At 44.1% G+C, this 72,089-nt stretch overlaps 3 protein-coding genes across 3 annotated transcripts; all 3 read right to left on the bottom strand.

The window, feature by feature from the left end:
- Positions 1 to 7,493: 7,493 nt before the first annotated feature.
- Positions 7,494 to 15,790, bottom strand: LOC143736198 (uncharacterized). The gene is made up of 2 exons (XM_077226854.1): positions 15,750 to 15,790; positions 7,494 to 10,409 (listed from the first exon to the last, which is right to left on the bottom strand). The coding sequence occupies exons 1-2, from the start codon at positions 15,788 to 15,790 to the stop codon at positions 8,216 to 8,218; spliced, it is 2,235 nt and encodes a 744-aa protein (XP_077082969.1). The 3' UTR covers positions 7,494 to 8,215.
- Positions 15,791 to 21,759: 5,969 nt separating this feature from the next.
- Positions 21,760 to 23,823, bottom strand: LOC143735534 (adhesion G-protein coupled receptor G7-like). Its single transcript, XM_077225721.1, has 3 exons — positions 23,743 to 23,823; positions 23,272 to 23,384; positions 21,760 to 23,161 (listed from the first exon to the last, which is right to left on the bottom strand). The coding sequence occupies exons 1-3, from the start codon at positions 23,821 to 23,823 to the stop codon at positions 22,816 to 22,818; spliced, it is 540 nt and encodes a 179-aa protein (XP_077081836.1). The 3' UTR covers positions 21,760 to 22,815.
- A 4,038-nt stretch (positions 23,824 to 27,861) lies between these two features.
- Positions 27,862 to 36,137, bottom strand: LOC143736204 (uncharacterized). Its single transcript, XM_077226871.1, has 2 exons — positions 36,069 to 36,137; positions 27,862 to 30,152 (listed from the first exon to the last, which is right to left on the bottom strand). Exon 2 carries the CDS (start codon positions 30,090 to 30,092, stop codon positions 29,019 to 29,021), a length of 1,074 nt encoding a protein of 357 aa, XP_077082986.1. The 5' UTR covers positions 30,093 to 30,152; positions 36,069 to 36,137; the 3' UTR covers positions 27,862 to 29,018.
- Between the last annotated feature and the right edge of the window lie 35,952 nt (positions 36,138 to 72,089).

Genomic DNA, 72,089 nt, shown 5'->3' on the forward strand with positions numbered 1-72,089 from the left:
GCTAATGCATTTGGTTCAGTGCCACATGAGCTCCTTTGGCCAGCATTTGATTTCTTTAGAGTACCATTGTCAATAATAAATTTAGTGAAAGCCTATTTTGGAGATTTGCAATTTAGTTTCTCAACTCCAAAATACAGCACTGCATGGCAATGCTTAGAGGTTGGAATAATGGCAGGATGCACCATTTCTCCACTGGCTTTTACCATGGTAATGGAAGTAATCATTAGGGCATCAAGATGGGTAGTAGGAGGAGAGCGCTTGGCTTCTGGGATGCGACTACCACCAATCAGAGCATACATGGATGACATGACAACCATGACTACAACAGTAGCCTGCACTAATCGGTTATTGGGGAAGTTAACAAATAATATTGAATGAGCACGAATGCAATTTAAGCCCTCTAAATCAAGGAGCATCTCGATAGTTAAAGGAAAGGTAGTAGATAAAATATTCTTCATTAATGGTGAGGCAATACCAACAGTTTCTGAGAAGCCAGTGAAGAGTCTTGGGAGATGGTACGATGGGGATCTAAAAGACACAGTTCGAGTGGGAGAAGTTAGACGACAAGCAGTAGAAGGGTTGAAGAGCATAAACAGCAGTGCTCTACCAGGCAAACTAAAACTCTGGTGCTTTCAGTTTGGTCTACTGCCAAGGTTGCTGTGGCCACTGACTGTGTACGAGGTTTCTTTGACAACAGTGAACAAGCTGGTAGTGTTAATAAGTTCATACATCAGGAAATGGTTGGGAGTTCCACGCTGCCTCAACAGAGTGGGACTTTATAGTAAAGGAGCATTGCAGCTGCCAGTCTCTGCTTTAACCGAGAAGTTTAAGTGTGCCAAGGTCAGACTGGAAATTACTTTAGCAGAGTCACGCGACAAATGTGTAAGGGAGGAAGCCCCTGTGGTAAAAACTGGTAGAAAGTGGTCAGCAAAGAAATCTGTAGTAGAGGCAAAGGCTGACCTTCAAATTGGGGATATCGTGGGACAGGTACAGCATGGAAGAGGGGGTTTTGGGCTCAGTTTAGCTCCTCCTAAATGGCACAAGGCAGGCCCAGCTCAAAGGAGGAAGCTGGTAGTCAACGAGGTGCGAAAGCAGGAGGAGAGGATGAGATGTATAAAGGCCATTTCCCAGGCCAAGCAGGGAGAGTGGATGAGATGGGAGAGTGTGGAACAACGCAAAATGGGCTGGCAACACCTTTGGTCAATGGAAGAGAGTAGGATCAGTTTCCTTATTAGGTCAACATATGATGTTCTCCCATCACCGCAGAACCTAAACCTCTGGGTAGGAGAGGATCCCTCTTGTCCTTTGTGTTCATCACCTGCCACATTAAGGCACATTTTGACAGGATGTAAGGTGGCTCTTAGCCAAGGTCGGTTTACTTGGCGCCATGACCAAGCATTGCGATATTTGGCTTTAGCATTGGAAGGCAAGCGTAGTATGACCAATAAGTTGCCGCCTGTTCCAGCAAAACATTACACGCAGAAGACAATATTCCTCCGCCCAGGCGAGCAACCACCAAGAAAAGGTGCTAACACCAATTCTCGCCCAGGACAACTGGAAGCTGCTAGGGACTGGAAGATGCTGGCTGATCTTGATCAATGGCTTATTTTTCCACCTGAGATTGCCACCACTAACCTACGACCAGATATTGTTTTGTGGTCTGGATCAGCACGCATTGTTCAACTGATAGAGTTAACAGTGCCATGGGAGGATGCGGTAGATGAGGCATATGAGAGGAAGAAACTGCGGTATGCTCATCTGGCCACTGAAGCAGAACAGCGAGGATGGAGGGTCCAGGTTTATCTAGTGGAAGTGGGTTGTCGAAAACTTGAAGAGTCTGTTGGTTTATTTGTATAGGTTGTATAGTATTTACAGTCATTACTTTCCTGTGTATATTGCGTGAATGATGGGTGGTTGGGCAGATATTGTGTTTTGCGGTAGGTGGTATGCCATACGGAACCGTTGCCACTGAAACTGCATATTAACGCACCAGTGGGGCTCGACAGCCTTAGTCAAACGGGTTGGCGCGTATGGTTGGGTTGGGGAGAGATTGTGAGAAGGTCTCAGCAGCAGGGGGGATGTAGAGGTCAGTAAGCTGGGCTGAGTTGAGTGGAGGACGGAGGGGGGTGACTCGGGGACGCCAGAGTCACTGTCGAGCCCTCTTGAGGTGTCGTGGGCTAGTCCACGAAACACTGAGGACGGAAGGTGCCCACTTGAAGACCCTAGAGATGTCCCCTACTCAGCTCAATCCAGACGGTTGTCATGGGGGAACCGCACTGTGGTTGCAGCCGTTGTGTGTGCTGACGCGTGTTAACACTAGACAGAAGGAGATTTACATCACCATATGGAAAGAAGCGTAAATGGATGGAGAAGCATAGGTTACTGTAAAGCTATGTCTTAGTTGGTGCTTATCTTGGCGAAAGCCGAGTACAAATCAGCATGAAGTTTTAACATCTACTCTCGTGTAATGGAAATCATGTCTGCAGGCTGATAGTCATGTTTGTTTATTTATTTTTCTGGTGAAAGTGTCTTACCTCAGGCTATAATGCAAATCGATTTTCAAAATTGCAATAATTATGTCTAATGACATCATAACGGACATTGTTACGAAATAATGTGACGTATATGTAACTTTATTGATATCATCTGGCATTTTGTAATGTTTACATTACACTCAAAAAACACAAATTAAATTATACAGTAGGCCTAGGTCAGGGGTAGGCAAGTTTGGTCCTAGAGAGCCGCTGTCCTGCAGAGTTTGGCTCCAACACTGAAAAAAACTCATCTGCCTATAGTCTTAGTAATCCTGAAGACATTGTTTAGCTTGTTCAGGTGTGTTTGATTAGGGTTGGAACTAAATTCTGCAGGACAGCGGCTCTCTAGGACCTAACTTGCCTACCCCTGGCCTAGGCTATAGGCTATTTACTTTTAATTTAGCTGCAATCATGCAAAAACGTTATAAGCCATCAGAGACGCTCTGCTTGAGTGGTAGGCTATTTACGACAGTAACGTTAAATACAAGTACTCTACAGCGACTCATGGGGGCGATGTTTGACATAAACGGAATTCCTGCATAGGCTGAACTACCTGCATCCCCCACTCCCCACCCGTGTTACAATGTCTTGTTTGTAAAGTGTACTGTGTATGTGCTAATGTTGCTGAGGTGTTTTTTCCTGTTCCCAGACTGTTCTCCTTACAGGAGCATAGTCTGGGGGGTCGCCTTTTTTTCTCCTCACCTCTCCTCATGTCATGCTGTATTTTTCTCAAGTTGGCGCTGATTATAGCAGCCTCGGTAACACCTTATTACCAAAGCAAATTACTTGTAGGTGCACAACACTACTTGGCAATAAAATTGATTCTGATTCTGATGTTCGTTTGGCTGGATGCTTTTTTTGAGCTTCAAACTGATGGTTGCAATCCACTGTCATTATAAAGCTCAGAAGGTATTACTTACTTATTCTGTACTTATTCTACCCATCTGCTAGTACTTGTTAGAAGAAGCAGTGGAACAACAGGATAGAACATAAGTCTGTGAGTGTTTACTTTTCTCATTCGATTTTAGCACGGTTCTTCGTCGCTAAGAAACTTTGTTTTGTTTACGGTGTTTACCCTGGTAAAACGCGTGCTGACCTGGCGTTTGTTTGTGTGTCGTGACTTTTGAGTTTCACTTGGCTAAGTAGTAGGGCGTGGCCAAAGCCAGTTCAAGTACTTATTCCACCCATCTGCTAGTACTTGTTAGAAGAAGCAGTGGAACAACAGGATAGAACATCAGTCTGTGAGTGTTTACTTTTTTCATTAGATTTTAGCGTGGTTCTTCGTTGCTAGGAAACTTTGTTTTGTTTGCTGTGTTTACCCTGGTAAAACTGCGCTTTGTTTGTCGTGACTTTTGAGTTTTGCATGGCTAAGTAGTAGGGTGTGCCCTGCTGTATTCAATTACGAGGTATTAGGCGTGTATATAATTGGTTAGTGCACCGCGGCAGCGGTCGCGGCCGCCCTCGTCTGAAACCCTCATCGCGTGACCTGTGCGACTTCACCAGGCAAGGACACCGACAAGCCACTTGAGTATTAATTTCTTGTTGTTTACTTTATTTTATTGTTGTTTCCTTTCTCTTCTACACAACTTTTCATCTGATTGTTCTGTTTGTGAGCTCTTTTACACTGTGTTTTCAAATCCCTACTATTACTAACATACGTAAATCAAATGTCACTTGTCGGAGGCAGCACAATCCTAAAACCTGCGTACCTTTCCGGTGTCTTCTAGTACTTTATTCTCTTTTCCTATTGGTCTCTGGAACTGCCAGTCTGCTGTAAACAAAGCTGATTTCATTACATCTATTTCTAGTCGTTCAGGTCTCAGTCTATTGGCCCTGACTGAGACCTGGATCAGACCAGAGGTCACTGCCACACCTGCTGCCCTCTCCACTAACTTCACTTTCTCACACCCCTCGCCTGAGCGGAAGGGGTGGAGGTACTGGTCTGCTCATCTCAAACGACTAGAAATTGTATCCTTTACCACCTCTATGTGACAACGGCTAATTTTAATCACATTCAATTACTATCACTAGTCCTATTAAAATACATTTTGTAGTTGTATATCGTCCCCCATGTCAGCTTGGCAGTTTCTTGGAGGAGCTTGATCTGTAAGTCTCATTCTTCACTGAAGATGGTACTCCTCTCATAGTTCTTGGATACTTCAACATCCACCTAGAAAAAACCTCAGGCTTCTGATTTCCACACTCTGCTTGCCTCATTCGACCTCAAATGAGTATCTACAGCGGCTACTCACAAATCAGGTAACCAATTGGACCTTATTTACAACGTGCTACTGCTCCACTGACCATACACTGGTAACTCCTTGGTCTTTATCAATCCCTCCTCTCTTCCTTCTCTGCTAATATCTCTACAGCTAAAATGACTTACTATTACAACAAAATTAACAATTCTTCTGACTCTCGCATGCTTTTCAAAACCTTATCCTCTCTTCTCAACCCTCCTCGTCCTCCCCCTTCTCTTCCATCAACCCTAACAGCTGATGATTTTGACACATTCTTCATAGATAAAACAACCACCATCAGCAGCCAATTTACCAATCCACAAACTGACACACACATTTTACCAGCTAACGCACACATTCTACCCTCCTTCTCTCTGCTTTCAGAGGCAGAAGTCTCCAAACTCCTCCTTTCCAATCGCCCTACCACCTGTCCGCTTGATCCTATTCCCACTAATCTACTTCAAGCCATGTATTCCTCAGTTGTATCCGCACTCTGTCTGCTGCCTTAATCACGGTTAACCACCAGATCCTCCTGTCAATCCTAAAGACGAAGGGCATCTCAGGAACTGCACTCCAATGGTCCAAGTCTACCCTCTCATGTAGGTCCTTTAGGGTATTGAGGAGGGGTGTGGTGTCTAAGACCTAACATCTAGCTACTGGGGTGCCTAAGGGCCTCAGGGCTGAGGGTTTGGACCACTCCTCTTCTCCATCTACATGACATCACTAGGATCTGCGATTCAGAAACATGGCTTTTCTTATCACTGCTACGCCGATGACACACAACTCTACCTCTCATTCCAGTCTAACGATCCAACGGTAACTGCTGGCATCTCAGCCTTCCTGACAGACATTTCTGGCTGGATGAAGGACCACCACCTTCAACTAAACCTTGCAAAGATAGAGCTACTTGTGTTCCGGCCAACCCGACACTTCATCACAACTTCACCATTCAGCTAGGCTCGTCATCCATTACTTCATCAAGGTCAGCCAGGAACCTTGGGGTTGTAATTGATGATCAATTTAACTTCATATACCACATTGGTAGAACTGCCCAGTCATGTAGATTTGCCTTGCACAACATTAGGAGGATCAGGCCCTTCCTAACAGAGCATGCTACAGAACTCCTTGTCCAAGTGCTTGTTCTATCCAGACTGGACTATTGTAATGCTCTCCTGGCTGGTCTTCCTGCTTGCTCCGTCAAACCTCTGCAACTGATCCAGAATGCTGCATCCAGAGTGGTCTTTAATGAGTCGAAGAGAGCACACGTCACTCCTCTCCACACAAAATTGCACTGGTTGCCAGTTGTCGCTCACATTAAATTCATGTCAGTGACGTTTGCCTACAGAACTTTTACCTAAACTCATTACTTCAGAATATATGTGCCATCCAGAAACATGCACTCTGCAAGCGAATGTCGTCTTGTGGTACCATCTCAAAGAGGCACAAAATCTTTTTCTCTGACCTTTACCATGACTATTCCCTGCTGGTCGAATGATCTGCCTAACTCAACCAGAGATGCTGAGTCCGTAGCCACTTTCAAGAAACGGTTGAAGACGCATTTTTTTCGGCAGCACTTGATCCAGTAATACCTACATTTTCTCTTCTATTATATTTTGTATTCATTTTTTTTTTACATGTACTGCATTAGATTAAACAGAGGGGTCATAGCACTTGCATATTGTTGTCTACTGTTAGATTAACTGCTTCTATTGTTCTCATTTGTAAGTCGCTTTGGATAAAAGTGTCTCCTAAATTAATAATTGTAAATGTAAATGGAAGTGTCAGGGTCTTTATTAATATAACTCAGATTGTAAAGAAGAAAGTCATATACACCTAGGATGGCTTGAGGGTGTTTAAAGTGAACTACTCTAATAATAACTGAGATACTTCCCTCACCGTTATTGCTTCTTCATGCTGGTAAGAAAACTTCAAAGTGAGAGGGTCAATTCCACTGTAAGCCTGTTTATTGGTCCAATGAGGGTTTCCAATAATACAGGTGAAGGTCTCTGCGTGTTACTGTCTTCCCTTTTACGCAACACAACAAGATTAAATGGAACACACTTTTCTCATATGTATTGACTCGTTATTTCATCTGACTCCATAAATGAAAAAGGGTTTTAATGATATCTGGGTATCATTAAAAGTGAGCGAATGTCTGATTATTCTTTTGAAACTCTTTAATTATGTTTTACCCGTTCAGATTAGGAAACTATGCCGCTTAGAGGTCCTCACATCTACTGCGGGTCTCACGATCACAATCTCGTCAGTTTCGTCACTAAACAGAGGTTTTGACTAATATCTCAGACGGTCGGATTCACCCAAAACACAATCAGAGATACTTTTATTTTAGTCCCCTTGAATTGCATACACTTGAACTTAATTTAATAGTTATACTTTAGTAGAGGTTTTGGCCCTATTATAGGTATGAGTCGACCAACGATACTTTCCTCATAATAGTTTAGACTGGCCAAGCCCGTGATCTCTCACGTACACTTATCTAAAGTTACATTAAATTAAGACAGAGGTAAAATAGACGTACCCAAATTTAGGCTGGTCAGGCAGCGCGTTAGCTACCCCTAAACGGAATGCCCCGTCTCTACAAAGCAAGTACACTTGAACTAGTGACAAAGTATTAGCCGTCGCCAATCTGACGCAGAATTGCGGGAGCATACGAATCCGATAATCTCCTTGGGAGAACAAACTCAAGAGTCAATCAGAGTAAAATCAAACGTTTACAATTTATTTACCAGGTAATGAAGCAATAATTCAAAATCCAATTCATGAGAATAAAATCATCAGTTGATCATATCATAACAGAAATTAAGGAATTTGTAGAAAGTATTACCTGGCAATCAGAATTACACACAGCGATTGTGTGGGCAGTCAACCTACAGACTCCTCGAACCTTTTGCCCATTTTCCTTATAAACCCAGATAATTCAATTTGCTTACCAAATGGTAGTGTCTGCCATTATAATTAGATTTGGTCCCCTAGTGAGGGGCTCACAACTGTGAGATCAGAATGGAGGATCTGGGGGAGGGAACACCTTAGAGGGATACACTACTTCTCATATTTTGTAACTTCTTTTAACTTTCTATTATGGTTGGGAGAATGAGACCATTTTACCAGGCGCACTGAGATACTTTAAATGATACCAAACATGCATAGTTACTTATTTTGTACACATTTAACATTTCATGGGTTTTCAGTGAGTTTCAGGTGAGCAGGAGAAGGGGGGGATTGTTCAAGTGAGGTGTGAGGTGTGAGTTGCACTGTGTGCTGCGTCTCGGATTCTGCTGTTATATCATTATGCAAGGGAGGGTTCAAATGTTAATTCTCAGGAGCCTTTTGTTTCCACCAGGGGTGGCCCAGACTTTTCGGCACCCGCCTTACAGTTCCCCCATTTGGCACCGTGGGCCACTCATAGGGTTTCCTGCGGTGTCACTTCAGTCTTTGTAAGGTGGGCAGCTGTAGGGGGCTGAGAGTTAAGATCGTGTTGGTGGATGCTTTGACTGATCTGATGAGGTGTCTGAAGTAACAACATTGGAGTAGCGTGAAGGAGAATATGAGTGCGCTTCCAACCGCACAACCTCGAAGTACCCAGTCCCACCAGGTGTATGCCGTCTGTGCCGATCGAGTAGATGAGCTAGACAGGATCTGTGCAGTCTTTCGCGCCAAGTTTGTCTCTACTTGCGCTTGAGAGAGGTGGTACTCTGTTTGGAGGATGACGTTCTGTACCAAGTCCATTGTGTCGACCAAAGCTTGTGTTCCGTGTTCATAAAAGGTGTCGTCCCACCATGGGGAGACCTCGGCGTCCTTTGGCATCCTTCCGAGGATGTCGATTTGACCCATAGAAAAATCCTCTGTCACTTCCAAGCAAAAGGAGTGATTAGCAGGACAGGTCAGTCCTCCATATGTGAACGAATTCATCTCACTGATGACGCACCACTGTGTATGAGACACTTGAACAGCATTTGAATGGCCATGCAAAGATTCAACATTTAGGAGTTTGCTATCATTGGAAGAGAAAGGCTGCAAGGTGTTACATGTACAAACAACGTAATTGTGAGTTTCATGACAACAAGTGCGGCTGGTAAATAAGGTCTCAGTACCCTTCAAAGTCATATATCCAGTGAGGTGATCCCATTTAATTACCTGATCTTTAACTACCACGCCAATGGACCGAATAGTAGTGGAATTTGGATAAACTTGATCTGGGTGGATTAAAGGAAAAGTGGCAAAAAACCCAATACAACCAATACATTCGTTTCCTGTATACATCATAACTGTGGATAACAGTTCTGAATACTTAATATTTTTCATTTTTTCTGAAGAGAACCATCTATGCAAGTCTAAAACCTCAATTAAATCATTCAAAACATGTCTAGGGGTCTTGTGAAGACGAAGGTCTAAAATTTCCTGTCTTGTTGCAGTGAACAAATCTTGTGCATATGATCTGCAGGCTAAGTCACGTTCGATGGTACGGGTCTGATTGAACAATGTGTGGCTGATCGTTAGAAGCGCCTGCGCCTCGGAACGAACTGCTTTGATAATGTTATCATTGCTATTGGTGATGTGTTGAAAACCAGTGGCCATCTGATCTGTCAACCATGTGGAGAATTGGGATTGTTTGCTTATTTTATAGGTGTTGGCTGCTGAATTAATTGATCCAAACAAGCCGGCTATACTGCTGAGTAGGTCTCGCTTTGAGCGAGTAGGTGGAATTTGGACAGCAAGTCTGTCTTTGTAATCAGAAATTAAATCATCGATTCGTGACTGTAGCCATTCATATGACTCATCATTAATATTACAATGTTTTGTGTAGGCAGAGAATATGTTGGAAATGTTGTATGTTACATGTGTCATTATCAAATTTACATCATGTAATAAAGTCTTGTTGATGTTTCCTCTAATCAGTCCACCAGGTGGAATTGAGTGCAATTCCGGACACTTTTTGGGTTTAGTGTATCCACAGGTGGTCAAATTAAAACAATAAGTAATAGTCCATGTACAGTTGTGGGGATTGGTGAAATTGTCTATGCTATGTGAACATTTTCCGACACAATATGTTCCTTCCTTCCGGTTGGTCCACACAAAAGTTTTTGGTTTTGGCTCGTTAGGTGTGTACGATGTGAGATTATACATTAATTCTGTGAATCTTATATGGGTGTCATTATGTGTTTCAGTATGTGTGCACCTATATGTTGCAGGTTCCAAATTTTTTACATAATAGCACAATTTTGGATCTATGCCATTGTTGTTGTTTTCGTGTAGAGTGTGCATGTTGCCTATTGTGTCGCCTGTATCTATCTTAAGTTGATACCAGGCAGTGAGATTGTGCATGAATTTTGGTGCTTGAGTGTATCCCGAAATGTTTTCTGAAGGTGGGTGGGTGCTACCTGAACTACAGCAAATTTGTGGTGTGCAATTTGGATCCGGTACTATACCGGGAGGCCATGTAGCTGTCTCTTTAGGTGCGACTGTGATTTTTGGTGTGGATGGCCCCTGGGAGAATTTCCACACCCACCTCCCACATTTCAGGTTGTGTGTGAGTGAAACCCTTTGGCCCAGTCTGATGCACGTGGACCCGGACACTTTCCTTTCATCCGGCCTCCATGGGATCGCTGCAGTCGACCTGGAAGGCAGGAAGAGAAGACAGTGACAGTTAGTTATTTATTCTGCAAACTTTTAAATGATTTGCACTGAGACATGTGATACCATCGCAGTTTCCCTTTTACGGTTGTGGCCACACAGCTGTTGCATACAGCTTTTATTTCATATGGCCCATGCCATCGGGGTGTGAATGCACCTTGCTTCACAAAAACACGTATCATTACCATGTCTCCTTCTGAGAATTTTACCTCAGAGTTTGGGTTGAATTGTGTATCATTTATTAAGTCTGATTGCTGTTGTTTCAGAGCAGCATGTGCATGTAGCACTTCCAGTCTGTCTCGTAATTGCTTTAATACAGACTGTTGAGTTGCAATCACGAGAGGCCCCAGGTCTGCTGGGGTAATTTCTGGGTCGACGGGCAGCTTCATGACTCTCCCAGTCATGAGTTCAAATGGACTGATACCTGTGGCTTTTGAAGGAGTTGCCCGCAATACTGTTAGGACCGTGGGTAGGGCATCAATCCATTGGTTTTTGTGTTGTGCAACCTGTTTCGAGATGCTTTCTTTTATGGTGCGATTAACGCGTTCCACCATCCCGGAGCTCTGCGGCCTGTATGAAACGTGAAATCTTTGTTTGATGTTTAGCATCTGGCATATATGTTTCATTATCTGACCTGTGAAGTGTGTGCCCTGATCAGATTCAATTTGGATTGGTGCTCCCCAGAGTGGGAGGATTTGGTTCGCTATCACACGTACCACTGTGTTTGCATTGTTATTGCGAGTAGGAATCGCTTCGACCCATTTGGAGAATTTGTCAATTATCACAAGGCAATAACGATATCCCCCTTTGGCACTGGGTAGTGGACCTATAAAATCCAATTGGAGCGACTCCCAAGGTCCTTTGGGTGGCTCTGGTCTGCACAGTTTTGTACGGCCAGTTCTACCTTGATTAATGGTAGCACATACGATGCATGTGTCACACCATCTTTGAATGTCTGATGCCATCTGTGGCCACCAAAAGTTCTTTTGTATAAGCTGTTGTGTTTTGGGGGCTGATACATGTGCATAATCGTGGTACAACTTTATCACTGGTTTCTGCAGGGCTTCTGGGACGATGTATTTGTCGTCTCTTAAAATCATGCCTTCAGTGACCTTGACTAATTGGTCCTGCTGCAGGTGCGGTGTCAGCTCCCCATCAGAACTCCACAGTTCTTGTTGGTACTGTTTCAAGTCAATAGGAACAGTCTGAATCGCACTCACAGCAGGAACAATCAGTCTGTCAGGCTTCCATTCATCTCCCTTTTGTGCTGCTAATTTAGCTAATTGATCTGCGATGTTGTTGTTTTGTTCGTTTTCATTTGGATTTTTGTTAATGTGTGCGCGCACTTTGACGACGGAGAGTGTGGAATCACGTTTTTTAATCTCCTGCCAAATCGAAGTTATGATGTTAAAATGTTTTATCGGCGTTCCGGCAGATGTGAGGAATTTTCTCAACTGCCACTGTGCCATAAAATCATGGACTGCACCAAAAGCGTATCGACTATCAGTGTATACACACAGCGGCTCGTGATGTGATCTGATTGCTTCGAGTAATGCAATAAGTTCAGCTTCTTGCGCAGATGTGTTTTCGGATAGTTTGATTAGCAATTGGTTAGTGCCGGAATTGGGAGAGTGAGGAGTCCACACCGCACATCCTGTGTGGAATTTGCCATCATGCCAATATCGGGAACCATCAATGTACACCAGTGTCTGATTTGGAAGTTCTTGATCATGAACTGGGCTCTGTGCTTCCGGTTTGGTTTGGCATGTGTGTGGGTGGCCCTCTACATCTCCCAATAAATGAGGTAATATTCGGTCGTTAACAGTTGTGATTTCACGTGCCTGTATGTCTGCTAGCCATCTTGCTAACCTTTGCGACGACACACCTTTTATTCGGCCCTGCAACAGCATTTGTACTGGCGTGTGCACTGTATGCACAAGGATAGGTTGAAAACCTACAACCGGTTCAGTTGTTGTCAACATCCAGTGAACCGCCAGCACGTGCTGAGTGCATGGGTCGAAACCCTGTTCGACCGTGGATTTCTTTCGGCTGTAATAGGCGATCGGACGCAATTTTCCCCCATGGTCTTGAGCTAAAACGCCACTTAGTGTGTTTTCATTCACATCCACTTGTAAGTGAAAGGATTTTTTGGGGTTCGGCAGACCGAGCGCGGGAGCACAGCATAAGTTTTCTTTTAGACTCGTAAAGGCTTTTTCGTGTTCCTCTGACCATTCAAGGACGTCAGAGGGCTTTGATTTTCCTTTTAAGAGAGAATATAATGGCGTGACGATGTTTGCGAAGTCTGGAATGAAGTCTCTTAAGTAGTTTGCTGTTCCTAGCACTTTCTGCAACGCGTTCAGCGTGTGTGGTCGGGGAAGTTCAGCAATGCATTTTCGCCTATCATCTGTTAATGCTCGGTGGCTTTGCGTTATTGTGTAACCCAGGTACTGGACCTCGCTTTGTGCGATTTGAGCTTTTTCTTTGTTTAATTTGAAGCCAGCTTTGCCGAGTGTTAACAATACTTCATCAACGAGTAACAAATGATCATCAATTGATCCCTCGGTCGCGATAAGTATATCGTCAACGTAATGAATCACGTTTCCGGTCCCTGTCAGTGGATTGAGCGCGTCTTCTAATGCCCTGTGAAAAATCGCAGGACTGTTATGGAGACCTTGTGGCATACGTTCCCACGTGTACTGTATTTGATTCACAGTGAAGGCCAATTTCCACTGATCAGCGCGTTTGATTGGGATGGACCAGAAACCGTTCTTTACGTCGAGCACTGTAAACCAAGACGCTTGTGTTGAAATCTGTGATAATAATGTCGACGGATTTGCCACTATAGGTGTAGCCTTGGGCAAAACTTTGTTGAGATGCTGATAATCAATGCAAAGACGCCATTTACCGTTCGATTTTGGTACTGGTAAACACGGAGAGTTGCGTGGTTGAACTACATCGACGGACTATTCCTCTGATTTCAAGTTGTTGTACTATTTCATGAACAGCCGACTCGGCCTCTGGTTTGATGCGGTATTGTTTTTGTGGGGGAGGGGGCTCCCCCTCAATGCACACAACAAAGTCAATGAGACCGCAGTCATGTTCATGTGTAGCCCAAATGCAATCATGTTTGTTTACCATCTGTTGAATGGGATCTGGGGTGGATATGGACATAATGTTCGTTCTGTTTTTTGGTGGGCACTGTTTTACTGCTTTGTCTGTTTTCAATTCAATTTGTTTTTCAAAGCAGTGAATTACAAAGCCATACTTTCGCATAATGTCCATTCCCAGCACAGTCCCTTCACTGTTATTAGGTAAATACCAGAGGGGTTCTTTCAATACGGTCACGCCTAAATCGAGTTCAATTGGCTCTGTTTTTGTCGCAATCATTGACGTGTCGCCGATGCCTGTGACCTGAATAGTTTCGTTGGTTAAAGGTAGGGGAATGTCTGTACAGGAGCAAGATGCGCCAGAATCAATAAGTACGTTAGCTAACCGGCCTCCTAAATTAGCCCTTATTTTTATTCGGTTTCCACTCTTAATTATGCTCCCTACGGCGATGGAGGCCACGTACCCCTATTGGTTATGATGTTTTTCAGTCGTTCCGCTCGCGCTGTGGGCGTCGCCATTTTGACTTTTTCGTTTTTTAAACTCTGTGATGAAATTCGCGAATTGTTTGTACAGGTCCGAGTCGTCACTAGAGGGCGTTTTTTGGCAAAGTTTTGCTTGTTCTTTTAAATCTCTTTCTCTTTTTTGGCAATCTTTCATTAAATGGTTAAACTTTTGGCAATAGTGGCATTGCATTTTGCTTGGAGATCTTTGGTTAAATTTGCCTGGGCTGTTCCCTTCTGTTAACCATTGTGCGGACGCAACGCTACGGGGTTTTGATCTCCATCTGCTTTCTATCCTAGTACCCCAGTCTACTATTGCTCTGAACGTGTTTTCGGCCGGGTCGACGCCATTTGACAGAGCCTTTTGAACTGGAATGCCAGCATTGTTCTTAACAAGTTGTAGTAACACGTCATGGTTGCGCTCTACATTCTCTATGCCTGAGTGTTCTCTGTATGTTACCCATAACCGTTCAGCGTATGTTTCAAACGACTCATTACTCGCTTGTTTGATTTCTAATATTTTGTTCCAGTCTGCATGCGTCGGTCCCCTCATGTCTAACAGTGCCTGTTTAAGACGCTCGTAGATTATTTCGTCGGTTTCATGAACGTTTCGGTTCATTATGTTGCCAGATTTCATATCTGCGGTGAGTTTCGGTCTAAGCTCCTCAGGGATAGTGAGGAGAGCTATTTGCCATACATCTCGAATTTCTAATTTGTAAACAGTGGCCTGTAACATTAATGCTTCCCAGTAGGGTTGAAACGGCCCTTTTCTCGGCATAACTCCTACGACTTGTTTATGTCTAGAACATTCTTCGCATGTTAATGGGCGGCTGATTTTTGTGATTTCATCATCCGCATTCGTCATAGTTTTAATCACAGCCATTTTAACTGATTTCTTTGGCAAGTCATTCGATTTTGTTCGAGTCTTTACTGGGCTTCGCAGGTTTCGCTCTTCGGGCCACAAGCTCACGAGAGCTCGGTTACGAGGTTCTCTCCGTGGCCTGTATCCTAATGCGGCGTCATCATCATCGTCACTAATGTTATCATTTATAGTCTCTAGATCAGAGGTTTCATCCAGTGCTGCTTGTTTAACTGCGGCTACTGGAAACCCTGATTTATCACAGCAATCTTCGAGAGCAGATATGTAATTACTGCCGGTTTGAAGTTTTCTTTGATTTTGATCAATTTTCGTGGCCATTTCTTCGCGCTGTCTAGCCCACCCTTGTTGCTCGTACGCGAACGCTTCGACTTGTTTTCTTAACTTTTGCAATTCGTCAGATCGCAATCTTTCTATTTCTTGGATATTTGCTATCGTTCGTTCCTTCTCGGTTATGGTCTCGAGGTCGTTACGACGAAGCAAATACACAATAGCAGCCGGAATTTTCTTGTATTTTGATTTGGATGTTAGTTTCGCACCCTCGGCAGAATACCAGGATATTATTTCGTTGTTGTTCCACTTTAAGTTTAATCCCTTGTCGCTTAATCGAACAAGGAGCTTTTGCAATTGCACGCCTAAAATCTCCATTATCTCCTCATCTACGCTGCTGCTGTTCTTTCCCTGAAAAGACATGTTTCCCGTCTAATTCTTCCCCACCGGATTTTTCGGTTCCGGTCTCAACAGAGGGTATTCCGACCCGTACTAAAAATGTGTCTATATGTGAAGTGCAAACAATCTCTCCCTCAACGCTTCTAAAAGGCAAATTAGATTGACTTACCACAGCAGCTGGAGATGGATGAGAAGGAGCTCAAACCTCATGTTCCGGGCAGAGTTCAAGTTGAATGTCGCGCCAGAAAGACGTTGCTCGTCTGGTTTCGAGATCACGTCGAGGTCACCACTTTGTAAGCCTGTTTATTGGTCCAATGAGGGTTTCCAATAATACAGGTGAAGGTCTCTGCGTGTTACTGTCTTCCCTTTTACGCAACACAACAAGATTAAATGGAACACACGTTTCTCATATGTATTGACTCGTTATTTCATCTGACTCCATAAATGAAAAAGGGTTTTAATGATATCTGGGTATCATTAAAAGTGAGCGAATGTCTGATTATTCTTTTGAAACTCTTTAATTATGTTTTACCCGTTCAGATTAGGAAACTATGCCGCTTAGAGGTCCTCACATCTACTGCGGGTCTCACGATCACAATCTCGTCAGTTTCGTCACTAAACAGAGGTTTTGACTAATATCTCAGACGGTCGGATTCACCCAAAACACAATCAGAGATACTTTTATTTTAGTCCCCTTGAATTGCATACACTTGAACTTAATTTAATAGTTATACTTTAGTAGAGGTTTTGGCCCTATTATAGGTATGAGTCGACCAACGATACTTTCCTCATAATAGTTTAGACTGGCCAAGCCCGTGATCTCTCACGTACACTTATCTAAAGTTACATTAAATTAAGACAGAGGTAAAATAGACGTACCCAAATTTAGGCTGATCAGGCAGCGCGTTAGCTACCCCTAAACGGAATGCCCCGTCTCTACAAAGCAAGTACACTTGAACTAGTGACAAAGTATTAGCCGTCGCCAATCTGACGCAGAATTGCGGGAGCATACGAATCCGATAATCTCCTTGGGAGAACAAACTCAAGAGTCAATCAGAGTAAAATCAAACGTTTACAATTTATTTACCAGGTAATGAAGCAATAATTCAAAATCCAATTCATGAGAATAAAATCATCAGTTGATCATATCATAACAGAAATTAAGGAATTTGTAGAAAGTATTACCTGGCAATCAGAATTACACACAGCGATTGTGTGGGCAGTCAACCTACAGACTCCTCGAACCTTTTGCCCATTTTCCTTATAAACCCAGATAATTCAATTTGCTTACCAAATGGTAGTGTCTGCCATTATAATTAGATTTGGTCCCCTAGTGAGGGGCTCACAACTGTGAGATCAGAATGGAGGATCTGGGGGAGGGAACACCTTAGAGGGATACACTACTTCTCATATTTTGTAACTTCTTTTAACTTTCTATTATGGTTGGGAGAATGAGACCATTTTACCAGGCGCACTGAGATACTTTAAATGATACCAAACATGCATAGTTACTTATTTTGTACACATTTAACATTTCATGGGTTTTCAGTGAGTTTCAGGTGAGCAGGAGAAGGGGGGGATTGTTCAAGTGAGGTGTGAGGTGTGAGTTGCACTGTGTGCTGCGTCTCGGATTCTGCTGTTATATCATTATGCAAGGGAGGGTTCAAATGTTAATTCTCAGGAGCCTTTTGTTTCCACCAGGGGTGGCCCAGACTTTTCGGCACCCGCCTTACACCACACAATTAGGGATGTCCCGCTACCACTTTGTCACTTCCGATACCGATGCCGCAGCTTTGGCTATTTGTGATACCGATATTAATCAGATATTTTTCTTTTATTCTATTTTATTCTTGAACAAATAATAGGCCTAATAAAATATATGGAAGCACTTTGCTCAATTAGCAACCTAAAAACATCTCACTCAAATGGAGAACAAATACTTCTACAGTATTTAGTCCACAACAACAGTTGATTATGAAAGACTACCACCCTTTATTCAAACACTACAACAACAAAAAATACAGCCAGGCAGACTACTTCAGTAGGCTACTTAAAGCTACCAACAGGTTTAAAGTTAATCATTAACAAGCTTTAAAATTACCCATTGATCCGTGTGTCACGGATGGAACCGGAGTCAGACTGGTGGTAAGTGAATAGGTTTATTTCACAGGTTTTGCAGAAGCAGACAAAGATATGGTGAGTATGAAGACAGATGATACTTTGTATGGTATCTTAGCTGAAGAATTAACAAGTGTCTCTTTTGCAGATGCAGGCGAAGGGTCCCAGGAACGGATGCAGATGAAAGGCAGAAGCCTGATTATAGGCTTGTATAATGTCCAACGGAAGGCAGGTAAGTAGCGGGTAAGTATAGCAGGAGAGTCTGTGGGTCATGTGTAGACGAGACCAGACAAAGAGTGTGTGAAGGGGAGCTGAATATAAAGGGAGGTGAGATGAGGATGTGCAGGTGATGGTGATCAGTATTCAGGGGCTAGTGAATGAGAGTGAGGAGTGAGTGAATGAGTGGGAGGAGTGAGTGAAGCTGGTGGAATCCTGACACCGTGTACTTTTGCGTCCATTTGTTTTTCCTTTTTAACCCGTGAAACGAAAAATTAACGGTTGTTGTATTTTTAAAACGCAAGTTGAACACCAATATTTTAGTTTGAACTGTATGCACACTAAAAGCTGCGCAAAAAAATAAATATTGACATAAGTTATATATAAATATATAAATGATAGAGTATTTTAAGTTGTTTCCACTGTTGAAAGAAAAACGGAAGTGTTCGCGCCCGGGCTCCGTGCCATGTAGTGCCTGCTCCACAGTCCACACTCTGCACAAAGCCTTGGTTGGATACAGTTTACAGCCTACGATTTATAAACTGAGGAGACAGATTGCAAAACCATGTTTATAGTACACCGAAGGTAGTGGGATGGGGTGTCTGTTGTGAGTTTGGGGGGACGTCAGCCAGAGATGTGTGTGTGTGTGTGTGTGTGTGTGTCTCTGTGTGTGTGTGTGTGTGTGTGTGTGTGTGTGTGTGCGCGTGTGTGTGTGTGTGTGTGTGTGTGTGTGTGTGTGTGTGTGTGTGTGTGTGTGTGTGTGTGTGTGTGTGTGTGTGTGTGTGAGACAGACTAACGTTACTGCCTGCTGAACAGAGGGTCGCCGAAAGAAGGATCTGAAGTGCCGGTGTTTCGGCTACAAAAACCCGCCAAACTGATCCGAAACCAGCCCAATTTTTATCGACCCAGCCAAACCAATTTTTTGCCCGAAAAATAGATTGCAAAACCACCCAATATGCGCCGCTTAATTGGATGTCGCAGCAAGGTAAATGCTATATTCTAGCATTGTTGGATAGGTATCGGATCATATTTTATCTCCGCTCCGCTCCAATCTCCGATCTAGCGTTCTGGGCCAGTATCGGCACAATACCGATGCTGTGGATCGGATTGGGACATCCCTACACACAATCATGCAGTACTTTAAATGATTAATGTTTAACAAACCTTAAAGGGATAGTTCACCCTAAAGTGACAAAAAAAGTCTTCATTTACTCACCCTGGTGTTGTGCTAATGCCACATGCCCTTCTTTCTTCTTTGGACCATAAAAAATCCGCTTGCACTCATCCATATAATGGCAGTGAATAGGGACCAGCAAAATAATCAAAAGTATCACAGAATGATCCCATGCAACACGTGTCTTCTGTTCCATGTGTACTGGGGGTATATAAAACAAACAAACCAAACAAAAGTTTGATGTATTTTTTTTTAATGAAAATCCTGTCCTTGGCAGTTAGTCTTCTCTGCACGGCTGCGCAATGTGTGCATTCTCTAAGTGCCACAGTTCACACCGTCTTGCCCAGAAAAAGCACACAAGTTGTGAGTAATCAAGATAAACATAAAAGCAACATGAAATGCCTAAAAATTCAGCTCAAAAAGGGATCTGTGTGCTTTTTTAACCGAGTTAAATATATCTGGGAAGTCTCAAACTCGCACATTGCCCAGTAGTGCACAGAAGACCAACGGGTAAGGTCACGATTTTTATGCAAGTTTCTGGTTGTTTTTTTTTTTTTTTTTCAAACCCTATAGTATACTCCCAGAACACTTGGAATATATGGCATGAGTTGCATGGGATAATTCTGTGAAGCTTTTGCATATTTTTTGCATAAAGCTTGATCCTGGTTGCTATTCAATGCCATTGTATGGACAAGCATGAGCAGGACATTTTGTTTTTGATTCTCCTTTTGTGGTCACAAAAAGAATGAAGGGCATACGGCATTGGAACAACACCAGGGTGAGTAAATGATGAGAAATGATTCATTAAAGTTTGTGAGGAAAACTCAACAGAAAGCAATGCTTTCTTGACATTAAAAAAAAAGGATTTATTTTGCTGTGGCGCTAATGATTCAGAAGGATTAATTAATTTATATAATTTTATTTGATTAATCTATTAATCCGTTCTTTAGTCAAGAGCAGTGAGTAATTTTCTCTGTTCCCTTTGTTCTTTGGTTAACTGTACTGACAGAAAGAATTAGTGGCTGCTGTCACTTTAAGACCAGTCGCTGCTGACAGGATCTCACGCGTCTCATTCTCTCACTACTCTTTACTTTCATTTAAGATTTTTTTTAAACTAATTTAAGACTGTTCTTGTGGGATACTCGATAAAACTGACATTTTGGCATAAATGTCCCTCTCCTTGTCTGTAGTCCCCACATGCTTCAAAACGTCCATCATCGTACCTGTACCGAAGCAAACCAACATCACCTGCTTAAATGACTGGCGCCCTGTTGCTCTGACCCCCATCATCAGTAAATGCTTTGAGAGACTAGTCAGAGATTACATCTGCTCTGTTCTACCTTCCTCACTGGACCCACTGCAGTTTGCATACCGCAATAACCGCTCCACTGATGATGCTATTGCATCTACAATACACACTGCTCTCTCCCACCTGGAAAAGAGGAACACATATGTGAGAATGCTATTTGTAGACTACAGTTCAGCATTCAATACCATAGGGCCCTCCTTGCTTGATGTGAAACTCCGGGCTCTGGGCTTAAACAGCTTGCTGTGCAGCTGGATCCTGGACTTCCTGTCAAACAGACGCCAGGTGGTTAGAATAGGCAGCAACATCTCCTCATCACTGACCCTCAACACTGGAGCCCCACAGGGCTGTGTTCTCAGCCCACTCTTGTACTCCTTGTACACATATGACTGCGTGGCAACTCACAGCTCTAATTCCATCATCAAGTTTGCTGATGATACTACGGTCGTAGGTCTGATCACCGACAACGATGAAACGGCCTACAGAGAGGAGGTGCTCACTCTGACGCACTGGTGTCAGAGGAACAACCTCTCCCTCAACATCAGCAAAACCAAGGAGCTAGTGGTCGACTTCAGGAAGAACGACAGAGAACACAGCCCCATCACCATCAATGGAGCACCGGTGGAGAGAGTCAGCAGCTTCAAGTTCCTCGGTGTCCACATCACAGAGGAACTCACATGGTCCGTCCACACTGAGGCCGTCGTGAAGAAGGCTCATCAGCGCCTCTTCTTCCTGAGATGGCTGAGGAAGTTTGGAATGAACCGCCACATCCTCACACAGTTCTACACCAGCACCGTCGAGAGCATCCTGACTGGCTGCATCACTGCCTGGTATGGCAATACTACCAGCCGTAACCGCAAAGCCTTGCGAAGGGTGGTGCGCACTGCCAGCCGTATCATCGGAGGTGAGCTTCCCTCCCTCCAGGATATTTATGCCAGGCGGTGTGTGAAGAAAGCTCGGAGGATCATCAGAGACTCTAGCCACCCGAGCCATGGGCTGCTCTCACTGCTACCCTCAGGCCGGCGGTACCGCAGCATCAGGACACACACCAGCCGACTCCATGACAGCTTCTTCCCACAAGCAATTAGATTTCTAAACTCTTGATCCCTCATGATCAATAACCATAAACATTCTAACTGTCAACACAGCACAACATAACCTACTGCATTTACATAATATATATATATATATATATATATATATATATATATATATATTTGCACCTTACGAGTATCTATTCTATGTATAATTACCTCTTTTTGTATTTTTGTATACTGTTGTATATTGTAAATTGTTGTATATTGTATATTGTTGTATATTGTAAACTGTTGTATATTGTACATTGTATATTATTTATTGTTCTGTTAGTGTATATGGTACTGTGAGTAATTGTGTCGCACATTAGATGTGTAATCTATGTAAATCTGATGTTTGCTGTAATTGTTTTCGTCACATCGTGTCATACTGCTATGTTGCTCGGAACTGCACCTAAGAATTTCACCCACTGTTGCACTTGTGTATATGGTTGTGTGACAATAAAAGGATTTGATTTGATTTGATTTGATTTGAAATGTTTGTGTGTTATTGTTAGTTCAAGCGCGAAAGAGAACTCGATCCTGGCAAGTGTCTTTCTGTGCGTCTTGTGTGTGTCAGGAGGACATTCACTGAGCGCGTTCTCTTTTCTCTTGTCACGCATGACAGATAGAACGAATGCTGCGTTAATTGCATTAAATATTTTAATGCTTTAAAGCTGGACAAAAATGAATCGCATGCGTTAACATTGACAGCACTACTTCGTTGCTGACAGAAAATGTTGCGGTTTAAAGTGGTCTCATTTTTATGGTAGGCCTACAGAATGTTTTTTGAGTAGGCTACACAGAATGTTCTACATTACATGTTTAGCTAACATTAACAGTCTGAAATTACCTAGCAGCAGTGTATGTTAAAGTTAGCTCAGTCAACGTGGAGCTAACATCAACAGGTGTAGACAGAAAATATGATTATCCTGACCTGAGCTAATTAATGTAAATCAAACCAACTCAGATCTCCTTTCTTTCTTTTCATCCATGATGACATTAAAGTCACCTGTTGTTGTTTCTGGCGTTTCATCTATGTCTGTGCCCCAACCGCTATACCTGCTCATTAGCGTGTTCAGTGAGTTATTTTTAGTGTGCAAGCAAAGTTCCTGGACATGGACATGTTCCATTGACACAGGCTCGGTCCTGCTCCTCCGTGGCGATGACGGCTTGCGTTTTAAAATAATATAACAAACGAATTTGAAAGTGGGGGTGTGGGGGGGGGGCACAAACAGGATTTTGAAAAGGGGCGGGGATATCCCCCTGTCCCCATAGGAAATTATGCCTGTGGTTTTTACCCATACTGAAAACCAAGCACAAACTACACAATACATTAGTGTTTTGTTCAATGTCCCTTACCCCATCCAATCGCCAGGGAGACCTTTGGAAAGCATGGAGGTGTTCCAGAGACTCTGTTTTTGAAGAGAAGAAACACATTAATGCCGTACAGAGTGTTCCAAGTGAATGTGGCCAACAGGAAGTACTGAAGGAGAGCTGTAAATGCTGTACAGGGACCCTCATCTAGGTACTTGTGATGGTCCGACTCAGGAACTATGTTCTGACCAGACACATTTGCCACACTGAGATGTTGGACAGGGTTGTTTATGCCGAAGATGAAGAGAAGGTAGAAAACCGTCATGCTCATGCAGATGTTCACCACTAGCAGTGTAGGACCGCCTCCTCTTGACTTCCTGTGGCAAAGTACATGAATATAAGTTATAAAAAGTTTTACCACTCAAATAGCTGTGGCTATGCCAGTGTAATATTTATGTTTATGTCAGTGTAAACTATAAGCCTTTACCTGGTTATGATTTGGTACACAGCTGTGACAGACAGACCCAGTACAGACAGAGTGCAGCCGGTGATGCTGATCCAATTTAAGGCTTCAGAATACTGATAGTTGATATCAAATGTCTGCAGAAATTGACACTAAAATTATAGTTGCAATGGACTTTAATTCACAGCATCATAGACTTTACACCCTTAAAAATAAAGGTTCTTTATTGGCATCTTTGGTTCATTGGCATTTCATGGAACATTTCCATTGCACAAAAAGTTATATAGTGGAGAACGGTTCTTCTGATTATTAAAAAATTTCTTTACAATAAGAAAAAAATGGTTATTTTAAGAATTGTTCAGCTAAAGGTTATTTGGTGAAGCAAATATGTATCTTCTATGGCATTGCTCTGAAAACCACCTTTATTTTTTTAGAGTGTACTGACCCATTTAAGTCAAATATCAATGATATTTACATCCTATAAATTTATCTTACCATCAGAATGGCAAAGTTTGCATTTTTAAATTTCAAATTTTTCGGTTTACAGCTGCAAACTACATGACCTGAGGTGTTCATTGTTTTGTTGCAGCCTTCTGTGCTCCAGTCATTTTTAGTGTAACTCCAAAACACACAAGCAAAGTCGTTGAGGGATAGTGTGGAATCGACCTGAAAGTTCAACCATGTATTAATTCATGAACCCCATACCTCTACTGACCTTCGTCAATGTCACACTAAGAAAAAAATGGTTTAGAACTATACACTGAAAGGTTCTTTAAGGGAAATAAAACCCCCTTTTGGAACATTTATTTTTAAGAGTTTGATTATTAATAAGCTACAGCAAGGCGTGTTGTGTTGTTGGACTAGCTGCTCACCCAATATGTGAATTCAAACTCAATGTGGTCAAATCCAAGATATTCTTGAAGGTTGGCAGATTTTACTCTTCTCTTGGTATCCAGAGAAGGTTCAAGCTTTTTGACTGAAAGAACTGATCACTATCATAGAGGACAAACCCAACATCTTTATCAAAATCTACAAAAAATAGGGACAAAGTTACTATAGTTAAAATATCACTTTCAACCAATTATTTCATGTGGAATAATTACAAAATACAACAAGGGGGAAAGTAGACCTTCACTGAACACGACATTCATTTGAAGGTCAATGTTATCTTTGGAAATCTCAGCCTGTGTCGTATCCAGTTGTATTCTGTCAGGTAAAAAGGTATCACTTTGCCCTGAAGAAATGAATATGAAAAGATAAACATGAATGTTAGTAGCACACTAACTGTCCAAATTCTTCAAAGAAATAAATAAGGATAATTACATTTTATTCAGTATACATAACTAAAGTTCAAGTATATTTTTACTTTATGTATAAGTATAATAATATCAATATACTAGTAGTATACTTGTGTGTACTATTTCAATACTACGTGGGACCAAATTGTCCCACTTTTTTAGTGCATAAGTGAACTTGTATGTATACTGATAGTTCCATTTCTGATGCTGTGTCGAAATACAGATACTAGGGGTCACTCTTGGGAGCCCCAAATACCTCTGATGTATTCAGAAAAGGTCAATGGAATTGGTATGTGCAACCAGATCAAACATCAGCGGTCTCTCTCAGCGTTTGCAGAGATAAGTACAGGGAGTTCCCGTGGGTGCATCAGCGGCATTCTGAAAGAGGCAATTTCCTTAATAAAAGAGTGAATTCCTCTAAAAGAGCAGCACGGCAGATCACCTCTTTTTAAAGATGCCGTTCAGTCCGTGTCCTTCTGGGTGCAGACGATTTCTCTCTCTCTCAGACGGCCACGAGTGATGTTTTAATCATTCTGGATGAGTTAGGCTGCTCATCCACGGGTGAGCTTAATTTCTTAAGCTGGGCTCATGAGGAAGATCAGTTATCAATCACTGCATCGGAGGGTGGGCTTATGCCTTCTGAGTTGAATTACTCGTCTGAACTTCCATCTTCAGGTATCATAGTTCAGTCTGTGGCTGACGCCGAGTTGGCAGCCACGACTTCCCGGGCCTCCGCAAGCATTGGGCTTGAGTTGACTTCTCCGCTCTTTTCCAAACACTCGATGCACAGCTGAGAACCCGTTCTTCCCGGAGATCTCAAAGTCGTGGGAGGCACATTTTTCAGCCAGAACAGGACTTGGGTCCACAGGACTTGGGGTGAGCCTCACTCCCATGGGAGGGTGGAGGGACATTTACATGGTCAGAAAGATAGGAATTTTCTCTTTCCCTGGGTCACACACACACATACTACGTATTTTTTTTTACGATGGACAGACATCGAATACCAGAACCTTGGTGGATACGAATACTTGGCCTCCTCGCAATTTGTTGCAATGGGTCTATGCAGAGAAAAAGGTAAGTGTGAGAGTATCAGGTGAGCAAAGTAGGTGTTTTGATACTCCATTCACCACGAGTGCCAAGGGACGCAAAACCTCCCAACGTGGCAACTCCTACTCCCCCTCGCTACCCACCTCACATGAAATGTGGTTCCATTGGTGCCACTAGTACAGAATCCGGACGCATTGGCTAGCGCTTTCCAGTCCATTATGCTGGCTCATCAGAACAGTCTGGTTCGGCTGTTCTTTTCTTCAGTTACCCGCACAGATACAGCAGCGTTCTTTGTACTTCAGTACGAGGCGAGAACTCTGCTGTCATTCGGGTGCAGATCGCTGTCCTCTAAGCGAAGGACAGGATGGAGCTTGTCCCTCCAGCCAAGAAGGGTTATACATCCCTTACTCTTTTCTCTGTATGAAGTTGGACTCGATCCCCAAGACAAGGACATCTGTCACAAACCATGCACAGTCAGTGTTGAACTGCTTGGAACTGCGCTACTTTGAAGATCGAAATGATTGTGTACATGATATGTCGATAACAACAACATATTAGTATTACAAGAATCTTTCATAGTTTCTACATCAGCAACCAATACAGCTGCACATGCAAATGAGCACGCTTGAAACAAAGATCCATAAATCAAATTCTCCTGCTTGGAAACTCCCAGACCACAGGGCAGCCAGCCTTGACTCACAACCAGCCACGTGCTCATTCAGGAGAGAGAGAGCACTCTCTCAACCACAACCGAATCAAGGACAACCTCAGGAGTTTGGCACAACGTCTTCATTCAACGCAGAAGATGTCCATCGCAACCCCCACCATTTGCTCTGCGTTTCCTCTCAGGCCCAGGGCTGGCAGGCTACAATCTGTACTCCAGCCATGAGAACGGAGTTGAACTAACCATGCAATTTCATCATATCTTCTTGACATCCTGAAAAATTGAATTCCCGAATCCGGCCCTAATTGTCCCGAAAATTTTACTAAAGCAAAATCTTAAAGTCCCTGTAAAGGCAATTCAAAAAAAAAAATCTAAACATATTATATATGTTAGAAATGTATTGCTAAAACATATTACAAAGACTGTGAACTGTGAAGTACTGAATTGTGAAGTTAGACCGTTAAACAGTTTTTCACCATTGCTGTGTTCCAGATTTTTTGAGCGGGGCTAAAACGGGGCTCGATGACGGACTGGAGCCCCTAAGCTCCTGGACACGCCCCGACTTGATGACGCACTACAGCCACTGAGGCTGGCCCCTCCCCTAACAATATAAATAGAGCACATTAATAACAGTTTACAAATATCAGTTTGCCACTCAATCGCGAGTTACTGTCAGTATTATTAGTTACTACAGTGTACAGTTTGCTAGCTAGTTATGCCTTCGGCACGGAAATGCGTAACACCTGGATGCAGTCACATCAGTGTCCTTACTTAAATTTCCGCAAAACGATCACATCAAGAAGAGGTGGATTCATTTTGTGAAGAGACACCTTAATAGAGAGCTGAGGATCACCGCAAACACCCGCCTCTGTAGTGATCATTTTACACGGGATAGTTTTATAAACGTTCGACGGAGACAACTTCACTGATAATCCGTTGTTACTGGTGAATGGTGCCGAACCGACTATCTCCAACCTCAGCCTTCATCCTCCCTTCGCGCCGAAAACTGGTGAATGTTAGTGGGTGTGGTTTCAGCGCAGCCAGCAGACACACCCCCAACGTTTGAGAGCAGAGACTACTCATTTTTTCAAGATTTTGATGGCTTATTTTATGTACTTGCTGGCTTTTTTAATCATTCAAATTTGGCTGGGTGGCTAATAACACATTTTTCTGTGGTGTGACAACCTCATAACACATACTTACTTTTGACTTTACAGGGACTTTAAGTAGTTATTGCTAGTTATTAGTTATGATAAAACATTAAAAACTGTCCTTGGAGGTTGAGTCGTCCTGCAGCCAGCCCCCGCCAGCTGCTCATTGGCTGCAGCATCTTTTTTGTTTCTTTTTTTGACGTTCTACAAAGATACTATAGGCGCGAATTTAGCTATGCATTGCATAAGCTCATTGTCATTCATTGAGTTGACATGGCTGGTGTACCGGAACCCCAACACGCCGCAAAAAATTAAAAAGTCTCTGCAGGTACCAGGAAGTACCGGCAGGTACCCACAACTGGGGGAGGGGGTTAGTTATGTGTTAATATAAATTTTAGTTATGTGTTAAATAACTAACCCTAAATGTTAGTTATGTGTTAATAACGTGACTTAGTTAATAAAACTTGTGCACAATATTTATTTGGTTCTGATTCTCTGCTTACAAACAAAGTTTATTTTACAATCTTGATCTGGTTACATGCTCTAAGCGCTGTACATGCTAAGAAAGAATTATTTTCCTCTGGCCATGAAAGATACCCTTTTCTTAGAATAAATGAATAATCAAAAGAGTTCGTTTGGACGAACTGATTAATTGATTGAATTAGGTTAATCCAATTAACTGACCCAAATATTCATAATAACTATTAATATATCCCCTTTGAGCTAACTCGTTACATTGTAAATACATAAAGAAGACTGAAATACCATTTGGTGTATGTGATGGACATCGCTCAACTGATGAAGCAAACCGGCCTAAGACCGTTTTTGGAAAGGTGAATTTACTAGTTTGTGTGGGGTTTTGTTCAGGGCAGAAATTTGCTGTAAAAAAAAGAGAAGACTGTCAGTTACCTTGAGAACTCAATCAAAATTAAACAGTGTACATATCATGCAATATTTTAAATGGGTTTTACAGATGTTGCAGGTAGTTCCAGTCCAATTGTCTGGGCAGAGGCAGATCCCGTTTTGTAAGGTACCCATGTTTTCACACTCCAGATTGGGTTTGGTCATTGTTGTGTTCGGGGCAGCTGTAGTGGTGGATCTCTGGGTTGCAGTCTGGAGTGTTGAGAAGCCATTTGTTGAGGAGCCGAGTGTTGAGGAGCTGAGTGTTGAGGATCCGAGTGTTGAGGATCCGAGTGTTGAGGAGCCGAGTGTTGAGGAGCCAAGTGTTGAGGAGTCGAGTGTTGAGGTGCGGAGTGTTGAGGTGCCGAGTGTTGAGGAGTCGAGTGTTGAGGATACGAGTGTTGAGGAGTCGAGTGTTGAGGAGCCGAGTGTTGAGGAGCCGAGTGTTGAGGAGCCGAGTGCTGAGGAGCCGAGTGTTGAGGAGCCGAGTGTTGAGGAGCCGAGTGTTGAGGTGTCGAGTGTTGAGGAGTCGAGTGTTGAGGAGCCGAGTGTTGAGGAGTCGAGTGTTGAGGAGTCTAGTGTTGAGGAGCCGAGTTTTGAGAAGACCAGTGTTGAGGAGCCCAGTGTTGAGGAGCCCAGTGTTGAGGAGTCGAGTGTTGCGGAGTCGAGTGTTGAGGACCAAACCAATCTCTGTTACCTTAAATTATATGTTTATCTCTGTAAAGCTGCTTTGAAACAATCTACATTGTTAAAAGCGCTATATAAATGAGGATGACTTGACTTGACTAGAGGAGTCGAGTGTTGAGGAGTCGAGTGTTGAGGAGCCGAGTGTTGAGGAGCCAAGTGTTGAGGAGTCGAGTGTTGAGGAGCCGAGTGTTGAGGAGTCGAGTGTTGAGGAGCCGAGTGTTGAGGAGTTGAGTTTTGAGAAGCCGAGTGTTGAGGAGTCGAGTGTTGAGGAGTCGAATGTTGAGGAGCCGAATGTTGAGGAGTCGAGTGTGGAGGAGTCGAGTGTTGAGGAGTCGAGTGTTGTGGAGTCGAGTGTTGAGGAGCCCAGTGTTGAGGAGTCGAGTGTTGAGTAGTCAAGTGTTGAGGAGTCGATTGTTGAGGAGCCGAATGTTGAGGAGTCGAGTGTTGTGGAGTCGAGTGTTGAGGAGTCGAGTGTTGAGGTGCCTGGTGTTGAGGAGTCGAGTGTTGAGGAGTCGAGTGTTGAGTAGTCAAGTGTTGAGGAGTCGAGTGTTGAGGAGTCGAGTGTTGAGGAGTCGATTGTTGAGGAGCCGAATGTTGAGGAGTCGAGTGTGGAGGAGTCGAGTGTGGAGGAGTCGAGTGTTGAGGAGTCGAGTGTGGAGGAGTCGAGTGTTGAGGAGCCGAGTGTTGAGGAGCCGATTGTTGAGGAGTCGAGTGTTGAGGAGCCGAGTGTTGAGGAGTCGTGTGTTGAGGAGTCGAGTGTTGAGGAGCCGAGTGTTGAGGAGCCGAGTGTTGAGGAGTCGAGTGTGGAGGAGTCGAGTGTTGAGGTGAATGTTGAGAAACCAAGTGTTGAGGAGCCAAGTGTTGAGGAGTCGAGTGTTGAGGAGCCGAGTGTTGAGGAGTCGAGTGTTGAGGAGTCGAGTGTTGAGGAGTCGAGTGTTGAGAAGTCGAGTGTTGAGGAGCCGAGTGTTGAGGAGTCGGGTGTTGAGGAGCCGAGTGTTGAGGAGTCGAGTGTTGAGGACTCAAGTGTTGAGGAATCAAGTGTTGAGGACTCAAGTGTTGAGGACTCAAGTGTTGAGGAGTTGAGTGTTGAGAAGCCATGTGTTGAGGAGCCGAGTGTTGAGGAGCCGAGTGTTGAGGATTCAGTGTGTTCAAAAACAGCTGTTTACAGAGACAAAACATTAGACAAAAGATATCTGTCAGGTTGCAGGTTTGATTTATTTCTTTTCCTTCAAGTGTTTTTTTTTTCATGTCTCAGCCGCACGCAGCTGATCAGGCTTTGTAATAAATTCAGCTATGCATGCTCTTACAGCTGTTTTACAGCACGTTCATAAACGTGTAGCCAAATAGACAAAACACACTAGCAATGAAAGAGAAAAACTGAGGGGTAGAAAAAGGAACACATCATAAAGGAATGAGTTCTTTTATGATGTGTTCCTTTTTCTACCCCACAGTTTTTCTCTTTCATTGCTAGTGTGTTTTGTCTATTTGGCTACACGTTTATACACATTTGTCTTGTTTTTCTTTTTTGTTCTTTTGTTTATTGAACCCGACTTTCAGTGATTCTTGCTTCCTCTGGCTAGTAACTTACTCTGATGGATTATTTTCTATCTGTTCCTGTCTGCGTTTTTTGTCAAGTGATCGTCTGCCTGGGTCTGAACCTCTGCCTGTTCTTATGGACTGTATAAGCTAGCTGCCAGTTCTGATTTGGATTTTTCCCTGTTCCTGCTTTTGTAAGCATCTGTTTGCCTCCTGACCTCTTCCTCTGTTATATAGCCCGCCTGTATGGACTTTGATCTTTTGCTAGGACATTGATTGACTGTTATAACTCAATACATTTTGAGTCACATTTCTGCATTTGAGTCCTTTTCCTTGAGATCCCTGACAGTATCAACCTGTGATGACTTCCCTTTAGTCACAGAGAGTCACAAGTCCCTGTACAAATCTGGTCCAGCTTGCCAACTTATTCCAAGAACCAGACATTAAGATGTTTTGATTTCCAAAATGCCATTTAGGCACTTTAGGCAGGTTGAAAAAAATAATTTAAATAACATCAAATATTAGCCGAACTGTGTAGTCTAAAACAAAACTTTAGTTAAAACATCAAAATTAAGTAAAAAAAAAATTGAAATGAAATAGCTCAAGGTAACAACTGTGCATATTCACTTTTTGCACCATATACACAAACACATCACACAGACCCTTAATGTGATTTGTAGTGATATGTATCGTGCCTTAGTCAAATTAGTAGGCTACTTCTATTTCACAAGTAATTGGAAAATTAGGGTGTGACATTCAGTGGTTACACATAACTGTGTTATGCAAAACAACAATATGGAAATTAACCCAGAAAACAAGTAAACAATCAGGAATGCAAGTTGTGCAAAAAGGGTTAAGAAAAAAACCAAGGATGAGAAGTAATGTCTTGCTGCTCAATCAGATAAAGCATCAAAATGAAATAATAATGCATTATTGTCTAAAACATACCCATTATTAATTAATTATAATGAAAATAGAGGAGAAATATTTCTTTATTATTGCTATTAATTGTTAATAATAAAAACATAGTATGGTTAACTATATATAATTAACTTGTATAACAATTCTAACTATTTCAAAAGTGAACCTTACCTGCGGTAAAGATTAGTTTACTGCGGAGTTTTTATATTTATAACATATAATATGATACAGTTAAGCAACATAATACGACCACGAGTGCTGAATACCATCACAATTGAAAATGTGACACTGATTTCATATGACAGTTCAATAAACAAGTAATTAATATGAAGTCACTTACATTTAAGACACAATATCGGCTGTTCCCTATCAAGGCTACGGAACTTCGACATTACGGACGTCGTATATGGGAACTCCTCTCATCCTTCACTTCTGCTGAAATCTTATAGGCTAACGCCAGCAGAGCTGGCTAATTGACGCAAAATATGCAAATACTGAAACCTCGTAGCAGTAATAAGCAAGTGCAGGGTCAATTCCCTTCAGAATCTCTCTCTTCACACTCAAATCGTGTGCTAGAAAGCTGATACTCCACTAACAACCTAGGATTATTTCGCCGTCGTTGAAGTTGCGCCGAGATACTTGCACTGTCTCCTGCATCCGATGGCAACTATATGCAACCTGTGTTCGGGGCCCATCATGCCCCCGGACACGCATCTGTTCTGCGTCGCGTGTATGGGGCTGGCCCATGCTGAGTCAGCCCTCAAGGACGGAGGGTCCTGCGACCTCTGCGCGGACATGTCTCTTCGAGTTCTCAAAGCCAGGAGGGAAGAGGCTCGCGCAGCAGCGGGGATCGCGTCTACCCCCGCCGCTGAGCCGCTGGTAGCCCCCCCCCACCAACCGCGGAGTCAAGGTTCGTCCCCCGGTGAGCTTTCCAGACACCACCTTTCAGCCCCCGCGCGAGGTCGCTGACTTGGTTTCCTTCGGGGCGAGTGAGGAAGACGACTCCATGTCTCTTTCTGCCTCCGAGAACGACTGGGGTGCAGAGCAGGCCGCACCGCGGGGGGCCGAGGAAGCAAGAGACCCCGGCGGACCTGCAGGACGAGCTCTTCCATATCCTCTCAATGGCCGTCGAGGAACTGAACCTCTCGTGGAAGGCTCCCGATGAACCTTCAAAGAGCAAACTGGATACGTGGTTCCTCCAATCGAGCTGCTGTCAGGCCGCTTCGAAAAGGGGAACACCGTTTTTTCCTGACATCCATGAGCACGTGGTGAAGTCGTGGGTGGCCCTGCAATCGGCGCGCACTCTCACTTCCACCTGGACCATGTTTGCCCCCGTGGACGAGACGGGGGACCACGGCTACCTCCGCATCCCCCCCCCCGTCGAGGAGACCGTCGCCACGCACCTCTGCCCGTCGCCTCCCGCCCCTGGGCTCGGACCGCAGCCTGCCGTCTCGAACCTGCAGATTTACGGCCCAACAGGCTAACAAGGCCTACGGTGCCACGGGGGAGGCGGTTTCCGCGATGCATGCCATGGCCGTTCTCCAAGCGCTGCAGGCTAAGCAGCTCAAGTCTCTGGATGACGCCGCCTCTATCGACGCTGACGCCATCCGAGATCTCCGTTCGGCCACGGACCTCGTGCTCCTGGCCATGAAGCGTTCAGCTCAGGCGATTGGCCGTTCGATGGGGTTCCTGGTGTTCCTCCACAGACATCTGTGGCTCACCCTGTCGGACGTGCAGGAGGCCGATAGGAAGACGCTGCTGAACGCACCGATCTCCCCTGCAGGCCTGTTCGGAGACGTCGTGGAGAAAGTCACCGAGCGTTACTCTGAGACGCAGAAGAAGGCGAAGGCTATGAGCCACGTGATTCCTCGGAGGGCGCCGCCGCCGCAGCCTCACTCCCGTTCGTCTTCCGCCTCGGGCCGCCAACCTAGAAGACAGACAGTGCCCCGCCCGGGACCGGATGCCCGTAGAGGCCATAGTGGCCAGTGGCAGGGAGCGGGTAGCAAGAGGACGCAGAGGAGCCCGCGCAGAAAGCCCACCGCGTCCCCTGCTAGGCCCTAGCAGTCGTCCTGACCTCTCGGGCAAGAGGAGAAGAGAGTGCCAGGTCGGCCGCGCGTCCAAGCGGCGCGCTCTAATGCACTTGGTCCCTCAGCGTTCTGCGAGCGACGCGTGCAGTTGTTTTGTGAATGTCAATGTTGTTTCTTGTTCAAAAATAAAGCAGATCACTACTGCACAAACAGAGCTTTTTTTCTCCTCTTGCACCATACACTGTGTTACCCGCCCTGCCTTCGAGCAGCGCAAATTCGGTCATTAACTTTGCCCCAAAACGCTCATGTGCTGAGGCAAGAAGTGAGCAGCTTGCTCGAAAAGAAGGCTATAGAACCGGTTCCCCCGAGGGAGGGGGAGAGCGGATTCTACAGCCGCTACTTCGTTGTGCCGAAGAAGGGAGTGGGTATCCGCCCCATTCTGGATATGAGACTCGTCAACAGAGCGCTTCACAAGCGCGCCTTCAGGATGACTACTCTGAAGCAAATCCTGAAGCAAATTCGCCCCGGGAATTGGTTCGCTTCAGTGGATTTAAAGGACGCTTACTTTCATATCCAGATAGTAAAGCGTCACAGGCGATTCCTGAGGTTTGCGTTCGAGAATTCGGTGTACCAATATACGGTGCTTCCGTTTGGACTAGCGCTAGCTCCCCGAACATTTTCGAAATGCGTGGACGCAGCACTTTCACCCCTCAGATCGAGCGGGATGCGCGTCTTGAACTATCTGGACGACTGGCTGGTTCTCGCGCAGTCGAGAGAAACGCTGGTCAGCCATGTGGAAGCCCTCCTTCGACACTTGGAGATGCTCGCTTTGAGGGTGATCCAGAAAAGTGTGCTCACACCGAGCCAGACTACAACATTCCTGGGAGTGTGCTTGGATTTAGTGAGAATGAGAGCGCGCCTCTCCCCAGAGCGAGCAGAGGCTCTGAGCTCTTCTCTCGGTCTCTTCAGACCTGGCAGGCTCGTCCCACTGAAAGAGTTTCAGAAGCTATTGGGACGGATGGCAGCGGCTTCTTTGGTGTGTCATCTGGGGCTGCTGCATATGAGACCACTGCAACACTGGCTGAAAACGCGTGTCCTCCCGAGCGAGTGGTATTCTGGCCACAAGCGCATTATGGTCACCCGCGGATGCGCCCGCGCCCTCGCCCCGTGGAGGAACCCAGATCTCTTCAGCTCAGGCGTAGTGGAGCATAGTGACGCGGCGCGTGGAGGTCCTGACGGACGCTTCATCCACCGGATGGGGAGCCGTCTGCTTGGGAAAGCCCGCCTCAGGTCGGTGGTCAGGGAAGCAGATGGAGTGGCACATAAATCATTTGGAACTAAAAGCGGTCTCTCTAGCTCTCAAAGCCTTCCGGTCTCAGCTGGAGCAGCAGCATGTGTTTATTCGGACCGACAACACTTCCGTGGTCTTGTACATAAATCGCCAAGGCGGTGTACATTCCAGAGCCCTATTTTCAGGCAGGCGGAATCCCTTCTGCTGTGGGCGGACCGGTTTTTCCTCTCGCTGAGAGCGGCTCACATCCCCCGCGTTCTGAATCGCGGGGCGGATATGCTCTCGAGAAGCGAGATTCCCCAAGCGGAGTGGAGGCTTCACCCCGGGACGGTTCAGCTGATATGGAATCGTTTCGGCAGAGCGGAGGTCGACCTCTTTGCAACGAGCGAGAATGCGCATTGTCAGATGTTCTTCTCACTGTCTCGTTCCCCCCGGGAGGTGGACGCGCTGACTGCGCGATGGCCAAGAGTCCGTCTCTATGCTTTTCCTCCGGTGAAAATTTTGACCATTGTGTTGTGCAAAATCAGGGAGGAGAAGGCGGCGGTGACTCTGGTAGCCCCAAACTGGCCGAATCAGCCCTGGTTCGCGGTTTTGGTAGAGTTACTGCCAGGACAGCCATGGGAGATTCCGCTCAGGACGGACCTTCTGTCTCAGGCGAGCGGAACGATCTGACATCCCAACCCCGGGCTGTGGAGCCTCCATGTGTGGCTGCTGCATGGTCGGGAAAGTAGGCTATAATTCTATTTTTATATTCAAAAAATATTTAAAACAACCTCATAACATTATTTAATGCAGTTGTAATATTTCAGTGTAAATTAATTAATTTGATTGGTAACAGCCATATAGTTTATTATTATTTCAATTGAATTTATTGATCAAATTTAAGAATTTAAAATGAAAGATGAAGCAGATATTTAAACCGATTAGGGAAAAATGCTCGTTATAAAGGTTAAAATATCGTAAATATGCAGATTTGAATATGTAAAAACTGATTGAACACTGATGAAAATATTGCGTCAGAATAAATTGTATTTACAACACAAAAAAATTCAAAAAAAATTCTTGACAACCAATTTTTTACTTGGACGAGTGAAAGACCGATTTTTATATTACTTCACAATAAATGTGGCACACCCAGTATTTCTTATGCACACCCAGAGACGCTTTTCTGGCTACGCTAGTGGTACATATATGTCCACATATGCATCAAACAGGCTTATATCACGGACATTGAAACATTCAGTGACATGTAAACATATTACACTTCAAGTATTTAGCTTCATTTACTATTTCACCAACCTGGAAACAGGAGAAATAAGTGAGACAGGGAAAACTCTGCGTCTGTTTTTCATCTCGCTCAGCAGAAAGAGAAAGACCGCAAAGTGAAACAACTGACGTAAAGTCGCCCTCTAGAGCAAAGTAAACGCCAACCTGACCCCTGCTGGCGAACTCCACTATTACTCCTGATTTTTATACAAACATTATAGTGCAATAATGCTGGAAACAGGTTAATTACCCCTGAACAAATATCCGCAAACATTAGTTATACAATTACAGAAACTACAACAAATGTGATAACACTTTAGTGGGCATCACAAAGACAAAAAACATATTGCAACTATGTCTTCCAAGGACACTTTATGTAGGGAGACCAAAAAAACAACAACATTATAACAGATATATCATTAAATATAAATGAAAAAAAGTTTAATAAATTAATTCATATCCTAAATATAAGTATATGGGTAAATATATTGTCCTAAAAAAACTGGTCCCATGGTAAAGTGTCAATACTAAATTAAATAAACTAAATAACCTAAACACCAAAATAACAAATTTGCGCCGGAGTTGTCCTTTAACCTATGGGAGATCAGAAACAATAAAAAGTGTAAAATACAATAAAAAGTAAAAAAATAAAAAGTAGTGTCTTATACAGCCCAAAGGACCTCAGTCTCCTCAGCAAATGTGGGTGATTTTGGCCCTTCCTATAGACGGTTTTATCGGACGCACGCGCGTTGCCAGGGTTATGTGCTGGCCCGAAGTTAACTTCCGGTCTGTTTGTTTATCTGTAACAAAGTAACGTTTCTTCTATACTATTTATCGGTAATATGGCGCCGACTACAAACGCAGCTAAAATTAAGGTGATCAGTAGACTGAAGTTGGGCTCAGGTTGTTGTGCTGTGGGATGCAACCTGACCTCTGGAACAAATGCCTTATCGAAAATAAAAATGTTTCGGATTCCTAAAAACGATAGGAGACGGCGAGCATGGATCACCGCTGTGCGAAGAGAGGCTTGGCAGCCAGGCAAGAATTCAAGGATCTGTAGCACTCACTTCGTTACAGGTAAAAAACTCATGATAAGCAACAGATAATAGCTAGCTGACCAGTAACAAACCTGCAATAGTTATGTATTAACTAAATTGATTACTACACACGTAGCTAACATTGTATACATTATTTTTACACAGCAACGACAATGTTGTAGTTGATACGCTTTAGCTATGATTTAAACTAGCATTATGATACCTGATATCTATCAAAAATAAGAGCCACAATGTTCTTCCATCAATGCTTTACAAATAACCTACATACATTAACAAATAACAGTTGCCTTAGGCTTGTTCCCTGGGGACATAAATACAATAATGCTGAATAAAGCTCTTGTATTGAAGCTTTAAATGAAGTACTAAATATGGACTTTTACTACATTTTCACTGATATATTTTATCTGTAAAGCAGCTTTAAAACAATGTACATTGTGAAATAAATTTGACTTTGACCTAATTTCATTGTACTAGTAGGCTACTAATATTTTTTTAATCAATAAGTTGTAATCAATATCATAGAAATGCACATGAAACCAGAAAAGTTATGGATTATGCAAATCATGCATGTATGATGCTTAGCAAGGTGCAATGTCAACACACACTGTTTGTCTTTATTTTAGGTGCGCCATCAGTGGACCCATGCCATCCAGATTATGTTCCATTAATTTTCGCTCATAAAAACACCATTGATGGTTCACAGAAGTTGGAGCGATACCAGAGGAGACCATATTTGGTTGAGTCTATGGATTCACCTTCCTTAGAGGTCACCCATGCTGACCCTGAAGAAGGATGCACTGCTGTGGGTACAGATCTGTCAATGGCAGATATTGACCAGCTACAAAATGAAAATGTTGAATTAAAAATAAAAATGGCTTCACTGGAGAAGAAACTGGAATCTCAAGAAAAACGACTACAAGATCATATGTTTGGCAGTCCGTCCGATTTTATTTTAAATGATGACAAGCACACTCATTTTTACACTGGTCTACCATCTGCTTCTGTGTTCTTCACCCTCCTCACTTACCTAACAACAACATGGAACGCATCATCAACCATACTTACCCTTCCTGAGCAGTTTCTTGTGGTCCTGATGAAGCTTCGCCTAGGCTTAACTCATCAAGACCTCGCTTTTCGCTTCAGATTGAGTTGTGGAACTGTCTCAAACATCTTTCATGAATGGCTCGATGTAATGGCTAAAGAGTTACAATACCTTGTCCGGTGGCCATCCAGGAAAGATATCAGAAGAAATCTCCCCACCCTCTTCAAGACTACAGGTTTCCAACAAGTTAGATGTATAATAGACTTTACTGAAGTGTTCATTGAGAGGCCAACTAGTTTGCAAAGTCGGGCAGTCACATACTCCCACTACAAATCACATAATACTGTGAAGTTCCTTGTTGGTATTAGTCCAACAGGAGCTGTTAAATTTTTATCAAAAGTCTGGGGTGGCCGTGCCAGTGACAAGGTTATAACAAAAAATTCAGGGTTAATTGACCTTCTTGAACAAGGAGACCATGTAATGGCTGATCGAGGCTTCAATTTTCCTGAATATTTTGCGACCAAATGTGTTCGTCTTCTTGTACCAGCATCTACAAAGGGAAGAAAACAATTGACAGGATTAGAGGTGACACACTCTAGAAAAATGTCCCGAGTGGGAATCCACGTGGAAAGGGCCTTAGGAAAACTGAAGACATTCAGAATTCTGCGGAACACCCTGCCAGTCAGTATGGTCAAACGGAGAAATGATAGCAGTCTTTGCACAATAGATAAAATATTAATTGTTTGTGCAGCACTTTCAAATCTGGGGAAACCACTTGTACCAAAATAAAGAAGGACTTAACCACAACTTATAGGGATAGTTCACCTAAAAAAACACTCATGTCGTTCCAAACCTGCAAGACCTTTGTTCATCTTTGGAACAGAAATTAAGCTATTTTTAATTACTTAGGCTGTCATAGGAGGGACAGAAAGCTCTCGGATTTCATCAAAAATGTGTTCTGAAGATGATCGAAGGTCTTACAGGTTTGGAACGAAATGAGGGAGAGAAATTAATTACAGAATTTTCATTTTTGGGTGAACTAACCCTTTAATTTGATACTTTTACCTAAGGGATTACTTTTTTATTATTAAATATATTAAAATACCAAACACATGCATTGATATTTGTAGTGTTGCACTTGTATCACAATGTTTCACATGGATTGTAATTATAAAATGAAATGATATATGCAGTAATGAACACCAACAACTATTGAGTAACTGATTTATTGACTGATGAATAAAGTACTGTAGACTACGATTTCCATTTTTAATGTATTTATGCATTTGATGTAAAAAGTGAAAAAGCTTGGTGCTCACAAGCTTGGTGCAGGAACAACCTATGCTTTAAGAAAAATAACTATTTTTCTTGTAAACCTGATTTCAGATCAGCACTATTAAGCTGCTTTTGAGACTATTTTCATGTAGCTGTCACTCAACTGCAGTCTTCCCTCTACAAATGCATCCACAACTTTTGGCAGCATGTGTTTAAAGTAAAAGCTACCAAGCCTTTGCATATATTTGGAGACAAAACCATTGTCATAAGGCACATCAAGTTCCAGGTGCTGTGCTGGGGTCCAAATAACAAGACAGGATGTTTTCAGCCCGAGACAGTGCATCCCTAACTGTATCTGCCTGTAGTAACCTCTGGGGCCTTTTGGGTTCACAATGTACTGCCCACCCTCCACTCTTATGTCTCAGAGCACTACCATGCTCACTGTGGGGCTGAGCTAAGCTGCTGAACACGTAGAGTTCCTCTCCCTGAGCATCCTGCTCTCCCTGACTGCTGGTGAAATCCTGACTACCTGACTCAGAGGGTGTGTCTGTCTCACTGCTCACTGCTATTCAGTTGGTGTCTAGTATTGTTGTGTTATACACGCTGGTCTTCGAGACCATTGATGTTGCTTGCGTCCACCAGCTCTCCGTCTTTGCCGATAGATCCACCCGCCGAGTCTCCGTCGGTCGTCCCCCAGCTAACGTCAAACTCTTCTCCACCTGGTCTCCTCCCTCCATCTACTAGTGATGGCCAAATGAAGCGTTTCGAAGCATTATTGCTTTCTGATACAATTGTGTCGAAAATGGTTCATTACTCGAAACTTCATTCAGCTAGAAATTGCAGCACCATCTCCTGGTGAAGTAAATGTAATGCAGCAAAGATGACAACCATAAAATGCAAACAAGCTTATATGTTAACGCCCCGTTTATTACGTGTTTACCGAGGCGATCAAAGCTGTGTTAGTGCTGTGAAACTCATTTATGTTGGTGAATTTTACAGATACTGATAAATTTCATGTGTTCACCTTGATAATAAAACATTAAGCATGGTGTGTGTGTGTGTGTGTGTGTGTGTGTGTGTGTGTGTGTGTGTGTGTGTGTGTGTGTGTGTGTGTGTGTGTGTGTGTGTGTGTGTAATTATTTCTTTAGACAAGGACAGAAGATCAGACCAGCTTAAAAAAAAATCACAGAAATTCTAATGGTTTCTATTAAAATACCAATAGGAACCATTGGCTTTTACCATTTAAACCACTACAGAATTCTTTTTTGTAGTGTGTTTGGGACATATTCCAACAGGATTTAATGGAAATACCAATAGAACCCAACACATATCAGTAGAGACCCACAGAGACCACTATAATTCCCATTACAACCAATAAAATTCCCATGAAAACCATTAAATCCAATAGAATTTCTGTAATGGTTTCTATAGTTGTTTTTTTATAGCAGGGCAGTATCATGTGTGAAAGCTTTATCTTGTTTAGCTGTGGGAAGCCGAACTCTATAACTTGTTAACTGGTGGGACTGGTATTTTTTGTATGTTGAAAAGGATGTGCTTGTGTAACTGGTTTTACTTGTATAATGTAGCAGAGGGTTTTTGAAGTTTCTGTCTATGATGCATGTTTTTATGTAACAATGTTCATATGTTCTCTAATTAATAATTATACAAAAAAAAACATTTGGCAGAGGATGTGCTTTGGGTACATCATGCAGATGGCTTAGACAAAGTGTTCATTAAATGGTATGGTTTTTATTCAGAAATATTATATTCTCGGTGTTGCCATGGTTTGGCTTCACTTTTATAAGAAATACAGCCGCCAGGTTTCAAACCTGTCAACACTGGATTGGGCTGTCAAAGCAGTCAGGTGGTTCACTACAGGAGTGAACCAGTGTGTTTGCTTCAGACGTCATTTTCACGTGACTAGTGACGTAATGATAAAGCTCCGAAGCAGTGGTTCATTGCAAGGACCGTTCGAGTTTGAAGCAAGCTTCGGAGCGTCAGTGTCAGACGTAACATCACTACCCTCTACTCCGTCGTTGGCTGTCGGTTCTGGTCTGCGCAACCAGGTCCCTTCCACCTTCGCCGCCAGGGTTTCGTCGTCATCCCCTCACCATCCTGTCTCTCCAGCCTCTCACCTACACGTCACCTTCACCTCGTCCACCTCCAGAACCCCCTCTGGTCCTCCCTCCGTGGTTTCGTTACGGCGCGAGGACGCGCCTTGCTGGAGGGGGGAGTAATGTCACCATTATGTTCAGTTCATAGACGTTCAGTTGTTTTCATTCATCAACTGTGTTTCCCTGTCAGTTTCCCGCCACCAATCTGTAACCGTGGACACTGATCACCTTCTTCACAGCTGCCTGTCGTTTGTGTTCACTATCTGTGTATTTAGTTCCTGCCTGTATTCAGTTCTTTGTCCAGTATTGTTGTGTTATACACGCTGTCTCACCCGGTTGCCTGTTCCTGAGTTGGCTTTATTAAAGAAAGTGTTATTTCTACCTTCATCTCTCTGTCATCCTTCCTACGAGCCTTGACACTTTCTTAGTTTCTATTAAATATTGTTTTATTATTTACAGGTTAACTAATTTACATATAAAGTACTAACATGTATATAAAAAAACAAGACAAAACAACATGAGTAAAAAGTAAAATCGTTTGCAAGTGTTGTCTGTCAGAGTTCAGTGGCATGGCATCTAACACAGCGGAGAGTCCATTTCTAAGAATCAGAGTCTACCTTCATCTTCTCATTTCAGCTTTTTATAGACCATCTGAATTCTTGAGGTCGCCATCTTTGGAAATCCCACATAATTCATTAGTCTTTATCCAATCCAAAGTTGTGAACTGTCATAAGTTCTGGCCATTCCTTTCAGACCTGTCTATAAAGCCTTTGGCCTCTTCGTCCTCCTTCTTCTGACTTTTTCTTCTTTGTAGCATTCTGTGCCTCGTCCGCAACACATCCGACGGTAATGCTTGCATTTTTCTTCTTTCATTAGCAAAACTCTTTCTAATACACGTTTTGTTCATATGCTTTTTAATAAATGCTTAAAACATTAAGTGTGGTATGTTTTTCTTTATAAACCACTTTCTCAATAAACCATTTTACAATAACAATTGCAGTAATTTCTTTATAAACCATTTTCTTAATAAACAAGTTAAAACAACTCTTGTTGTGGAGTTTTACTTCATAAACCAAGTGTGGTTGATTACAATACCGAAGTGTTCTACAGACAAAAAGTCATACTTGTAACAGGACAATTGCATATTTTCCACGACAATATGAAAACACAAATATTTGTACACGCTCACCCTCTCAATGTCCGGCCCTACTGAAGTCAATCACCAATTCTTTCGTCTTGGTAGCATTGATGTGAAGGTGATTAAATTCACTCCAATCAACAAAGTCCATGATCACTTTCTTATACTCCAGGTCATTCCCATCCCATACCCGTCCAACAAAAGCTGTGTCATCTGAGAACTTCTGGATATGACAACTGCTAGTGTTATAATTGAAGTCTGATGTGAAAAGAGAGAGCACTGTCCCCTTTGGAGCCCCTATGCTGGAGAACACCTTTTCAGACACACAGCCATGAAGCTTCACGTATTGTGGTCTGTTTGTAAGGTAGTCAATAGTCCACACAGTCAGCTGACTGTCGACCCCCACCGCCTCCAACTTCCCTTTCAGCAGAGATGGTTGAACATGCACCTCACAGTGCATATGCATCCCGAGGTGCAAGACGGATCTCTGCAGCAAGTAGATGACAGCATCGTCCACCCCAATGCCTGGTTTGTATGCAAACTGCAGGGGGTCTATCTTCGGGCTCACCAGGGGTCATAGACGGTTCAATATCAGCCTCTTCATGATTTTCATCAAGTGAGAAGTTAACACCACAGGTCTGAAATAGTGAGGATCCCTCGGTTGAGCAATCATTGGTATTGGAAACACACAGGGAGTTTTCCATAGAACAGGAACTTTCTCCAGACAAAGGCTCCAGTTAATAATGTAAAGAACCACCTGACCAAGCTGGTCTGCACAGTCCCCGAGCAGTCTGGAGCAAATACCGTCTGGCCCTGTAGTTGTTTTTTCACCTTGATTATCTGTAGTTCACTTCTTACCTGATCCTTAGTTATACAGAGGCTTGTAGAAGAGGTGAGGGTGGATCATGACGAGGCCTTTCCTTCTTTTACTTTCTTTTTAAGTTCCTTTTGCACCCTCCTCAGCTCCTCTTTGTCCCCAGATCTAATATCTCTTTTCTTCTCTTCTCCTTTCAAGATGGCGCCGTGGATGGCTGCCTCGGTGTGGGGCTCTCCAGCTATTGGGTTGTTTTTGTTCGTTTGTTCTGCGTTTAGTCATTCATTTCCTATCAGTTTCACCAAAGACGAACTACTGGACATTAGGAAACACACACCAGATAACTTTTCTACAGTTTTTGATTATTCGGACGTTTTGCTGGACATTCTCGTCGGAGGGGCAGCATTGTTGTTCAAACGCGCGGTCAGACGCAAATGCGGGAAGCGTGCCGGCACGCTGGTTAAACTCCGCGAGCGCGGCCTGCGCACTGCTCTCCCCAGTATTCATCTCGCAAATCTCCGATCCCTTCCTAACAAAACGGATGAACTTCTTCTCCTCACCCGCACTAACAAGGATTTTTTAAACTCTGCTGCTCTGTGCTTCACTGAAACCTGGCTGAGTGAAGCCATACCGGACAACGCAATACATCTGCCGGGCTTCCAGCTGTTCCGAGCGGATCGCATCGCGGAGCTAACGGGGAAAACGAGAGGTGGTGGATTGTGTTTCTACATCAACGAAAGTTGGTGTTCAGATGTAACAACACTGAAGAAGATGTGCTCTCCTAATTTAGAGGCACATTTCATAAACTGTAGACCCTTCTACTCGCCTCGGGAATTTTCCTCTGTCATTCTCGTGAATGTATACATCCATCCAGACGCGTGTGTGAGCGCGGCGCTACAACAGCTGGCTGAACAAATAGCTGAAACGGAACAAAGCTACCCAGACTCTCTTTTAATCATTCTTGGGGATTTTAACAAAGCAAATCTTTTCCGTGAACTACCAAAATACAGACAGCACGTTACATGTCCTACCAGAGACAGTAATATACTGGACCACTGTTACACCACAATAAAAAATGCGTATCACTCGGTCTCACGGGCAACTTTGGGGCTCTCTGATCACTGTTTGGTTCATCTCATACCGACCTACAGGCAGAAACTGAAATCAGCTAAACCTGTAATAAGGACTGTAAAAAGATGGACTAATGAAGTTTCAAGCTTCAGTACCAAGGAAAATTCCTTGTGTGCGCAAGCACACTTGGCAATAAAGCTCTTTCTGATTCTGATTTCTGAAGGCTTTCAATTCAGGGGTCACCCAATGTTTAAAATAAGTACAAATAAAACAAAAAAAATAAGTATAGTCAAATTTATTCAGTATACATAAGTAAAGTTCAAGTATATTTTTACTTTATGTATAAGTATAATAATATCAATAAACTAGTAGTATACTTGTGTGTACTATTTCAATACTACTTGGGACTAAATTGGCCCACTTTTTTAGTGCATAAGTGAACTTGTAGGTATACTAATAGTTTCCTTTCTGACGTTGTGTCGAAATACAGATACTAGGGGTCACTCTTGGGAGCCCCAAATACCTCTGATGAATTCAGAAAAGGTCAATGAAATTGGTTTGTGGATCCAGAGCAAACATCAGCGGTCTCTCTCAGCATTTGCAGAGATAAGTGCAGGGAGTTCCCCTGGGTGCATCAGCGGTGTTCTGAAAGAGGCAATTTCCTTAATAAAAGAGTGAATTCTCCCTCTTTTTAAAGATGGCGTTCCGTCCGTGTCCTTCTGGGTGCAGAAGATTTCTCTCTCTTTCAGACGCTCACGAGTGATGTTTTCACTTTATGGGCCGCACTCATGTTGAAATAGCGTTCATGGGTGGGTCATACACTCACTACGAGAGCATGCCCATGGGAACGTTGCAGTCGCAACTCTCGTACTTCTTAATGAGGCATTGAGTCTCCTCAGCTGCTTTCTCTCCTGGTCCTTCTACCTCTTGGTACAAGGCTTTGGCGGCAGGTGCTCAGGACGATCTGGAGGTTACAATGGGAGAGTTTCTGCCGGGATAGTTCCTGTTCCTCAGCACACTCGTGTCCCCCAGCTGAGTTTCTGGATGAGTTAGGCTGCTCATCCACGGGTGATCTTAATTTGGGCTCATGAGGAAGATCAATTATCAATCACTGCATCGGAGGGCAGCTTATGCCTTCTGAGTTGAATGACTCGTCTGAACTTCCATCTTCGGGTATCATAGTTCAGTCTGTGGCTGACGCCGAGTTGGCAGCCATGACTTCCCTGGCCTCTGCAAACATTGGGCTTGAGTGGACTTCTCCGCTCTGTTCCAAATACTCACGGTTGGATGATTTGTTCCGGAGGTTGGAGCTCGTTGCACAGCTGAGGTCCCGTTCTTCCCGGAGATCTCAAAGTCGTGGAAGGCACATTTTTCAGCCAGAACAGGACTTGGGGCCACAGGACGGGGGGTGAGCCTCACTCCCATGGGAGGGTGGAGGGACATTTACATGGTCAGAAAGATAGGAATTTTCTCTTTCCCTGGGTCACATACACACACGGTGTTAATGTTAATTGTTTTTTTTTTTTTTATACCATGGCCAGACATCGAATACTCCCACCAGAACCTTGGTGGATACGAATACTTGGCCTCCCCGCAATTTGAAGCAATGGGTCTATGCAGAGAGAAAGGTAAGTGTGAAAGTATCATTGTGTGTGAGCAAAGTAGGTGTTCATTCTGGACGCATTGGCTAGCTCTTTCCAGCCCATCATGCTGGCTCATCAGAACAGTCTGGTTCAGCTGTTCTTTTCTTCAGGTGCCCGCACAGATTCAGCGGCGTTCTTTCTACTAAAGTACAAGGCGACAACTCTGCTGTCATTGGGGTGGAGATCGCTGTCCTCTAAGCGAAGGACATGATGGAGCTTGTCCCTCCAGCCAAGAAGGGTTTTACAGCCACTACTCTTTTCTCTGTATGAAGTTGGACTTGATCCCCATGACAGGACGTCTCTCACAAACCGTGCACAGTCAATGTTGAACTGCTTGAAACTGTTCAAGCACAAAACAGCGGTACCACTGAAATATTTTCAGAGGCTCCTTGGGCAAATGGCATCCTTGGCAGCAGTCATAAGTGACTTCATATGAAAACATTAAAATTTCTTAAATATTCCACATTTTTGAGCAGCAGTGTACATAAATAAAAACACTGCATCGTGACTCTTCCTCTTTTGCTGCATTCTACTCTGAGCTGTTCATGTCCATAGACTTGTAAATATGCATCTCTATGATAGCACTATTAATACCAAAATTAATCTGCAGTGGCCTGGTGGTACAAGTCAGAGCCTTGTAGAACTGTAATTGCGAGTTCTACAAGTTCATGAACACTTTTTACAAGTCGGAATCTTGTCATTTTGACATGCCGCGAATGCACCTTTTTTCTAGAGAGTGCGGTTATATATTTAAGCCTCAAACTTGCCTTTAAAATAGGTCAATTGCACTTGTCGGGTTGGAGTTTGCCCCTTCAGTGACTGCACTGCCATTTTCGGTTGCACCAGCAATGGATTTGACTTCTCACACAGAGAGAGTTTTTGTAGAGTCTGTGTTAGCCTAAACAAACACAATTAAAAAGTCAGACAGCAGGTCAAAAAGAAAGTGCTTATGAATTTGTTTGAGATGGTTCTGTATGTCAGTGTCAGTGAGTGTGAATTGTTTTGTTACTCATTTATTGCAGCTTGGTCAACAGAAAAGTACATCCCATGATTTGCGCTCAGGAGCTTACTGACTGTGGCGACTGCTGACACTGCAATATCCTGAACAATGAAGAAAAAGAGTTTCTCAAAACAACTCTGTTTTGTATAAGCACTGATGAGTCAAAACATTATGACCGGTCACAGGTGAAGCAAATATCATTGATCATCTTCTAACAAGACCACATATTAAGGTCTGGGTAGATTAGATGGTAAGCAAAAAATAACAATCCTTGCAATCAACATATTGAATGCAGGAGAAATGGGCAGAAATAAAGATCTGATCGAATTTGATATGGTCCAAATTGTTATGGCAAGGCGTTTGGGTCAGAGTATCTCTTAAATGGCAAAGCTTGTGGCTTTCTCCAGGTCAGCAGTGGTGAGAATTTACCAACAGTGTAATCCGAGAAGTGATAAACCACAAACCGGCGACAGGGTGTTGGGCACCCAAGGCTGGCTACAACACACAGTGCATCACACTCTGCTGCGTATGCGGCTGCGTAGCTCAGACCAGAGTGTCTACAATGACCCCTGTCCACCATCGAAAGCGTCTACAATTGGGCACTCGAATGTCGAAACTGGATCTTGGAGCAGTGGAATAAGGTCGGCTGGTCCACTGAGTCCTGTTTTCTTTTACATCACGTGGATGGCTGTGCACGTGTGCGCCGTTTACCTGGGGAAGGGATGGCACCAGGATGCACTGTGGGACGACGACAAGCCGGTGGAGGAAGTGTGATTCTCTGGGCAATGTTCTGCTGGGAAACCCTGGGTTTGGCCACTCATGTGGACATCAATTTGATATGTGCCACCTACCTAAGCACTGTTTCAGACTAGGTCCACCCCTTCATGACAGTGGAGTTCCCTGGTGGAAGTGGCCTCTTTCGGCAAGATAATGCTCTCTGCCACACTGCACACATTGTTCAGGAAATAATTTGAGGAACATGATGAAAAGTACAAGGTGTTGCCCTGGCCTCCAAATTCCTCAGATCTTAATCCAATTGAGCATAAGTGGGATGTTCTGGACCAACAAGTTCGATCCACTGCAGCTCCACCTCGCAACCTACAGGACTCGAATGATCTGCTGCTAATGTCTTGGTGCCAGATACCAAAGGACAACTTCAGGGGTCTTTAGATGCAAGATTCCGCAGCATGCAGAGGACTGACAGCAGATTAGGGAGGTGTTGATAATGTTTTTGCTCTTCTGTGTACAGTAGTATCATAAAATATTGCAGACATACTTCTGGTTCTATGAGGGAGATGGGTGTGATTAAACCTTAGCAAAGGAGTGCAAAAATTGTGCTTGCATGGTTGATTATGTATAGTGTTCTGTGGTGTACCTGGAGTAGTCAAATTAGTATATCTGTCTGTTTCATGTGAAGTTTGGAAAATTAGGCACTGTGTCACGATTAGCCACGCACTCCCTGGGTTATCATGGACTACATTTGCACCTCCCTGGACTGAATACACCATACACCTGCACTGCGCTGATTACACACACGTGCATCTCATTCACACACACACATATAAACCACTTCCACGTACCACACCAGTGCGAAGTCTTGACTTTCCTGGATGTTATTCTGAGCATTTTTCCCTGTGGATTGTTTATTACCATGACCATGGATCGTGTATCCCGTTTCTGATCATTCTCTGCCTACCCTGACCTGGATTGCTTACTGGACCTTGCTTCTCGCTGCCTACCCCGACCATTGCCTGTCATCTGGTTTGTCTCTGCCTTGTCTCCGTTGCCCTGTTTGCTGTTGTTGATTCCTGCCTGTTTGACTACTCTAATAAATGCTGCGAATGGGTCCCCTTGAGTCTGCTGCGTTATTACAACTGACATGCAATGTTTACTCTGCATATGGAAATAACAACATGCACATTATGAGAAACAAGTTGTGCAGAGTAAAGAGAGAAATAAAAAAGTCATGAACACGAGCAAGAACAAAGTTGTCTTGCTATATTGGTACCTTAAAAATGAACATTTAAAAATTGACTCTTATAATAATAATCATAATAATACAATTAATATATAATTATTTGTATAATTATTATTATTAATAATAAAACATTAATATATGAATAAAAAGTAACAAGAAAAGCTTATTGAGCATCAAATCAGCATATCAAAATGATTACAGAAGAATCATGTGACACTAAAGACTAGGGTAATGATGCTGAAAATTCAGCTTTGATCACAGGAATAAATAATCAGTTATTTTAATTTATAATAATTTTGCAATATTTTACATTAAATAAATGCAGCCTTGGTGAGCGTAAGAGACCTTTTACAAAAACATAAAAAAGGTAATGTTTCCAAACAGGTACTGTACACACACACAAACACACATACACAGTTTGAGAAAATCCAGAACTTTACATTTTAAAATCTGTTTAAGCCTTAATAAGTACCGTGCTTTGTGAAGTTTCATCACGGAGTATAATGTTTTTTTTTTTTAATAGCATTTGTGATGTTGTGGGCTGTTAGCTCCTCGGTTTGAGGAGCTCCAGAAAGCTTCATTAAAAATAAAAATAAAAATTATGCAATCATGCAATCTTTTCTGTTTTCATCTGAAGAAAATTCATGCAAGTTTTATATGACTATATATTACAATCATTAGACATTGATTACTTACATCATTGTTAATGGTGTCAAGGGTCAAACCACAATCTAGAGTGTTTGGAGGATCAAATAAGTGAGTAGATATTCTACAGAGGGCTGAAGCTTTGGGGAATCCAGCTGAAAAACATTCATGTTAAATGAAGAGATATTTAAAGTAGAGAGTATATTGTTGTAACGACTGAGACAAATCAGATATAATTATTTGTTATAGTTAACAAATAACATTTAAAACTCACTCTGAGATATGTGGTCCCATCCCCCAACAATAAGGGCAAGAAGGGTTTTTGTTTTGGTTACCATGACTACGATCAGATAAGTTGGTTTTATTGCTGTTAAAAATGTGGTCACGTGGTCCAGACAGAGAAGACAGAAACAAACTATAAAACAAACGTTGCTGCATTAATCGTAGATGAAATGATCTATAAATGAAAATGCACCCCAGAAAATTGTGTGAATGATTTACTGTTTTGTGTAGTCTTTTAATTTTATTCATTTTTATTTTTGATACTGTGTATTTTATGATAGAACCAAAGGTCAATGTAACCTCACCTTTACCATGTTCTCTATAAATTGGTACTTTGAAGATCGAAATGACTGTGTACATGATATGTCGATAGCAACAACATATTAGTATTACAAGAATCTTTCATAGTTTATTCATCAGAAACCAATCCAGCTGTGCAAGCAAACAAGCACGCTTGAAACAAAGATCCATAAATCAAATTCTCCCGCTTGAAAACTCCACCTTTCTTACTGGTCGGTGGGTCCTTTGTCAGGCTTTAAATTGCACCTCCATAAAGCCCTTCCTTCTCTTGGACTTCTCTCGTACGTTCAGGTTGCTGTCCTGCGGGGCCCCACAAGGGAATCAAGGACAACCTCAGGAGTTTGGCACAATGTCTTCATTCAACGCAGAAGAAGTCCATCGCAACTCCCACAATTTGCTCTGCGTGTCCCCTCAGGCCACAATCTGCACTAACCATGCAATTTCATCATATTTACATTTACATTTACATTTATTCATTTAGCTGACGCTTTTATCCAAAGCGACTTACAATTGCTATATATGTCAGAGGTCGCACGCCTCTGGAGCAACTAGGGGTTAAGTGTCTTGCTCAGGGACACATTGGTGTCTCGCAGTGGATTCGAACCCGGGTCTCTCACACCAAAGGCATGTGTCTTTGGTGTGACAGAACCACTGCGCCATCACCGCCCCCCTATCACCATCATATCTTCTTCATCCAACGGAGAAGAAAACGATTGCAACTTTTGACACTCACAGAACCATCAACAACTTTAATTTTCAACAACTTCAAGAATTGTGTCCACTGCAAAGGGAATGCAAGTATACATTTAATAAGGAGCTTTGAAAATGATAAGCTGATTGTTCCTTTCATAGTTAAATGGATCTTTTCCATAGTTCCATTTCCTGCTTCCGGTTTCATTCTGTCACTTTAACCATCTACCCAATGTCTGTGTAATTCTTTGTATGTTAGTTATGTGTTCGTGACTTAGTTAATAAAACCTGTGCACAATATGTATTTGGTTCTGATTCTCTGCTTACATACAAAGTTTATTTTACGATCTTGATCTGGTTACATGCTCTAAGCGCTGTACATGCTAAGAAAGAATTATTTTTCTGTGGCCATGAAAGAAACCCTTTTCTTAGAATAAATGAATAATCAAAAGAGTTTGTTTGGACAAACTGATTAATTGATTGTAATATTAATTTAGCTACATCAATTTAATCCAATTAACTGACCCAAATATTCATTATCAATCATAACAAGTTATGATTGATTATTAAAATTTCTATTTCACTGTTACAGACCGCCAGAGACGGTCGAACATAGTGGAAGGAGTCGCGTCTCCCGAGCTATATCGAGAATCTCAAATTGATTTGTCACCTGTTACCCTGACTAATGATGTGTCGGAAGCTATATCCGCTCCGTTCATGTCACGGTCGTTCTCTGCAGTCATTCTCGCAAAGAGAGCTCGCTCGAGCCTGCACAGCGTTTTTGGTGAGGAACTGCTCCCCGCTACAGCTGTGTCCCGGGAGAAATATTTGGATTAAATTTTGGATTATATTTGGATTATCGACGTGCATCGGACCATATACCCACTGGTTGTCCAGGGTTTGTTTGGAACTGATCGCTACTAGCAGTGTTGAGGTGAGTACTCACGTGAACTCAGTGGTTAACCAGGGTTCTCTCAGACTACGTGTAGTGTTGTTTATTGTCTGAACAACTACTTTATGTTATATGCTCATTGGTTGATGCTCATCGCCAGCAGCCATGTCACCCTGTAGCCCAAGACTGGTTGCCCACTGTAAATAAGCAGGGCTGAGGCTGGTTAGTACCTGGATGGGAGACCTCCTGAGAAAACCAGGTTGCTGCTGGAAGAGGTGTTAGTGCGGCCAGCAGGGGGTGCTCACACTGTGGTCTGTGTGGGTCCTAACGCCCCAGTATAGTGATGGGGAACTATACTGTAAAAGAGCACCGTCTTTCGGATGAGACGTTAAACCGAGGTCCTGACTCTCTGTGGTCATTAAAAATCCCAGGATGTCCTTCGAAAAAGAGTAGGGGTGTAACCCCGGCATCCTGGCCAAATTTGCCCATTGGCCTCTGTCCATCATGGCCTCCTAATCATCCCCATATACTGGTTGGCTTCATCACTGTCTCCTCTCCACCAGTAAGCTGGTGTGTGGTGGGCGTTCTGGTGCACTATGGCTGCAATCGCATCATCCAGGTGGATGCTGCACATTGGTGGTGGTTGAGGAGATTCCCCCCTTCCATGTAAAGCGCTTCGAGTACCTAGAATAGCGCTATATAAATGTAACTAATTGTTATTATTATTATAACCAGAGTGATACATTGATAAGGCTTATCGTGGATAACCCCATTGGTTGACCAGGTTTTTTTTTCAACTACTCGTCTGGAAGTTATGGCAACTTCATGTTCCCTCTGCTTTGGTCCAATGGATCTCATGGATGCTCATATTCAATGTCCCACTTGCCTGGGCATTGATCACCTCCGAGAGGCTTTAGTAGACCCATGTCCTGAATGTGGTTTGATGTCCTTGGAGATGAGACAACACCGACTGGCTGAATTAGATCCTGAGTTTGAGAATTCTGCTCCATCAGCTGGGGAAGCGTCGCATGTGCGTAGCAAGCGTGTGGCCAGTGGGACTGGAAGGCCTTCAAAGAGGATGCGAACCTCCTCGGAGTCAAGTACTGAACGCAGTTCAAGGCATTAAAGCCTTATTATCTGTACCCCCTACTCGTCAGAATGTGAGTGAGGGGACAGGGGTGGGTGTCTTAGCTCCTCCCTTGCCCAGGTGTGAGCTGGCATCCAGGTTTTCCAGGAGAGAACCAGACACTTTATCTATTGCGGCCTCTGATTCCTTAGACCGGGAGGAACAGGATTATTATACGCCCATGGAGGAAACAATACCCTCACATTCCCAGTTACAATGTTCCCATAGCGCCGATGGTTCTTGGCTTCAGAATGCGCCGCCTTCAGTGGTTTTCTCTCTGCAGGAAACACTCAGGATGGCGCTCGCTAAGCGGAATTTGGATCCACCTCCTCCCCTACCAGGCCAGTCAAAAATCTTTCGTCGCTCAGTTTCCCAGCAAGAGGATTTCCTAATGCCAAGTTGTCCTGACTTCACAGATGTTGTTTCTTCTGCGTTTCGGTCAGCTCCTTTATCCAGACCTGATCGTGTGGCTCGTACACTAGCGGCAATGGCTGAAGCCGACGAAAAGGGCCTTGGTAACATGCCCTCAGTTGAGCCATGCGTTTCTTCACTGATAGTGTTGCCAGATGAGGCTCTTAGACACAATCTTCGCTGTCCCAACACAGAGTGTAGACGCACAGATGATCTGTTGGTTAAGATTTATAATACTGTCTCAGGCTTGAGACGTGTGGGAAATTCCGTGGCTCATCTTCTGCTAGCACTTCATTCTGCTTTGAGTACTAACCCACCAGATAATACCACATCTGAGTTACTTGAGGATTCCTTACAAGCCTTGGGTTCAATCGCTTTCTCTAGCGGAAAGGCTCTTGGGCTTAATACTCAGGCTAGGCGGCAGGTTTGGCTAGCACAGTCTAGACTTTCAGAGGCTTGCCGTAACAATCTCCGTCAAATACCACTGGTACCTGGGCAGATTTTTGGTCCAGCCGCTCAAGAAGCTCTTGAGCGCAGAGTTCGTGCAGTGGAGTCTCGGTCCCAGTACTTTGAGCGCAGTGTGAATTATGGACCATTCTCACATCAAATGCCTGGTCGTCATGCAAACCCACTCCAACACAGGCAGGGGCAGTCTTACAGGCTTATACAGCAGGCAACTCGACCTGGTTATGACTCGAGAAGGGAGGCATCCCGTGCTCGCAGACCACCTGCTCGCCCTGCGGCGACTTATCGCAAGCTACCTTATCTTCACTTCTTACGGCTAGCGGGCCTTCTCACGGCAGCCTCATTGGCCATTCACTTAGGACTTTTACACCTTCGTCCTTTTCAGCGTTGGTTGATAGCCAGACGGTTGTCAGCAGTTCAGAACCGACATACCTTTGTTTTGGTGACAACCAGTTTCTCTGTCTCCCTGAGGCTATGGAGATGGGAACAATTTATACAAGGGGGTGTACCAATGGGACCACCCCCAGCACGCAGAGAAGTAGTGACAACAGATGCCTCTCTCTCCGGATGGGGAGGGCTGTGGCAACACCAGGGCGGACTGACAACAACACAGTGGTGTTTTTAATCAATCACCAAGGGGGCACAAGGTCTCTACCTTGCCTTCGACTTTCACAAGTGCTGCTGTTGTGGGCAAACCAGCACTTTCTATTGATCAGAGCGGCACACATTCCCGGTCACTGCAACAGTGTGGCAGACTCACTCTCTCGATCTGGTCCGAGGCCAGGGGACTGGTGTCTGAACAAGGCGATAGTTCAGTCAGTTTGGGGACTTTATGGGACCGCAGCAGTCGACCTCTTTGCCAGCAGGAAGACAACACATTGTCCGCTGTGGTTTGCGGAGCAGGAGGAGCAGGGATCACTAGGCCAGTATGCCCTAGCCCACGACTGACCAGACCTCCTCCTCTATGCTTTCCCTCCAATTCCACTTCTCTGCCCTGTGCTGAGGAGTGTGCAGGTCAGACGACACAGGCCTATTCTAGTGGCACCCTGCTGGCCAGCGAGACCGTGGTTCAGTCTGCTGTTGGCCCTTACGACCGGTCCACCACAACCATTGACAGTTCGGAGGGACCAACTGTCAAAAATGAACGGGGAGCTTTGGCACCCCTCACCGGGCAGGTTGAGTCTGTGTGTATGGCCCCTGGGTTTGAGCAGGAGCTCTCACAGTGCTCCGCAGATGTGAGGAACACTGTCATGTATGCAAGAGCCCCATCAACACGTCGAACTTATGCCAGTAAATGGAAGATCTTTGTTTCGTGGTGTACAGATCGGTCTGTTAACCCAGTCACTTGTTCCATCAGTTCAGTGTTGGAATTCTTACAACATTTATTGGACACTGGGCGGTCCCCAGCAACTCTAAGGGTATTCTTGGCAGCCTTGTCAGCACATCAGAACCCCTTGGGGGGGAAATCGATTGGTGCAGAAAAATTGGTGGTGGCTTTCCTTAAGGGAGCAGTACGTCTTAATCCACCAGCATGAATAATGCATACCCAGTGGAATCTTCAGATGGTGCTTAACAGCCTGCGTTTACCGCCTTATGAACCGTTTGAACAATCTGATATTAAGAGTCTTTCGATGAAGACTGCTTTTCTCTTGGCTATATCATCAACCAGAAGAGTGGGTGAGCTTCATGCCCTCTCGGTGAGTCCACAGTGTCTCAGATGGGGGCCTGAGTACAATCAGGTTACACTCTGGCCGAATCCAGCTTTCCGACCTAAAGTGTTGTCTGATCGCTTTGTGAACCAGCCCATTCAGCTTGCGGCATTTAATCAAGAGGCTTCCCAGACAGCCGTGTGTCCAGTGAGAGTATTGTGACAGTATGTGTTGAAGACTGCTTCTTGCCGCACCACTGATCAGCGGTTTGACCATTTTGATGCCTCTCAGAGGGGCTCACCCTTGTCGAAGTAAAGGTTGTCTCATTGGGTGGTGGATACCATTGTACAGGCATATGATTCGGCTGGTCAGACAGTTCCAACATCTATTAAATGCCATTCAACCCGGTCAGTGGCTACTTCTTGGGCAGCACTATGTGTGGTCCCCCTTTCTGATATATGTGCAGCGGCTACATGGACGTCACCTTGCACGTTCACAATATTCTACAGGATCAATGTGGCCCCTATTCCTTTGGTCAGTTCTGCTGTGTTAGCGGACGGTATCTAGGTGAGTGGCTCTCGTGACTTGGTTGTATTCGTCTTCCACTATGTTCGAACGTCTCTGGCGGTCTGTAACAGTGAAATAGAACGCCGGTTACTGGTGTAACCTTGGTTCTATGAATAATGGAAGACCGCCAGAGTCTCTGGTCACTCGGATTGAGAATGACTGCAGAGAACGACCGTGACATGAACGGAGCGGATATAGCTTCCGACACGTCATCGGTCTGGATCACAGGTGACAAATCAATGCGAGATTCCCGATATGGCTCGCGAGACGCCACTCTTTCCACTATGTTCGACCATCTCTGGCGGTCTTCCACTATTCATAGAACCAAGGTTACACCAGTAACCGGCGTTCCCCTTTGAGCTAACTTGTTACATATTGGTGGAGAATTTTGAGGATCGTATTAAACATTGTATGCAAGCAGACAGTAATCAATCATATGTTGTCCCATAAGTTTGTATTAACATCTTATACGTGCACTACGAGTTTCTGATAAAATCAGCAAAACTGTAGCTTGAACGTGCCTTCCTACGAATGGCAAAAAGTTTCTCAATGCTATAATGCATGTTTAAATTGTACGATAAGAAACTAACTGATATTAGCGAAGAAATCCTAATTTCAGTCCTAAATCGAGCGTAAGCCTTTTCTGATGAAGAAATCTCAGATTAGCAGCATGTCTAAATTGTACCGTAACAAATTAATATGATTGTGCTCGAAGAAATCCCCATTTTCAGCATTTTTTAAGGTGATCTGAGCGATGCTCCTCAGTCACCAATTAAAGCCTTATTATTCGTAACATCATTGTATTCATATTTATCTGCTGGACCGCTCCTATGAAACAATCGCATTGAATTAGTCATGTAAATTCTAGCCTAGCTAACTAGTAGGGATGGAACGGTACAGTTATTCGTATTGAACCAAAACGGTATGGGCGTCACGGTTCGGTGCATGAATTTACACGGAGAATACACTGTATAAAAATATATAAAACTCGCGTGCAAATTAATTAATGTAATGCGGAACTACTGTTACATACGCGGGTTCTTTAGGGACACATAATCTGTAGCACGCCTTAGGCAGTTTTTTGTCAGGAGAGAGAGAGAAAGAGAGAGAGAGAGAGAATGCTACAATACGTTCGATGTCCCTGCCAATCTACGAGACATTGATTTTCACCTGCAATCTTCGACCAGTGTGACACACCAAGACAGACTCCATCTGCTCTGGATCACATCCAGCCCAGAGAGGCGCCGCGTTCTGGCTTTGGCTGTGGCACAACCAGCAGCTGGAACAAGCCATCATAACAGGATTCTCAGACTTAAGAGTCTGAATGCAAGCTGGGCGCTGTCCCAGACACCAAGTATAGCAGACCTAGAAGTGACTGTGCTAATACCACAGACTCTGAACAAGCTTAGACACCAGCTTCAAGAACCTTTTCCTCCAAAACCAGTTAGTCACCATTTTTGGCAGTATGGCCTGCCCCCACGCAATGCCCATTCAACAACTTGTGACCTGATGCAGAAGGCCTTTAACACACAAGGCCTCCTCAGAAAGGGTTCCTAAGACCCCATTGACTGAACTGCAAAACCAGAAGGCACACAGCATGACCACAATGCAAGACTCTGCTACAAAGTTCCTAGTCAGCATAGGACATAAAACTTTGAAAGTAGATGAAAATGTGTGCTCAAAGAGAAGCAAGAGTCTTAATTAGTAAAATTTGAATTGCACTGATTTAAAGAAAAACTTGAATGCATGTGTAAGCCTCACATGCCAAAGACTATGCACCGCTTTTTGAAACATACAGACATTTGCCACCTGCTGGTTGAATTGGCACTGCTGCACATTAGTTTCCATGACAATGACTTGTTACAGGAATCACTAACTCCAAATAGGGCATACGTCACCCTGACGCCAGATTGTAAGCAAACCACCTGAACTGAGTAAGCTAACACAATTTAGCACCCCTTCGTTTAAACTACCGTTAACCTAAAAGTGTGCATTTGATCATTCCAATCCGAATAGGACACAGCATACGATACGCATTTAGATCGCTAATTGCTGGCTTGTTTAAATGCAGATAAAACGATAGCTGGAATTTACATCTCTACTGTAAGTGAAAGAGTCTTAACACACCTTAGCATATGTTCAAATGGTATCCTTATAAGGGTTAATCTGATTTTTAAAAATAGCATTAAAGCGTAAGTCTGTTTGACAAAGGAAGCTCATCTCAGCGCCATGTAAGCTGTACCGGTATTTATTATTCTGCTTTGGTTGAAGAAATCCAAATTGCAGTATTGCTTAATCTGTTTCTGATGAAGAAATCTCAGGACAGTGTTATATAAACATAGACTTGCGTGATGCTCCCCTTTCTACAATGTACAGACCTTAAAAATTATTGTTAGATTGATGTAATTCATCTAATTTTTTGCTGCATCTACAAGCATAGCTAGATGTACCTGGCAATCAAAACTGTATTTCACTCGCTGAAAGCTCAGTATTTATGCACGAGATGGACGTACACAAACAATACTATGAATTATGTGTGCTTAGACAAGCTTTGACTTACAGCAAATATATGTGACCAGTCACGGAAACTAGGGACACAAGTCGGTTCTGGGGCATTTTGAGTTATTCATAGATTCTGAGAGTGTAATATCCAAGCTTTCCAACGATGTGTAACATGTGGAAATCTGATAATATTTGGAGAAGTTGTGGCCATTTTAAAGTAGGCACTTAAAAAAGCTCAAAGAGGAGAAAACGAGCTCTAAAGATTGTGCAGTTCTCACCTGTCTCTGCTGCTGGGGGTGACAATATGGCTCATTTACATCTCATTTAGATAAGCCATACCCCCTGTAAAGCTCCTCCATGTGCTTTACAGCTTTTTTTGCACTTCGAATGAGTGCACTTCTGCCGCACTAGGCGAAAAACAATTGTGCTGCCCCTCTATTTGCAACGTACCAGCAACAACACACAAAGACCAATAATGCCATATAGCCTGCATATAACGCGAAACCAGCAACAACACATAAAGACCAATATGCCATATACATATAACACAAAACCAGCAACAACACACAAAGACCAATATGCCATATAGCCTGCATATAACGCAAAACCAGCAACAACACACAAAGGCCAATATGCCATATACATACAGTATAACGCAAAACCAGCAACAACACACAAAGACCAATATGCCATATACATATAACGCAAAACCAGCAACAACAAACAAAGACCAATAAGCCATAGGCCTACATATAGCGCAAATAGTGCGCAACGCTCGTGTGCCCAAAATGTCAACAATATTAAAGTTTATGCAGGAGGCAAATGCCTGCTGGCATTTCTCTTTAAGCAGTCATTTCTGCAATTTTCCATATAATCACATTTCACCTCCTCAAATTACTGTTGCAAATCTCTTTACACCACTTTCTTATGTGCGTATACACACACAAATGAAATGTCCGCAAGCACATTATATCATCAGCAGGTTCAGCATCTTAAATAACGACTAAAGAGCAAATGAAGCTTAACTTACATTTCAGAAACACGCACGGCAGGCCTTCATCGCAGCAAAGGTCTTAACTGCATCCTCTATTTCGATTCTCCGTCACATATGAAACAGCCAGCCACCGCTGTCAGCGAGCCGAGCCGCCGTATTGAAGCACTGAGGGCGCGCGCGCTGCCCCCATACCTCCGGTTCAGTTTCCCGAGCCCATGAAGTGCGGCGAAAACATTTTCGGTGTAACTGCCAGACGGTTCATCTCGTCTGCGACAATCTTTGCGGCATCCATCTTCATTGAATTTTGATATCAGAGAGAGCCGGCCAGAGCACAGCATAATAAGTAGCCATGTGGTTGACTTGGAGGGCGGGGGCAAAAGCGCCGGGTTATTCAGTATGGAAATACACACAGACAATGACACGCCACGCCCCTACTGCATGCTAGAATCTCCGAAAACAAGCCGATTTCAACCTCAAAATGTAAGCTTTTAAATATACCAATACTGCTATCTCAAACATGGAGAGGCTTCTTCGTGATTTCAATTAACAGATTCTCCAAAAAATTGAAAATCACCAATTTTGAAAAAAAACTCTTCTTTCTCATTTTGCTCGAAAGTTGTGCTGCCGACTTGTGTCCCTGGTTTCTGTGACGGGTCACATATTCCCTTACTCTTTAAACAAGTAGAAGTTGTTTAAAGTAAAGTGAAGAGTTACATGAGTAAAATTTGCAAATGTCAAACCACACTTGCATTTTACTGAATGTAACATCATCAAGTTTTCATCAAGTAAAACTTAAAGTATAGGCGGCACATTTTAACTCGTTTGAACATGCATAACTCGTTCAAAATGTACAGACATTCTTCATGGACTGTTGAATTGCTCTGACATGCACTGGTTCCCATGACAACGACTTGTCACAGGAAGTGCTTACGTGTGACGTCATTGTAACGAGGTTCAGTTGTTATGGGAAGAAGGAGGCGGGAGCCAGCGAACATTTAAAGACTTTAATTTTTAAAATAAAGCAAATTACAAAAACAAAAGGAACCGCCAGCAGTCCCTCGCGGACGACTGCTGGCTACCAAAATAAAATGTCTCGGTTACTAATGTAACCCTCGTTCCCTGAAGAAGGGAACGGGAGACGTGACGACGTAATTGGGATCACTTCAGGGAGCCCTATCAACTTCGAGTGTATACAGAACGAGCCAATGAACGTTGGCATGCATGAAAAGCGGCATGCGCCCCGCCCCGCAGTGCCGGTATAAATAGGAAGCGGGCGCACACACTCATTGTTTTTCGCTGAGGAGCCGAGATTGTGACGGCCGTACAGCGATAGTCAGCAACCGTGGCAGCGGGACGTCACGTCTCCCGTTCCCTCCTTCAGGGAACGAGGGTTCCATTAGTAACCGAGACGTTCCCTTTTAGTCGCTCACGTTCGACGTGACTTCGACGTGACGACGTAATTGGGATCCCATGGAAAACGCTGCGGTTGCTGCCAGATCCAGTGCCCTATGGAAGTCTCTCAGACCCCCATCTGGCTGGGGTGGAAGACCTGCATAGAGGGAGTTCACTGCTGTTCCGTTATACCCCACACAGTGGAACTTTTGGATAACACTGGGAAAGCGTGCCTTTCCAGGGGAGAAGGACGCTGCGGAAGCCACATCCTGCCTGAAGGGAGGTAACATGTGGAGAATACACATATGGACTGGCCGGAGGGCAGTGCAACATATGGAATGTCACAGGGGGGCTCCAGCCTGAGAAGGGGGAGGCAACACCAGGCAGTGACGGCAGAATGGACTCTGCCAAGGGAAAGACACGGGCTCATACACAGACCGACACAGACACAGACACACACAAAAATGCTGTAAAAACAGCAGTTGTGAGCTGTAATGCTCGCGGCCACCGCTGATAGCACCTTCACACCAGCACTGGAACAGAGTATTTTCCTTTTGAAGCAGTCTTCAATGTTGCAGCAGTCTGCAGAAACTCAGAGTCAAAACGAAAGCTCGGCTCCTAAGCGAAAGACAATGAGTGCGTGGGCCCGCTTCCTGTTTATACCCACGCTGCGGGGCGTTGGCGCGTGATGCTTTTCACGCATGCCAACGTTCATTGGCTTGTTCTGTAGACACTCGAAGTTGATAGAGCTCCCTGAAGTGATCCCAATTACGTCGTCACGTCGAACGTGAGCGACTGAAAGGGAACAAATAGAAAAGGAACCGCCAGCAGCCCCTCGCGGATGACTGCTGGCTACCCAAAACAAAAAACAAACACAACATAAACACAGACCTGTCCTCTCTCGATCATCAGCTTCGTCGCTCCTCCTTTTATGCTTCCGCTCCTCCGTGAGAGATGCGAGACCGGTGCGTCTCACAGGTGACGTTCATTATCACTCACGCCACCGGCCTCACGCCGTTCTCTCACGTCCCACGGCCTCGTCCTGCTCGCCACAGTCATATTGTAAACAAACCAGCCTAGGTGGTTAAGCTAACCTAACCTAGCGTCCAATCAGCTTAGGCTAAGCTAAATAATAACTTCTACAGTTAGCGGTTAGCATAATTTACTTGAAGCCTTTAACTACAGCTTGGGTGTATGCAGTGCAAAGTATTCTAAAATACTTTTCCTTTAACCCCATTTAGGGTTTCTGATTTTTCACTTTCTCTTTCCCTACCTTCAATTCTTCTCAGCTGAATTTTAACTTCACTAGTTTATGCATAGTCCTTGCTGAACACTGTTGGCTAAATTTGCAGTTACTTTGTTAATTAAATCTAAATTTAATTACATGTAAACTGTGTAGCTAGAGAAGAATTATAGTAATAAGACTTATAGTAGTGAGAATTTTCATCAGCATGTTGACTACACTTTTGGAGGGACACACACATGATGTGGTCTTGAACATGCAGCAGCTTTGACCCACTATGGAGTGTTGTTCCAGGCAAATCTAAAAGTTAGTCGCTAGTGATTATTCTCAATTTCATATCATTCCTGCTGTTTTGATCACTTATTTAAGCCCTTTCTATTTTATTTTACTTTGATAATAATAGCAGTCAGCTATGCACTCTATTATTTCTTCTATATGATTTATATACATTTCCCCTCTTGTTCTAATGTGGTTCCATTTCCCATAGGGCCCAGAAAGGAACCAGAGACACTTTTATTTGTGATTTTGTTTTCAACAAGTGCACTCATTTTTATGACCCTGCTACAAAAGTAATCTCAACGATTACTAGGGCATAAATATAGTTCTGAGGATTGATAATAAGCATAATCTGAATAGGAAAGCTGTCTTTTTTCCTCCTATCCTTCACTTCGTCAAGCCCGTTGTGAACCACCAGTTAAGTCCGGAGAAATAATTTAGCCATTAGAACCGTCTTAAGTTATTTCTTTCATCTCGGCTTATGCCCTTTCCAGAAAATATTTTTGGAACCAAACAAGTCTTAGCCTCCTAACATCCCCAGCTAAGATGATAAGGATACAAGACACACTTCACTACCTAGCTACACATGAAACACTTAGCGGACATGTGCCCAAAGCCTCGCGGACCAGCTAGAGACTGAGGCTCAAACCAAAATCAATGCAGCTGGACTGAGCATGCCCAGGACCAGCACAGAACTGTCACCATGGCAACAACCCGGGTACCAGCCAAGCCCCTGGGAGAAGCCATGGAAGACTGCACCCTCAACCTGCAAATACCACAGAATGAACAACGACTGTCAACAAAAAAATCCTCCTCCACACCCTTCACCAGGTTTCAATTGGAGGCTCCACAAGGACAGCTGGACGCACCTGCCTCAGAGTTACAGGAGCTGCTAACACGAGCAAAATAGCTTCTTGAAAAGGACTCACCCGAGGAGTCCTGTAAAGTACAAGCTTTCAACTCCTTGTCCATCCCAGCTCAGGCAAGCTCACATCGGTACAGGGCTGGACTGGTAATCTGACATACCGGGCAAATGCCCAGTGGGCCGACGTGCTTTTTGGGCCGATACATCTCATTTTTTTTATTTTATTTTTTTTTTAAATTACGGCGCATAAAACTCGTACATCGGCAGCCCATTCGTTTTGTTTTGTTTAATTGACGGCGCTGGGTTAGTGCCGATGTAATGCATTGGTCAAAAAAAAATTTCATATTTTTTTCAAATGACTGTCACGTGTAGGAGAGAGGACCCAAAAGCAAAGGGCAGTTAGACAAAGTTTAATAGTTCAGGCAAAATAACACAGGTGGCACATAAGGCGAATAAATCCAACTGAAGAAAGTCTCATCCAAAGGAAAACGGAAAGTCTTTCAGTAATAGAACAGAAATGTACGGTCAGGACCGGCAACGGGAAATCCCCGGAGGATGAGACGGGCTGGGTCCGTAGAGAGCACGGGAACGCCAATCCTTGACCACTCACGTTAGCTGAAGAAGTAACAAAGCAGAGACGAGGTAATACGGTAGACAGATTGAGGCACGCACCAGACGGGACACGACACGACAGGGCTGGGTTTAGCAGGCACACAGGTACGTAACATATGGCAATAATCTGACAAAGAACAAAGGACAGGGAAGACTAGAAATAGAGAGTCTAATCAGAGAAAGTGGGAACCAGCTGGGGAGGAGAAGAGGGAGAGTGATGAGGTGATGAGAGACAGCTGAGAGCGGCAGAGATAATGAATGGGAATGTGTGTGTGTAAATGGATGTAATAAAGAGTGTGACCAGGAGAGGGTGGTAGAGTGTAAGAGGAGGATACCGGGATCATGACAGTACCCCCCCCTCAAGGAGCGCCTCCTGGCGCAACGGAGGAGGAGGACTGGCGGGAGCGGTAGAAGTCATCGATCAACGAGCGGTCCACGACGTCCCGGGAGGGAATCCAACTTCTCTCCTCAGGACCGTATCCTTCCCAATCAACCAGAAACTGATGACCCCGACCCCGGGGGCGCACGTCGAGAAGTTTGCGAACCCTGTAGATGGGAGCGCCTTCAACGCGGATAGGGGTAGTGACAGGACGGGGAGGAACACGAGTAACGGGTTTAATACATGACACGTGAAAAACCGGGTGAACGCGTCGAAGATTGGCAGACAATTTGAGTCTGACTGAGACAGGACTGAGTATCTTAAGGACGCGGAAAGGCCCGATGAATTTAGGGGCCAGTTTACGCGAAGAGGATTGGAGAGGAAGATTAAGGGTGGAAAGCCAAACCCTCTGCCCAACGGAATACCGGGGGCTTTTGACACGACGTCTATTAGCGGCCCGCCGGGTGCGAGCACGAGACTTCAATAGAGCGGACCTGACCCCTCTCCAAGTACGCTTAGCACGTTGAATGAAGGCTTGTACGGACGGCATCTTAGAGTCTGTATCTTGTGACGAAAAAAGCGGAGGCTGGTAGCCGAGACAATACTGAAAAGGGGATAGACCCGTGGCAGAAGACGGAGCGGAATTAAGTGCGTACTCCGCCCAGGGGAGCTGTTCTGACCAGGAAGCCGGATTGCGGAAAGCGAGGCTACGGAGAATGCGACCGATTATCTGGTTTGCTCGTTCGGCTTGGCTATTGGTCTGTGGGTGAAAGCCGGAGGAGAGACTAGCCGACGCTCCAATAAGGCGACAAAACTCCCTCCAGAACAGGGAAGAGAACTGGGGACCCCTATCGGAAACGACGTCGGAGGGAAGACCATGTATCTTAAAGATCTTGTCGACGACAATCTGGGCGGTCTCCCTAGCAGACGGGAGTTTAGGTAAAGGAATAAAGCGGGCGGTCTTAGAAAAACGATCAACGACAGTAAGTATCACGGTGTTCCCCTCAGAGGAGGGGAGACCCGTGATAAAGTCCATGGCGACGTGAGACCATGGGCGAGACGGTAACGGAAGGGGACGCAGCAACCCGGCCGGGGGAGAATTACCAGATTTAGTCTGAGCGCAAACGGCACACGAAGCGACGAAACGGCGAATGTCGCGCTCACGAGAGGGCCACCAGAATCTTTGGCGGACCGCGGCGAGCGTGCCCCTAACGCCGGGATGGGCAAACAGTTTGGATGAATGGCCCCACTGAAAGACCGCGAGACGAGCAGAAGGAGGAACGTACAAAAGACCCTTAGGACAAAGACGAGGAGTAACGGCGTGGGCCAGAGAGCGCTTGACCAAACGTTCTATTCCCCAGACAGCTGCACCCACCACCACGCCCTGAGGAAGGATCTCCTCCTTATTGGGAACAACCTCTGGGGAAGCAAACTGTCGCGAAAGAGCATCAGGCTTGAGGTTCTTAGACCCGGGGCGGAAGGAGATGGAAAAATCGAAACGCGTAAAGAAAAGTGCCCAACGAGCCTGACGAGCGCAGAGCCTCTTCGCGGAACGAATGTACTCTAAATTTCTATGGTCCGTCCAGACAACGAACGGGACTGAGGCACCCTCAAGCCAGTGACGCCATTCTCCGAGAGCTAAACGGATGGCCAATAACTCGCGATTGCCAACATCATAATTTCGTTCGGCGGGCGAAAGACGATGCAAAAAGTAGGCGCAGGGATGAACCTTCTCATCAGAAGATGAGCGTTGGGAGAGAATAGCTCCAACGCCCAACTCTGATGCATCAACTTCAACAATGAACTGTCTAGAGATATCAGGAGTTCGTAAGATCGGGGCGGAGGAAAAAAGGGACTTGAGGCGATCAAAAGCTGTCTGAGCCCCCTCCGACCAGGAAAATCGGACCCTGGCGGACGTGAGGGCAGAGAGAGGGGCGGCGATCTGACTAAAGTTACGGATAAACCGACGATAAAAATTTGCAAAGCCTAAAAAACGTTGAAGAGCAACGCGCGACTCAGGCACTGGCCATTCCGTGACCGCACGGACCTTGGAGGAATCCATGCTAACGCCCTCAGCGGAAATTACCGAACCAAGAAATGAGATGGATTGCGCGTGGAAGATACATTTCTCGGCCTTAACAAACAGTCGGTTCTCGAGGAGACGTTGGAGAACTTGTCGAACGTGTAGAGTGTGTACTTGGAGAGAGGGAGAGAAAATTAAAATATCGTCAAGGTAGACAAAAACGAAAATGTTCAACATGTCTCTGAGCACGTCGTTAACTAACGCCTGGAACACGGCGGGAGCGTTGACCAGCCCGAAAGGAAGAACGCGATATTCAAAGTGTCCTAAGGGGGTGTTAAACGCCGTCTTCCACTCGTCCCCCTCCCTAATGCGGACAAGGTGGTAAGCATTACGAAGATCTAGTTTAGAAAAGATCTTGGCCCCCTGCAAGATTTCGAAGGCAGAAGACATGAGAGGCAAGGGATAACGGTTCTTGACCGTGATGTCATTCAAGCCTCGATAATCTATGCAGGGGCGTAATGAACCATCCTTCTTTTTAACGAAGAAAAAACCCGCACCGGCAGGGGAGGAGGAAGACATAATGGTACCAGCTTCGAGCGAGTCAGAAAGATACTTCTCTAGAGCTTCGCGTTCGGGGGCGGAGAGAGAGTAAAGTCTACCCCGGGGAGGGGTGGTGCCAGGAAGGAGGTCGATAGCGCAGTCATACGGTCGATGGGGAGGAAGAGAAGTGGCCCTGGAACGACTGAAGACCGCTCGAAGATCATGGTACTCCCGCGGGACCCCGGACAAATCACCCGGCTCCTCCTGAAAGACAGAGACAGAAGAGACAGGAGGGACAGCAGACATCAAACACTTGACATGACACGACAAATTCCATGAAAGAATTGAACCTCTAGACCAGTTAATCTGAGGATTATGCTCGACTAACCAGGGATGTCCTAAAACAACAGGGTTAAAAGGAGAATGCAAAACTAGAAAAGAAATTGTCTCTTGATGATTGCCAGAGATGGTGAGACTCACCGGAGCAGTGGCAAAGCGCACTCTAGAGAGGATACTACCATCAAGGGCGTGGACAGGGGTGGAGTCTTTACGATCAATGAGGGCAATCCCCTGTTCTCGAGCCCAAGTCTCATCCACAAAATTTCCCTCGGCTCCCGAATCGATCAAAACCGGACAGGAGGTGGAAAACCCTGGCCAGCGGAGAAGAGCAGAGAAAGTAGTGCGTGACGGAGGGTCTAGGGTTGAAGCGCTCACCAGTAACCCTCTCTCTACTGGTGAGCTTTGGCTTTTACCGGGCAGGAGGCGACACGATGGGAGGCGGAAGCGCAGTACATGCAGAGACGAGCCGTTATACGGCGCTGGCGTTCGGCCGCGGAGATTCGTAAACCACCCAGCTGCATCGGCTCGGAGTCAGTGAAAGGCGGCGGTGTAGAAGAGCGAGCCGGGGTAGAGAAAAGTGCCCTCTCAAGGCTGCGGATGCGGCGGCGCATGTCGAAGCGCCTCTCCACACGAATGGCCATATCAATAAGAGGATCCAGTCGAGTGGGTGACTCACGGGCGAGGATCTCATCCTTTATGTCAGCATTGAGCCCTTCGAGGAAACGGGCTACTAAGGCAGGCTCGTTCCAGTCACATGAAGCAGATAAGGTACGAAATTCAATCGAAAAATCTGCTGCTGACCTTCTCCCTTGACGAAGCGTAGACAAAAGACGGAAAGCCTCCGCTCCGAATGCAGAACGGTCAAAAACCCGCAGCATCTCCTCCTTGAAGAAGGAATAACGGCTGAGACAGTCAGCCTCCGAACTCCACACAGCTGTTCCCCACTCCCGCGCCCGGCCAGCCAGCAAGGAGATGACGAAGGCAATGAGAGAGCGATCCTCAGCGTATGTGGAAGTCTGTAGTGAAAAGACAACCTCACACTGAGTCAAAAAGGATCTACATTCCTTGGGCTCACCGGAATAGCACGGCGGGTTGTTCACTCTCGGCTCAGGCGTGTCACGGCTTCTAGAGGTGGAGGATTCCACTCGGAGGTGATGAAGCTGTTGTGAGATATCGGTCATGCGAGTAGCAAGAGAATCCATGGCATGGTGAGCGGCGGCCAGTTCATCCTCATGACGGCCCGGCATAGCTCCCTGGATCTCAAGTGCAGATTGAAGAGGACTCTCCCTTGCTGGGTCCATTTCTGGTCAGATTATTCTGTCACGTGTAGGAGAGAGGACCCAAAAGCAAAGGGCAGTTAGACAAAGTTTAATAGTTCAGGCAAAATAACACAGGTGGCACATAAGGCGAATAAATCCAACTGAAGAAAGTCTCATCCAAAGGAAAACGGAAAGTCTTTCAGTAATAGAACAGAAATGTACGGTCAGGACCGGCAATGGGAAATCCCCGGAGGATGAGACAGGCTGGGTCCGTAGAGAGCACGGGAACGCCAATCATTGACCACTCACGTTAGCTGAAGAAGTAACAAAGCAGAGACGAGGTAATACGGTAGACAGATTGAGGCACGCACCAGACGGGACACGACACGACAGGGCTTGGTTTAGCAGGCACACAGGTACGTAACATATGGCAATAATCTGACAAAGAACAAAGGACAGGGAAGACTAGAAATAGAGAGTCTAATCAGAGAAAGTGGGAACCAGCTGGGGAGGAGAAGAGGGAGAGTGATGAGGTGATGAGAGACAGCTGAGAGCGGCAGAGATAATGAATGGGAATGTGTGTGTGTAAATGGATGTAATAAAGAGTGTGACCAGGAGAGGGTGGTAGAGTGTAAGAGGAGGATACCGGGATCATGACAATGACAGACCGGCCCATGAAACACGTAGATCAGCGGCCCATTGGTTGTTTTCTTGATTGACACTGGGCTGGCCCAATCACATCTTGAAACACCTCCCCCTTTGTGCTTTGAGTGAGCGTGCAGTGTCAATCTGTCTATAGTCTGAGAGATGGAGAAGAAACGCAAGGAATGTGCAGAGAAATAGCGTGAAAAATAGATATAGGCCCTTCAAGCAGACGCTGTAAAATGTGTCAAAGTATATGTGTTTTCTGCAGTAGCAGGACCTTCATCAGCTCCAGTGGCTGATGAGGAGGATAGTGAGGAGGATCAGGAGAGAGATGAGAAAGTGTAGAGTCTGTGGTAAGCAGAACTACTTTTTAAAACACTTTGTCTATGAGTGTAGGAACCCATCACCTAGTTACGCATTATTTCCACATCTGCATTGTTGACGATTACAGCAATTTACTAGAAGTTTAATGAGACACGTTTGTATCCATGTTTTCCGCCAAAATAAAAGCTTGATGCAGTTTCCGTCAAAATAAAAGATCATGTGCTTATCTCTTTCAAGTTTATAAATTAGTACAAAACTAATTATGAAAGTTTTCTTTATTTTTCAGTGCATTTGTTTTACAATATATGGCTATTAGGCTACTATATTGAGATTAATTATAACTATTATTATGTAGTAGTGTAATATAGTAAATATAGTTTTATACTAAAAGAGTTTTTTTTTCTGTGTTTAATTTGCACACTAAAAATGGGTTGGAGCTTTTAATTTTTAACTCTCAAAGTGCACCAGATTGATGAATTTAACATTAAAATGCACAAAATTTTCTTAGGGGGGGCATGCCTCCAAACCCCCCTAGAGGGACAGAGGTCCACCCACCACAGTTTTACCAAAGATCCTGTGGGAAACACTGGTATTGCTATGCCAGTGCAGCTTATAGCTTGTTTTTTGATGCATCACTGCGGAGTATAGTTCAATTGTATTAATAAATTACAATTTTGTACTTATTTCATCTGTTAACTCTCACTCGTTCCTACTCACTCATTACATGCCATTAGTGGTTTTAATGAATAGGAGTTGAACATATTCAAGGGCGTGCAAAGATGGGTGGTGTTTATGATCATATGTAGTGGGCCAGTCTGGGCCAAAATGCCAGGGCCGATTTTCTGTCCCAGTCCAGCCCTGGCCATAAGAACAGAGCAACACTCCAATCCTTCAGACTTCTCGTGACTGAGAGGTTAACAACAACCTTCTGACCTCCTGCCACCAGCACTAGGTCAGCCTGAAACCCTCTCTATGCTACATAGAGCCCTAACCACTTCCTGCAACCACAGGCAAACACTTGCCCTAAAACTAATGGACTTCAGAATGACAGGTGACACACTGTCAAGGCACCTGCTGCCTCGAAACCTGCTGCACCAACTCAGAGACCTGGACTGGGCTACTGTCTACATCACCTGATTGAACAACCACATCTCCAGGAAACACAAACAACCAGAGGCCACCATGGCCTTCCAGCCTTCTATGACAGAGGTGTGTCTGATCTTTCTGCACTTACAACATAGCTTGTGGTTGTCCTTAAGAGGGTCAACAACGATCGAAAAGGTGGAATCTGTAACGACTGAGACAAATCAGACATAATTATTTGTTATGGTCAACAAATAAAATTTAAAACTCACTCTGGGATCTGTGGTCCCATCCCCCAACAATAAAACGTTAAAAATAGAAATCATTTCATATTTAAATATTGATTTAAAAAAAAATCTCATAGCTTTATTTATGCAATTGTAAATGGAGTGTAAATATATGCCGCTTCTGTGTCATCTCTGCACTGCAAAGATGGATTTTGATTGAATGATTTAATTTGACTGGTAACAGTGATACTGTATAATTATTGTATAATTAAGTACTATTGTACAAATAAGTATAATTACTGTATAATTTTAATGTTAGTATTTTACATAAAAGGTGATCCATAACTAAATAAGTTTAGAAAGAATGTCCATATATAGGTGAAAATGTACCATGCATGCTCTTACAGCTGTTTTTTCTCTTTCATTGCCAGTGTGTTTTGTCTATTTGGCTACACATTTATTCACGTTTGTCTCATTTTTGTTTTTTGTTCTTTTGTTTATTGAGCCCGACTTTCCTATGCCAGTGATTCCTGCTTCCTCTGGCTAGTGACTTGCTCTGATTGATTATTTTCTGTCTGTTCCTGTCTGCGTTTTTTTCAAGTGACCGTCTGCCTGGGTCTGAACCTCTGCCTGTTCTTATGGACTGTGTAAGCTAGCTGCCAGTTCGGATTTGGATTTTTCCCTGTTCCTGCTTTTGTAAGCTGTGATCATCTGTTTGCCTCCTGACCTCTTCCTCTGTTATATAGCCGCCTGTATGGACTTTGGTATTTTGCTAGGACATTGATTGACTGTTATAACTCAATAAATTTTGAGTCGCATTTCTGCATTTGAGTCCTTTTCCTTGAGATCCCTGACAATATCAACCTGTGATCACTTGCCTTTAGTCACAGAGCCAAAGTCCCTGTATAAATCTGGTCCACATTGCCAACTTATTCCAAGAACCAGCCATTAAGACAGGAAAAATCAGTCTAACTAACTTGAAAAGCAACCAATCTCAGTTTGTTTTGATTTCTAAAATGCCATTTAGGCACTTTAGGCAGGTTGGAAAAACTGTGTAGGCTAAAACAAAACTTTAGTTAAAACATCAAAATTAAGTCAAAAACTAATTTATATGAAATAGCTCAAGGTAAGACTGTGAATATTCACTTTTTGCACCATATACACAAACACATCACACAGACCCTTAATGTG

Source organism: Siphateles boraxobius, unplaced genomic scaffold (assembly GCF_051911475.1).
Source record: "Siphateles boraxobius isolate OS27281-9 unplaced genomic scaffold, OSU_SipBor_1 13, whole genome shotgun sequence".
Lineage (NCBI taxonomy): Eukaryota > Metazoa > Chordata > Actinopteri > Cypriniformes > Leuciscidae > Siphateles > Siphateles boraxobius.

Coding starts and splice junctions, on each gene's coding strand:
- LOC143735534 (XM_077225721.1), bottom strand. CDS start 23,823: ATGAACACCTCAGGTCATGTAGTTTGCAGCTGTAAACCGAAAAATTTG. Junction 23,385..23,742: donor CAAACTTTGCCATTCTGATG/GTAAGATAAATT, acceptor CAATTTCTGCAG/ACATTTGATATCAACTATCA. Junction 23,162..23,271: donor GTGTACCAAATCATAACCAG/GTAAAGGCTTAT, acceptor ACTTTGCCACAG/GAAGTCAAGAGGAGGCGGTC.
- LOC143736198 (XM_077226854.1), bottom strand. CDS start 15,790: ATGAGGTTTGAGCTCCTTCTCATCCATCTCCAGCTGCTGTG. Junction 10,410..15,749: donor ATCCATCTCCAGCTGCTGTG/GTAAGTCAATCT, acceptor CCTGCCTTCCAG/GTCGACTGCAGCGATCCCAT.
- LOC143736204 (XM_077226871.1), bottom strand. CDS start 30,092: ATGGCTTCTCAACACTCAACTCCTCAACACTTGAGTCCTCAACACTTG.